The 72,089-nt window shown below is 33.0% G+C and overlaps 2 protein-coding genes, 1 long non-coding RNA gene and 1 pseudogene across 3 annotated transcripts; all 4 read left to right on the forward strand.

The window, feature by feature from the left end:
- The first annotated feature begins 3,009 nt into the window (after positions 1 to 3,009).
- Positions 3,010 to 11,125, forward strand: LOC120090495 (myb family transcription factor PHL7-like). The gene is made up of 7 exons (XM_039048207.2): positions 3,010 to 3,474; positions 3,878 to 4,116; positions 8,019 to 8,095; positions 8,182 to 8,224; positions 8,333 to 8,387; positions 8,580 to 8,649; positions 10,562 to 11,125. The coding sequence occupies exons 2-7, from the start codon at positions 3,909 to 3,911 to the stop codon at positions 10,817 to 10,819; spliced, it is 711 nt and encodes a 236-aa protein (XP_038904135.1). The 5' UTR covers positions 3,010 to 3,474; positions 3,878 to 3,908; the 3' UTR covers positions 10,820 to 11,125.
- Positions 11,126 to 13,350: 2,225 nt separating this feature from the next.
- On the forward strand, positions 13,351 to 14,623 carry LOC150032930 (uncharacterized; annotated as a pseudogene).
- A 25,570-nt stretch (positions 14,624 to 40,193) lies between these two features.
- Positions 40,194 to 42,488, forward strand: LOC150032931 (uncharacterized). Its single transcript, XR_016524773.1, has 3 exons — positions 40,194 to 40,607; positions 40,825 to 40,975; positions 42,235 to 42,488. It is a non-coding gene; the product is annotated as an uncharacterized LOC150032931 (long non-coding RNA).
- Positions 42,489 to 49,908: 7,420 nt separating this feature from the next.
- HIT3 (HIS triad family protein 3) lies at positions 49,909 to 58,195 on the forward strand. Its single transcript, XM_039049198.2, has 5 exons — positions 49,909 to 50,126; positions 52,256 to 52,313; positions 52,460 to 52,549; positions 57,718 to 57,835; positions 57,930 to 58,195. Exons 1-5 carry the CDS (start codon positions 49,990 to 49,992, stop codon positions 57,995 to 57,997), a joined length of 471 nt encoding a protein of 156 aa, XP_038905126.1. The 5' UTR covers positions 49,909 to 49,989; the 3' UTR covers positions 57,998 to 58,195.
- The last annotated feature ends 13,894 nt before the right edge of the window (positions 58,196 to 72,089 follow it).

Genomic DNA, 72,089 nt, shown 5'->3' on the forward strand with positions numbered 1-72,089 from the left:
ATTTATGACATCAACCCCAACGGAGTTATTTCACGTTAGATGTGGTTGTGGGGAGTTATTCCCTCATATAATTCTCTCAAAAATGGATTAAGGCAGAGAAGTGAAGGGATGAACAAAATCTAACGTAATTTTTACAATCTCTCTCTCAAGATCTCCCTTCTGTGCCAAATTCTCTCTACAACCCTTCTTCCCTTTTCCTAAAATTAAACGCAAAAGCCTACTAAACTCTTTATGATTCTCATCTTGAGAATAACAAAGTAGCTTTGTGGTGGTGTCCTTGTCACTTTGTTCAGGTTCTTGTTGTGTTGCTGAGTTCGAGAGAAGTAGAGGAAATCTTGTTTGTGATCACACTGCCAAAAAGGAATCGTGAAAAGGTGTTTCTTCAAGAGTTAATATTCTTTTTCCTTTTTTCCTCTCTGAATTGCAATAGAAGAAGCATGCTTAGAAATGAATGTTTATTTTGGTTTCCATCTATCTGTTTTCTTGAATTATGTAAAATGAAATTAGAGATATAAGGTGTTCATATGCTTCCGCTGTGGGAAATCCAATCTCTTCACACATGATGCTAATTTTTTTATTTTGAAAAATCATTGCAAATGTGTCTGGATGCTCCAAAATCAAGTACCCAAAGACACATTGGAGAAAAAATAGAAGATAAGGCTAAAGAATAAATACCTACTGTGTGGGTGAAAGCATTTACAATAGTGATTGGTTCAGTTTTAGCCGGCTGGAGGTGTGACGAAAACATCTCCATCAACTATGTGTATTGATTTGTGTTGAGACTGCTGAAGAAATTTGACTGTGAAATAGAATTTGTTCAACCAGTTTAGATGACATAGATGGCGATTTGAAGAAACTTCTTGAGGAGGATTATTGTTGTGCGTTTTATATCTAGGTGGATAACCATAGAGTTTGTAATATTTTTCTATCATATGCCCTTTAATTCCACAGTTGGTACATATTGGGCATTGATTCTCTCTTCCGTGACTTATCGTTATAAATCTTCTTTGAATTTTCAACAGTTATAGTCAACGCATTTGGATCAGTAGTATGAGCGCTTTCTATGAATCTTTGATGTTCATTTTGAATAACGAGAGAGAAGACCTCAGCCATGGATGGAAGAGGCTCCATTACCAGGATTTGTGCTCAGATGGTTCCAAAAACTTCATATAGGCCTATGTGAAAAATATCATGACAAACTCAGATTCAAGGTGATCAACAAAATCTTGCAATCCTCTACATGTGCATTTGTGAATTGGACAATATTCAGTCAAATCTTGTCATATCGTCTTCAATTTCATGTAGTAAATCTCAACAATCACGCTTCCTTGATTCATTGTCACCAATTCTTTGCGTAATTGATAAATTCTTGGACCATTGGTTTGTTTGAAGCGATCGCGTAACTCATCCCAAATTAATTTTGCAGATCCAACATAAACAATGCTTGTGGCTATCTCCTTGGAAACAGAATTGAGAATCCAAGACGCGATGATATTATTGTTGCATTTTCATGCTGATGAAATCATAGCTTTAGGTTTCTTGATAGTGCCACTCTACAAATCCATCTTTATTCTTGCTCGAAAGTGCCATCAACAATGCACAACTCTATGAACCGTAGTTTGAGGCACCGATTAAAGGCTGAGTAACCAAACATTTGTCGGAGCAAAGGAATGATGTAAGGAATAAGGATTCAACAATGCTCTGATACCATCTTAAATCATCGATTGACCTAAAAGATTAAGCTAATAGGTGAAGGTAAATTTAATATAATATCTAACACGTATGAATAAAACAAGTCATCCCACATCAACTCGAATAGTTGAATTGTGATTCATAATCTATTTTAGAAACTATAGTTTTGTATCTCCACCCTAGTTTAAATTGAAATTCTTGAGATTGCAACACAATAAAAACATTAGATTTCGTATATGATGCAAGAAAAAAAGAGCACTCTATTTATTATTATTATTATGTTAAAAAAAAAAAGCCTTTATACCATTTAGTATCCATTAGATTTTAAAATTTTTGGCTATTAAAGATCAAGTTGGATTTGAAATTGGATTCTTACATTTGGTAGTCTCAACATTCATCTATATCTTCTGCTACGTAGTAAGGTCATCTTCAACGTCATCCTTGCATTTTTAGCTAGTTTTGTTCTTATTCACATGCTTCTCATAATTGGTCCAAGATAAGCACACATAACTTTAAAATTCTCATGATTGAGCCATAAAAGAATACACCTTATTACTATAGATAATAACTATCAATCTTTTATTCTAATAATCCCTCCCATGTAGGGTCATGTTTACCCTAGAGAAAATGTAATAAATCAATGACAGTATGAAAAATAGGTCTATTGATTATGATAGGTGTTGTTTACTTTGTGTTCCTTACCTATACTAACATATGAGGCTCATTTCCAAATCTATAAAAAAAAATGCAAATTGATTGACGGGCAGGAGGTGCCCATTTCAATTACATTTGGAAATTACGCCAATATCGTTATCACTATTGTTACCGTTAGAAAATGAGAATTGTGAAATTGTCATATTTACGTCACCATTGTTGTTACCGTTAGACCCTAAATGGTAAGTATAACCGTAAATGTGACAGATTCATAATTTTAAGTAAACATGATCAGAAGCAATCTAAATCTAATTACTTTTGCGATTATGACTCGTTACGATTGATCTATCAATGAAATCTCATTACGATTATACCAATTAGTATACATGACCAAGATGTGATTTCAGTTAATTTATCATTCTTAAACTCAAATGTTGTTGACACTCCTAAAACATAAATCATAGAACAAAAAATTCAATAGATAAGAATAATGTAATAATCTTAATTTTAAAAAGATAAACAACTGCCCAACATAACTTTTAAAAACTGAATTCGTTATTAAAAAAAACAAAAATTGTAACTAAAAGTCGAAATATTAGTAGATATTTACCCATTCGGGTCGGGTTACGTCGTGGGAGTGGGACCCACATTATGACCCGAAAGATCTATAAATATCGCCGTCCTTTGCACGCTATCCATCCTCTACACAATTAAAACTCCGTCTCTTATTTATTTATTTGTTTTTGTATTTAATTAAAAAAAAGAAACAAAATACAAAGAAGAGAGAGAAAGAGACCTTCGTCTGGTTCTGACGAACCATCTTGCCAAAATCAGAATTTGCATACCCTCTTCACTTCCTTTCTCAAACCCTAGAACAGACAAATTCCAATTCCATTTTGCTCCCTTCGAGACCGCCTACCTGCCGCCGTGCCCCCACCGTCGTCGCCGCCGTGCCCCCCCACTTCCTCTTCAAGTACTTGATCATTTCATCGTCCTCTGAAATTCACCATCAACTGCGTTTCTTTCCCCCCTAAATTTTGGAGACTTTGATGTGTTTCTGTTGACTTCCGAGATGATGGGTCTGAAGCTAATTCATTCGCCATCATCGACTTTCTGACTCCCTTCCAGGTGAAACTTAGTTATTTGACTTTATAGGTTCTTTTTGTAGCTGGCTTTAATTTTTGCTTCTTAATTATGCTCGGACTACTATCTGGAACTTTTATTTTTTACTTACATAGTATTGTTTCCTTCAATGAATTGTTCTTCCATGGAAGCTGGAAGATGGGTTTTTAAGTGCATGGATCTTGTCTTCCTAATTTTTGTTGTTATGTGCTTTGGAGCGTTACGTGTGACTCAAAATTGAATTATATGTTATGTCTTAACAGACACCGAATAATAACTTTGTGGTGAATTTAAGAGAAAGGTTCGATTGGTTTATTTGTTGTTGGAGTGTTGATCAGCTGACTTGTTAAAATCCCCTTCTGTTTTCTTTTCTATTAAGCTTCTGAAATGTATTGTGATATTTTTGCAGAAAGTTTCTCCAAGTTGCATCTCTCCTCATCATGTATCATGCTAAGAAATTTTCAACTGCGAGCTTAGTTCCACACAAATCTCAAGGTGCTGAACAAGGTGCGAGTGTTGCAGTTCTTGGTGGCTCTACAGCCAAAAGTCCAATGCCACCTGGAGGAGGTGGAAAACAACGATTGCGATGGACATCAGATCTTCATGATCGTTTCGTCGATGCCATCACACAACTTGGTGGACCAGATAGTGGGTATTTTCTTTATAGTAATGTTAAAATGTATTTTCTTTCATCTTAATATTCAGGATTAGAAAAGGGGAAAATTTTGAATGGGGCCATGCTTCAATTTCTTCCTTGCATTAGCTTGATTATATGTGGTTCTACTTCTATGTGTATTTGTAGGCTAGCTTGAGTTCAAGGGGTTTTAAATGAAGGAGTCTAATTGAAAAGCACGGGAGGGTTAAAGGTCATGCCATAAGTTTGGTTGTCATAGCAAAAGTGTTTCTATAAGGTGGAAGTTGTTGTACATGGAGTCTTGAATATTAATTTTGTTTGGTCTAGGAGCTTGTGTTCTTTTTTGTTTCGATTTTGCTGGCCTCTTTCCAACAGGGAAGCGTCGGATGTGACCTCTTTTCTTTCTTTATTTGAGGGTCACTCTTTTAGGCGTGGGATAAAGGATGTGAGAGTCTAGAGATCCAATCATTCAAAGGGGTTTTCGTGTAAATCTTTCTTTCATAGTTTGGTTGATCATTCTCCCATAGATGTCTCGGTTCTTTCGTTCTCTGGAGGATTAAGATTCCTAGGAAAGTGAAGTTTTTTACCTGGCAAGTTATTCACAGTTGTGCTAATATAATGGATTGGTTGTTGAGGAAGTTACCTTTGCTTGTCAGGCCGTTTTGTTGTATTCTTTGTTGGAAGGCGTAGGAAGATCTGGATCTTATCCTTTGGTAATGTGTGAGTATGCTAGTTCTGTTTGGGAGCTGTTTTTCTAGACGTTTGGCTTCTATGTGGCTCGTCAAAGGGTTTCAAGGAGCAGGATCGAGTCCTCCTCGATCCGTCACGTGGGGAGAAGAGTCGTTTTTTATGGTTTGATGGAGTGTGTACAACCTTTATGGACTTTGTGGGGGAGCGGAATAATAGGACTTTTAGAGATAGGGAAGGGGACCCTAACGATATTTGGTCTCTTGTTCGCTATCATGTTTCTTTGTGGGATTCGATTTCAAAGATCTTTTGTAACTATTTTATAGACATTCTTTTGCATAGTTGGAGTCCCTTCTTGTGAAGGGACGTCTCTTTTTTTGGGCTTGGTTTTTTGTATGCCCGTGCTTGTATTCTTTCATTTTTTTTTCCTCAATGAAAGTGGTTGTTTCTATAAAAAAAAAGGGTTCCATGGTCCTATGTCAAGGGACTTGAGCTGCGCACAGAATGGTCATGACATTTATAGATGCCTATACTTTTGTGTTTGTAAGAACCAAAAGAAATCATGAATTAGAAAAAGAAAGGATTGCGTTCTTACATTCTCTTGTTATTGTTACTAAGATCCCTAGGGATGGAAAAGCATTCTCCCAGGTCAATTATTATTATAAATTTTATTAGTGTTACTTCGATAAGAAACTACTCCCCCTATTTAGTACTAATAAAAAGTGGAAGGGGAAATAAGACTTCTGCCTAACTGAAGATTATTTAAGTGTAAACATTGCTTCATTAGTGCCAAGCTTCGGAAAAAGCTGTGTTATTGGTATTAACTAGGAAGGAAAGTAGTTACAATATATTTGTCTTTGTAAGAGGAGAGTAGTTTTGCTAGTTATGAAGCATTGCCAACATCGGAGTATCAAATATGTCTATGAAGTCTTATCCCAAAAAAAAAAAAAAAAAAAAATTGCCTATGAAGTAATTTTTATATTTTATCTTTTTGGCCATGTGCACATTTTAAATGTTGAGCTTTTGTATTTCATCTCAATCCTTTTCACAATAGTGCAATGCCATCCTTACATCTGGCTATGTGAAAACTAGTCTATAAAATGCTGAGTTTGAAAATGTCCCTTCACAGTCCCCTGGCCATTAGAGAGAGATCATCAATTACCCTTACCTCAAGGACTCCACATCTAGCAGCCTCCACACTTTTCCATAAGGGATCCTTTTTCATAGTGAATCTCCAAAGCCACTTACCTTGCATGAGGTAAACAATCTTATTGAGAAGGTTGCCAAAGCTGAACTTCTTGAGAGGTACGGGGAGATTGATCTTGCTCCAAGCTACCAAAATGAACAAATAAGAGAGAATGCAAATGTGGAGAGATGGGAGAGGAAGAGAAGTTGTCAAGAGAGAGAAACGAGTGATATTGAGTAGAGAGTAGAGAAGCCTCAAATAGAGATATAAATGGATGGTACTAAATAGATAGAAAAGTGAAGTTGCAAAAGTGAGAAAAGGGTGATATTAAAGAGAGAGGGAGGAGAGAGCAAAGAGGTTGGCATGTAAGCTGTGAGCATAAAAATAATATTAATGTTTCCATGTGAGATCATCCACCAATTCTACTTAATGGCTATGTTATCTAGGAATCGAGTCAACTAATACTAAAGATACTTTGGAATAGGTTCTTTAGGACCTTTGGGATTTTGTGCTAGCTCGTAGTAAGAGGATGTCGTGGGATGTTTGGGGAGGTGCTTTTCAATCCTCCTTTTTGTGACAGAGGAAGGATTCTTTGGCAATCTTTTATTTTTATTTTTTTGCTCTGCTTTACTTTATTGTGGGGCATATGGTTTGAGAGGAGAAGTAGAATTTTTTGTGGGGTGGAGCAGTATGGGGAGGATCTTTAGAATACGTTTCGGTTTAATTCCTCTTTGAGGGCATCTGTTAATACCATTTTTTGTAATTGTCAACTTAGCTTTATTCTTTTGGATTGGAGCCCCTTTCTGTAATTGGGTGTGTGGGCTGTTTTGTTTTAGGCATGTTTTTTGCATGATCTTGTATATCCTTTCATCTATCTCATCAATGAAAGCTTGGTTTCTTATTAAAGAAAAAAAAATCCCAATGCTCAAACTGCTCCAGGAAAAAGTGACTATTCATTGTAAGGTATAAAATATCAGTTTTGGAACTACAGTGGGTAGACAGAAAACAATATCCAAATATATGAATCAAAAGTATATTTTTCCTTTTTCTGTTTCGTAGCCTCAAAAAAATGTTGCATTTGTCTACATTAATATTTATGCCACATCTTTTTGTGGGGCAAGAAACACTGTCCAAGATGTTCTGCAAAGGCTCCCTTATTTGGCCACCTATCCATGTTGCTGCGTTATGTATATGGAAAACTCTGAAGTCCAGGAGGACCTCTTCATATCCTGTGAATGTGCGAACAAATTCTGGCTTAACATCCATGCTTCCTTTGGCTGGCAGACTGCCATTCATGAAAAAGTCAATATTCTCTCCATGCTTTCCTGGTTGGCCATCCTTTCAAAAAGTAGAAAGAAATCCTTTGGGTTCAATTGATCAGAGGAGCTTTCCTCGGGGCTCTTTGGAGGGAAGGAACAATAGAATCCCCAACAACATATTTCATCCCTTGAAATCTTCTTGGAACCTGTTCTTGTTAATGTTTTTGGTTGATGTAATGTTTGTACCATTCCTATACAAATTATAGGCTTGATAATCTCCTGATGACTGGTGGGCTTTTTATAATTATCAGTTGATTGGGTATTCCCTCTTTTTGTGTATCTTCATATCAACGAAATATTTATTTATTGTAAAAAATTGTTGCATCTATAGACTAGAATGAGTTTGTTTGAGCACCTTTAACTGCGCTTTTATTGAATAAAGGACAGAATATACAAAGGCATATAAAAACCAGCCTGAACATAAGGAGTGTGAACTTAACTATAGAAGAAGACTTTAATTCAAAAGAATAAAACTAAGCTACTTACAAAAAGGCATAGTGATCGAAGCCTGTAAAGAGACATTAACCTAACATCCTTTCAAACCTCTCTAAAAGTTCTATTGCTAGACCACTTGAAAGTAAGATATTGTCAATTCTATATTTTAGTTCATGTGGAAATTTGTATATTTCAATTTTTATACTTAAACGATCTTTGTAGGGTTGGTGTTTCTAGATAAAAGATGATGGTTAGTTCACCAAAATTTTTCCTTCCCATTTTCTTGTAGGGGCAACTCCAAAAGGTGTTTTAAGAGTGATGGGGGTACCTGGTCTTACCATATATCATGTCAAAAGCCATTTACAGGTGCATCCATATAGTGAATTTATCAGCTATCGTGCAAATATTTAAAGGGTGGTAATATGAAATTGATTGCATTTTTATTCTTTCAGAAGTATCGACTTGCAAAGTATTTGCCAGAATCTCCAGCAGACGGTAAAACAGTCTGTTTATCTTTGTTTCATTACTTTATTCAGCAGCAACTTGTTGTCTGTCTATGGAGTGTATTGATTTCCACTTGTATCGTCCCTTTCTGGCATGTAGGTTCTAAGGATGAGAAGAGAAGCTCAGAGAGTCTCTCTGGAACAGATTCCTCTTCGTGAGTACCCATATTCTATTAAGAATTCCTCTTGTGACTTCTTTTTTTTTCTCCAGTTCGTTGTATGACTTGCATCTTTCTATTAAATTTTCCGTCCTTCAGGGTTGTAATCACCTTTAGGTATTTGGGGTTTTCTTCTACTCTCATTCATCAATGAAATATTTCTTTTACAAAAAAAATTCCATCCTTCAGGGGCCTGCAAATCAATGAGGCATTGAGGATGCAAATGGAAGTTCAGAAACGTCTTCAAGAACAGCTCGAGGTTTGACCTCCCTCATCATTTACTACTCTTCCAATTTTCATTGAAGGTTTTGAAAGATCTTCAAGCGAGGCAAATACCCGTTCTCATAAGAGAACTTGTAATAGAAAAGGAGTTTTAGCTGAGATTTTGAAGGGTGGAGTTTGTTAGATTTAGACAAGGGCTTTAGATGTGGGTCGAAGTGGAGTTGTTAGTAGCAAGCCCTATGAAAGGAATGGGGAATGCAAGGAAACAGCATGTAGATAATGAGTGTAGATTTGCGAGAGAAAGCATCCTCTCAAAAGGTTACTGTCATCGTATGTACTTGCCATCCCTATTTGCTTTACTGGAACGAAACCTCTCAATAGGCATTAGAGCATCTGTTCTTAAATGGTTCTAAAATTTGAGATTGCTGAAAATTCATAAGATGATGGAGGTGAGATGTATTTAGGCATCGATGAGTTTGATGAGAAAATTAGCTCAGAACAGTGTTGCGTAGAAGCAACTCAGAAGTTAACCTCACATACATGAAGTAGGCTTGACTTTTCAACCTCGAGTTATACAAATTCAACCCGAACTCCACCCATAAACGAAATGCTTTCCCTAGGATGATTGGTAATATAGGTGCAATTTGATAACGATTTTGTTTTCTAGTTTTCAGTTCTTGAAATGTATGCTTGTTTCTTTCCAATTTTTCAATTATGATTTCACATTTGTTAAAGAAATACCAGTTTTTTAAAACTATTTTATAAAAGTTTTTTTTTTTTTTCAAATATTTTAAACTTGGCTTGATTTTTTAAAACATTAGTGTAAAGAAGATAACAAAATATAGAAATTTATAGGTGAAAGTAGTGTTTATAAGTTTATTTTTCAAAAGCTAAAAAAAACTAAGGTGTCTTTTTATAACTATTTAGGTCTCGTTTGGTAATCATTTTATTTTTGTTTTTTGTTTTTAAAAATTAAGTCTATGTACACTACTTCCACCTCCAAATTTCATCCTTTGTTATTTACTTTTCACCAATGGTTTAAAAATCGAGCCAAAATTTGAGAACTAGAAAAAGTCGTTTTTGTTCTTTGAATTTGACTAAGAATTCGACCATTGTACTTAACAAAGATGCAAATCATTGTAAGAAATATGGATGAAATAGGCATAATTTTTAAAAATAAAAACTAAAAACTAAATGGTTACCAAATGGGGCCTTAGTTTTTAGGTTTTGGTTTTGAAAAATTAAGCTTATAAACACTATTGTCATAAATTGGTTTCTTTGTTCTATTATTTACATTTTAGTTGGATTTTCAAAAATCAAGTCAAAGTTTGAAAAATAAAGATAGTAGTTTTTACAAATCTGTTTTTGTTTTTAGAATTTAACTAAGAATTCAAGTATTAAAAAACCCATGGGTATGATGTCTAGTGAAGACAAACCATGGGTATGTGATGCATAGTTTATTGAATTTCTCTCTAAAAACTGAAACATGCATTATGTGAATACATGTGTTACCACTGGACTTTTAGTCCAAGTGGGAGTTTGTTGGGTTTTGTGTCGTAAAACTTGTGGTTTGTAAACAATAAACTTATTCTCTTATCAATAAAGATGTTATTGAGGTTTTATTCAATAAAGTTGTTATTGAATGTATGAATTGCTCATTTCGCTTTAGAAAGAACCTAAATCCAATAAACATGGCTATTATATGAACTTGATTAGAAAAGATGAAAACCATGGCAAAGAAGCGGTAAGAAAACAAACTATGATTTTCAAAAACCAAAGAGGGTTGCTAGAAATTTCTAATTTCAAGTAATTTTGTTTTGTTGGCTTTAAGTTGAGCTTTTGGAGTAGAGAGAGAGGGAAATCATTTCTTCTCTTGGTTATTTAATTAAAATCTCAAAAGCTTAAGGCAGTACCTAAAAAAAGTTTGATTTGCTTGAATCTGGTACCAGGTTCAGAGGCAATTACAAATGAGAATAGAAGCTCAGGCGAAATATTTGCAGAAGATCATCGAGGAGCAGCAGAAACTAGGCAGTGAATCGAAGGACTCCGAGGTGGTGCCCTCAGCTGAGGATAATAAGCAAAAGACTCGCCAATCTGAGTTGTACGGTGATGTGTCCGCAGGACCTTCATCTCCCCGAAAGAAACAACGCGTTGATCATGGATCAACAGAGGATTCTGCCCCATCACCATCTATTAATTTACCTTAACTTACCTGAATAAATTGTTGGTTGATAGGACCTAAAATTGTATGAAAAGAAACAATGGGTCGTGTTTGTGTAGAGCTGAAAATCTTATCTCAGGAGAGAAGGCCGACCAGCTGTGCATCAAGTGTACCTATGAAGTTGAGATCCAATTTGTGGTTTATTATCGTCGTCTTCATGAAGTTGATGATGTCTGTAACCTTTGTATATAAATCTGCACATTGAACCTATTTGTAAACCTTATTGAAATACTCCTACGTAAGCAGTTTCTACTTTGCAGTAAAACGTGCACGTTTTCTGCCGTTTTACCAATCGTGTATTTGCTAAGCTGTTTGATCGTCATGTTTTGAGAATATAGTTAAGTAACAGGATTAACTATGGATGGTCAAATCCTTATTATCTCTTGTTCATGCGTCAGTTTTACTCTTTCCGGTAGAATGAGATGAGATTATGAAGAAACTTTACTTTTTGTGGGATTCTAGTGTTTTTTATTATTTTATTAACCTAAGCTTGATAGTACAAGTTACCAATAAAAATCTTGACCACATCACCAAATAGTGTGCAGTCTTTTCCCCCTTAAAAATCTAGGAAAGGAGTTCATGTTTGCGGGATGATTTTATAATAAAGTTATCTTCAATTGAAAAATGAACTAAAATATTTATAAATATAGTAACATGTTTATATCTATCAGTGATAGATATTGATAGACTATTATCATTAATTATGATAGACACTTATCTATTAATGTCTACCGTGAAATTTTCCTCTAGCAGTTTTTTCATTTAAAACAATTTTCCTTTATAATATCCTTATAAGTAAGGGTAATTATTATAAAGAAGTGTAATTATTTTAAATAATAAAACTACCGGAAATATTTTCAAATATCACAGTCTATAAAAAATAGATAGTAAGACGGTGATATTTTGTTATATTTATAAATAAGTTCATTTTCTGGTTTACATATTCTAATTTAAGCTATCGTTAAATATTTAGAAAATCAATTCCAATAACTCTTACATTTTATAGAAAATGGATGAAAATAGTTTTTTTTATGGAAATTTCTTATAAATAGAGATAATCTAAAACTGTTTACACATGTAGCAAATAAAAACGTAACCAACAAGCATGCTTTCCCTATCTTAAAATTTCCTAAAATACCCTTTTTACATTTGAACTTCGTGCGCATAGTCGACGATTTCTTCTTCTTCGACTTCGTCGTCTTCTTTTTCCTCGAGTTCGACGACTTCTTCTTGCTCGACTTCAGTGTCTATGACGACTTCTTATTCCTCGAGTGCGGTGACTTCTTCTTGCTTGATTTCTTCTTGCTCGACTTTATAGATGGATCATCATCTTTCTTCTTCATCATCAGCGCATAATCGACGATCATCATCTTTCTTCTTCTTGCTTGACTTTAAAGACAGACCATCATCTTTCTTCTCCATCATCTTCATCATCATCATCATCTCCTCCTCCTCCTCCTCCTCATGGCTAATTGGATTTCAAATTAGATGAACTGTGATAGAGTTCTATAACTATCAGCGATAAACAGTGATAAAACTCCATCTCTGTCGTGTGTTCTTTTCAATGTTTTCTCATTTTTATTATTCTCTATTTTTGATTTGTTGTTGTGCATATGTATACTTAATTTGGGATTATAGAATGTGCTTGTTTTTCTACCTTGATTAATTCAATCTATTTATAATTAATTTTCTACACAAGACTTTATGTCTTTATGTTAGTGATAGGCAAAAACAGATCTCTATCATTGTTTATCACCTGATAAATAGTAATAGACTTCTATCCATGTCTATCTGTAATATATATGTCTATCCATACAAAGATAGATAGTGATAGACTATCTGATAAAAAGTTGTAGATTTTTATCTATGTCTATCAAATTTCTATCCATGTCTCTACTGATTGTAATTTAACTCATATAATGTGGCTAATTGGAATGCAAATGGGATAGGCTGTGATAGCGTTCTATCACTGTCTATCATTTTGCAATTTTGCTTGTTTTGTGTGTGTTCTTTTCATTTTTTTTCTCATTTTGATTATTCTTTGTTTTTTACTCGTTCGTGTGAATATGCATATATAATTTGGGACTATAGAATGTGCTTGTTGGTCTTCCTCGTTGATTGATTTAATTTGTGTACAATTTTCTTCATGAGAACTCTATCTCTGTCTATTACACAGAGATAGAAATCTATCACTGTCTATTATTGATAGGCAATAATAGATTTCTATCAATGTCTATCTGTAATAGATATTTTCACTTATTAATTACTTATATAATATTTTTACCCTTTTGTAGTAATCTGATATCATTGTAAATATTCCTATAATTGCTCTTTATGGTGGATAGTAGAATTATTATAATTTTATGAGAATTATAAGGTTACTAAAATTTTTGTGGATGATATGATAGACTTCAATAGTTTAGTTGATTTGATACTCTAGGAGATTCAATTGGATGGGTTGCTAGAATTGTCAGTACTCTTGGATCTTGGTAAATGTTCAAACTGTACAAGACAAGGATGTTTGTTGGTATTTTGCCTTTGGCTAAAGATGAAATCACTAGACATCCTTTAGTTGCTCATGTAAGTAATTGTTCTTTGAAAGGATCTTCTATTTCTATTACTAGTGTAGGTGGTGATCGAATGTTATGTTTAGGTTCTACTTCTACTTCTTCAAATGATGAAGCTATACGAGTTATTCATTTTAATGGCGATTTGAAGGAAAAAAGATGTACTTGGAAGTAAAGAAATCCTGTCAATATGTTTTTACATAATAACATTGAGGAAGAATTTTCAATTTAGGACTATAAGATTAACTTCAAAGTCATTTGAGTTCAAGTGTTTGTAAGAAAGTTGTAAATGGTATGTTAGGGCATCTCGGTACAAGTGTAGTGAATTGTGGATTCTTAGGAAATACATTTCTGACCATGATTGTTCAATTAATACAACTCAAAGTTGTCATAAGCAAGCTTCTTCATCCGTAATTGACGATTGTTTGAAAGATGATTTTAGGTTTATCTCTAGTGATCAATTCATTCCTAGAGATATTATGCATAAGGCTTGTAGAAAACTTGGTGTTAATGTTAATTATCAAAAAGCTTGGAGGACAAAAGAACACATAGTAAGGTCATTAAAAGGTGATGCAGTTGAATCATACAACTTGATTCCAAGGTTCTTTGAAAAGTTGAAGGAAATGAATCTAGGTACGACTGATGAAATATTTCTCTTAGAAAATTTCTATCACTCCCTATCGTAGATAGATGTGATAAACAACTATCACTATCTATCAATGATAGTTGTCTATCACTATCCATCATAAATAGACAATTGTAGACAACTATCATTGAGAGACAGTGATATTTTTCTATCACTGTCCATCTCTAATAGACTGTAATAGACATCTATCACTGTCTATCTATTAATGTTTCCACGTATTTTTGCAGGTACACATGTTGCTTTAGAAATTGATGAAAATGGACATTTCAAATTTTATTTCATGGCTATTGGTGCATCAATCGAGGGATGGAAGTATTGTAGACCTACCATATTCGTTGATGACACATTTTTGAAGTGTAAGTTTGGTGGCACTCTATTAACAGCTTCGACAGTAGATGCTAACAATCAAATCTTCCCTCTTGCATTTACTACCGTAGATTCAGAAAATGACACATCATAGAAATGGTTTTTTGAAAACATATGAAATAGTTTTGGTGCTCGAGAAAATTTAGTATTCGTTTCTGATAGGCATCTGAGCATTCCCAAAGGAGTTTTAAGTGTTTTTAAGAATGTTTAGTATTGTGTATGCATGCAACATCTTTTAAGAAATTTGAAGCTTTCATTTAATGATCCTTTAATTGACAAGTTTTTATTTATTTTTGTTAAATCTTACACTTTTCATGACTTTGAGTACAATATGAGATTGATGGAGTCAATTTGTCTAAATATTCGAGGTTATATTAGTAACGTTGGATTTGAGAGGTGGGCTCGTGCATATTCAAGAAGAAGAAGTTATAGAATGATGACAACAAATACTGCAGAAGACGTAAGTTTAGTTTTAAAGGATGTCAAAGATTTTTCTATTGCAAGCTTGCTTGATTCAGTTAGAAATATATTGCAAAAGTGGTTTCATGATCGAAGTAAAGCTACTTCTTTAATGAAAACTGTTTTGACTACTTAGGCTGAGAATACATTACGTCAATAACATGAAAAATCAATAAGTTTCTTGGTAAGATTTATTTACTAATTTATTTATATTTGAATATAAATAATGAATGATAGACATAAATAGACTTCTATCATAAACACCGATTAATTATCTCTAATAGACACAGGTGGACTATTATCATGGTCTATCAGACCGATAAATTCTATTAGTATCTATCTCTGATAGACACAAATAGACTTGTATGTGTGGTATATCAGACTGATAGAATCTATAAGTCTATAAGTGTCTATCTCTGATAGACATAAATAAGCTATTAGAGATAGTGACTGATAGACCTCTATCAGTAATCATCTCTGATAAGTACTCGTTTTTCATATAGTTTTTTTTTTTATTGCATTTCTCGTTTCCATCTATTAGTGTTATAAAAAATAGCCTTTTCTAAATGCTTGATGTGCTGTCAATGAATTAGAACAAATGTCCCTTGTGTGAATTTAACTCTATTTTAATTTCCTTTTTTATTGTTGAAGGAACAAAATTGCTGACCCTTCCTTTTCTCTCTTGTGAAATGAACCTATAAGCCCTCGAAGGAGAAAGACTTTTGGCAAAGACGATTTCAAAAAGAAATTGATAACTTTGCCAGCGATAAAGAAGTAGAGAGATAGAGAAGATGAAAAATCGGGGGAGACAGAGTTTTAAATGGTTTGGCTTAAAGCCGACGTCCACTATGCAGAAGGATCTCGGAGATTTCTTCATTCACTTAAAGATTTTGAGCAATACAACGATATATGTTTCAGATGAAGATTTAGTAATGTTGGAATGCAGAAGCAAGCAGTGGAAGAAAATAGGATCATTATGTTGGGAATGTCCTAGAACTCGTAGTTCGTGTTAAGCATTCTATTGATCAATAATAATGACTTGTTGATTTTGCATCTTATTATAAAAATCTAATAAATGTATCCTTGGCTATAGTCTGAATACTGTAACTTTATGTAGTGACATAAACAGGATCAAGTTGACAGTATATAGCCTAAATGGTCTAATAAATATATGGATGAAATTGGATATCTCATCCTGGTAACACTATTGGATGCGGCCCACTATGTAGTTGTTACAAGAAGTTGTAAAGTACTACAAACGATGTGATCCACAAATCATTCATGTTGAGACATGTGAGTGGGGGCATCCTATGCAATGAGTTTGTATATAGACTGGATCATGAAAAATAGTCACTTTTCTTTATAACGACCGTTTATTGTTAAAACTGACTATTTTATTTATCAAATAACCTAGGTTAACTCGATCTTAATCCTGAGCTAGCTATGAACTCCTGTTTGTTCGAGATTATCCTTTGATCTGCAAACGGTGAGAGTAGTCTAACAACACTGTTCAATAACCTTCCCATTTTGGGGATAAGACCGGATGAATAGCTGGGGACATAGCCTTGCAAGATGGAATTCACTCCTACCCTATTTAGAGTTAGTAGATAGATTGTTCTCTTAAGTACCGATTCCAAGTCTTGAACAATCGGGGCCCCACCTTCTCATGATAGAGAAAGGATTTGATTCATAGAGATTATGAATCAGAATTGTTCATTAGAGGGTCAGTAGGAACTTAAGGAACAAGATGTATTCATAGGGGTTAAATGGTAATTTTGACCTAGTTGTGATTACAAACAACCTGTAAAAGAATGATTTACTGATTATGGTTATTAAGTGGACATAATATATCTACAATGAAAGGAATCAACTATGGGCTATAGTGAAGTGTCTTATTAGTCAACAAATGGGGGTTAAATCAGACTAATGAGTTTAGCTAATTAATCTCTAATGGAGCCTATGATCTGTAGGTCCGCGAGGTCCCTCTACTAGCTCGTAAATGGTTAAGCTTTAGAGTAGCTTGAGAAACTAATTTGAAACGTTCAAATTAAACAAAATAGAAGAATATATATTTAAATATGATTTAAATATATGAAGATGATTATTGTGAAAACATTAATTTAATATTTGATATTAAATTAATTTATGAAATTAATTTTAGAAAATTATTTTTCAATTTTATAAATCAAAATAGTTTTTGAAATCAAAATTTGATTTTAAAAGAAAATTGAAAATCAGTTTGCATGCTTAAAATGGAAAATGTTGATTTTCCAATATCATCTTCTTCATGCTCACACAAAACCCATTTCCTTCTCTTCGTTACTACTTCAAGTATGAGCTGCAAGCCATGCAATTCTCTTCTTTGCATGTTCATCTGCAATAAATAAAGAAGATTGGAGTGAATTGAGGGCATGCATAACACATAAATTTTGAGAGAAAAAATCAGTGAGAAGAAAGTGTTCTTCAAAATGAATTGTTGTGAGTCTCTGCCCGTTCTTCATTGTTTCAAGCTGTTCTTGAGTCTTATAACTCAGTCTAAAACTCTAAGAAGACAGTGGGGAAGATCTTGAGGTGGTTCAAGGTGATTTTTGGTGAAGACTGCTACTGATTGATCAAGTTCTTGAAAGGTATGATTTTAAAACCCTCTTTTTAAAAGAACATGCTTTAGTTTCTGCTAAAATTAGTGAATTTGAATGCTTATGGATCCTTGATACTTTTGCTGCATGTTATCTAACTCTTACAATTGGTATCAGAGCATCTTTTAAGCATTCAATTCGGTTTAATTTTGGTGTGGTGGATGTTTTTCATGAGATATATGAAACTAATGCGTTGATATGGTTTTTTGAGTTTTGTCATTTTAGTTCTCTTTAATTTCTCAATTAAATTTGTAATTAGCTCTTGTTTTATGAGCTTATATGTGTTAACAAGAGTATGTAATTTATTTAGTCATTAGAGTTGAAATTAAGATGTAATCGAAGAAACAAGTGAAGGAGGTCGAGCTACTATTCCAGTTTTTCAGCTTCTGCTCAAAATCGTTGTTCAGGTTCAGTTGCTAAGCGATCGTCTAGTTCCAGACATTACACGATGTGAAGAAAAGCTAGACGATCGTATAGCAATGGCCGCTGGTCGTTGTGATGTTGAACGCTAAACAATCGTGTACCTGCGGGAGCTAAACGATGTGTTTAAATGCTATACGATAGCACTACGCGATTTTTTAGCTTTGGCGTAGGAACTAAACGATACGTTGGATTTGCTAAACGATGACACTACACAATCGTTTAGCTACGACACATGCTAGGCGATGCGATGAAGTGCAACGCAATAGCACTGAGCGATCGTTTAGATGTGGTGCTATGCGATTGTGTAGACGAAGTGCTAAGCGACACGATGATGTTCTATACGATAGAGCTAAGCGGTCGTTTAGCTGTGGCGGATACTAAACGATGACATAAAGCGCTAGGTGATGGTGTTAAGCGATCGTGTAGTTCTATACGATAGAGCTAAGCAATCTTTTAGCTTCGGCAGACATTAAACAATCGTGTACCTCTTCTCAATATAAGGCGATGGCACTAGACGATTGCCTTCAACACTACACGATCGGCGTTAGCAACACTTTGAGGTTGGATCGAGAGCAGCCGGTTCGACCGATTTTCTCAAGGTCCAATCTGGTTCAGCCTTAAAGGGTTTTTGGCTGGTCCGGTTCAGACTCATCCAGTCCGGTTCAAGATGCTTGGGTTCGATTTGGAGAGGTTTGAGCAGTACAAAGACGGTTTTGAAGCTGTTTCTAATAGTTAGGTATCTGTTTGCTTGTTTATGCCAAAATGAAAACCATATCAGTTAGTATTTAATTTTTTATGCATGAGATGTATGTAATAATTAAATAATTCATGTATATGGATACAGTATGTCATATAGATTTAAAACCCTACCGTAGGAAGCATGCTACATGCATTGAAAGTATGTTATAACAGTTATAATATATAGTATGCATGTTAGGTTATGTTTAATATAAAGGTTATATTATATACCTTTGTTGAATGTTTTGGATGTTAAGCATGTCTAAATTTTGAAAGTTGTTATAAAATTGGTTAGACGTTTAAAATCCATAACAAAGAACAACTGCATGCTCACTTAGGTTAACAACTTGTTACCTTATAAAATACGGTTACAAAACTCATATCGATTCATAAACCTGTCGAAGGCTGGAGGTACTTAAGTTGACAGTTTACGAAACAACTCCTACCTAGGGATTATGACCGAACGATTGAGAATTGTTAACTGATTTTATGAGCTTGCGTGAGCAATGTGAGGTAATAAAATAGTTTATCACCTAGACATTGTAGGTTAAATCCAATTATAAGAGTTATACTTGGATAAACCACTTAGACTTAGATTGTATGAAATTAGCCGTCATGCCTAAGTAAATTACCCAAACATTTAGAATACTTCAAAGGGAGATTAACAATATATTTGATATATAGTTATTAGCTCTTACGTCCTCAAGAGTTCACATCGTGAGATCCATGCTCGGCTTCGTGTCGATTTTACCTCGACTACTCTATTCAGAAAGTGTTTATATAGGTCAATAACCCTCACCCATGCAAATCTAAGGATAATCTCGAATAAACAGGAGTTCATAGTTAGCTTAGGATTCAGGTTAAGTTACCTAGGTCATTGTTGTAAAATAGTCAGTCTTAAACAGAAACAGCGCTATAAAGTAAAAGTGACTTATTTCGTGTTTCGATCTTGTGCAAAATCATTGCACGGGACACCCTCACTCCTCATGTCATCACATGTACGAATCAGGATCACTTCGTCTATAGCACTTTACAACTCCTTGTAACAACTATAGAGTGGGCCGCATCCGATAGTGTTACCAAAATAAGGCACCCAATCTTATTCATATACTATAAATCATTTAAACTATTTACTCGAACCTGATACACTCTTATGTCTCCACATAAAGTTCAAGTACTCATGTAATAGTCATGGATCTTTTAGTTTGTTGGACTTATTTTTAAAACGAAATAAGCAATTCATATATTCAATACAACTTTATTGAATCAAACTTCAATAAAAACTTTATTGATTTACAGAATGAGTTTATCGTTTACAAACCACGAGTTTTAGGACATAAAACCCAAGAAATAAGGTATTTATACTTCAAAATCTCATCTAATTTGCTATAACTAATTGATTTTTTCTAATTATACTTCATTAATTTTGATTTTCTTTAAATGCGTGATGAGATTTTGCTCCAACTTCAACAAATTCTCCACCTCTGGACGAAATCTCCTTTTATCTTCATTCAGTTGGTTATATAATCTACCAATTTGAGGAGCTTTGTACAGTTATCGAACTTAGCTCGCACAACAGGTTTAGTTAGAAAATCTGCTACATTTTCTTTTGTTTTAACCTTAATTACTTTTACTATTCTTTTTGCAATTGTTTCTCCGATGAAGTGTAATTTAACATCAATATGCTTTGATCTCTCATGGAATTGTTGATTTTTTATTAGACAAATTGCAGTTTGATTATCGCAAAAAATATTTACTTTTTTCATTGTGAAATCGAGATCTTGGATTAAACCTTGTAACCAGATTGCTTCTTTTATAGCTTCTGAAGCTGCAATAAATTTAGCTTTAGTAGTTAACAACTACTGATTTCAAGTTTGATTTCTAGGATATTGTGTTTCCTCTAAAAGTAAAAGTATACCCTACCAATGATCTTCTACGATCCAAAACCTGCAAAGTCAGAACCTACAAAGCCAAGCAGTTCCATATTAGTTGTATTAGGTAATTTAAACAACAATCCTCTGTTAACAATACCATTTAGGTACCTGAGTGTCAACTTAGTTGCTTTCCAATGGTTTCTTCTTAGGTTACTCATATACCTACTAATCATACTAGAGGAGTAAGCCAGGTTTGGTTGAGTACATACCATTAGGTACATTAAGCTTCCAGTTGCATTAAAGTAAGAGACTCTATTCATATACAATCTATCCGACTCATTAGATGGTGAATGGTTAGCAGACAATTTAAAGTGTTGAGCTAAAGGTAAGCAGACAGGTTTAGCATTAGACATATTAAACTTCTTTAAAACCTTTCTAGCTTAATCAGATTGTCCTAGAAATAGTTCTCCTTTAGATCTATCTCTAAGGATTTCCACTCCTAAAATTCTTTTAGCTTCACCTAAATCTTTCATAGAAAATTCTTTCTTTAGCAAACACTCGACTTCATCAATTAGAGCTATTAAACTTGCAATAATTAGTATATCATCCACATATAAGAGTAAATAAAAATTTTCATTTAGTGAAGACTCCTTTATATAAACACATGGATCATAATTACTTCTTTTGAAATGTACTTTAGTTATAAACTCATCAAATCTTTTACACCAACACCTAGAGGATTATTTTAAGCTATAAAGAGATCTGGAAAGTTTACATACTAGACCTTGTTGCTCTTTCTACATAACCTTAGGGTTTATTCATGTAAATTACTTTTTCTAGGTTACCATGTAAGAAGGCTGTAGTGAAATCCATTTGTTCTAGCTCTAAGTTCTTAGAAGCACCTATAGCTAATGGTAACCTTATTGAAGTGTGTTGCCACATGCCCAAATGACGCAGAGCGGCTGATGTCCTAAAAAGGATCAATTTTAAAAGAAAATAGGAGTCGCCACCAATCTTTTTTACAGTATGATTGGACACAAAAATAATATCAATAATTAAAAAAAATGGTCTACGAAAACTAGAGTTGAGTTCAGGAGTTATTTGCGTATGGGGAAAGTGTTAGCACCCCGCAACACCCGTTTAAACAACGGTGGCCGAATTTTAAATCTTGAATTGGAATTATTCTTTAAAATAAAAATTGTTTTGAAAAAAGTTTTCAAAACAAATGTCTCGTTTTACCCCTCATTACTCCAATATTTGAAGTCATGATCCCATAAAATAAGTGGATAAATCATCCATCAATTTCACTATATTTGAATTGAGGAAAAATTCCTTATCTCAAGAATGTGAGAAATTATTATAATTTTTCAAAACCATTCATATAAATAACCTTTTAATAAAGGATTTTTTTAAAACATTAATTAAATTCATTTTACCTTGGGATCAAATCTCACACTTCTAAAGATATGATTCCTTACCTCAAGAATCTATAGAAATGGATTCCCAGTTTCTATATTCTATCCTAGGAATTTTTTTTTTTTTGACGAAAACGGTGGTTTTAAGAGAAAACAAATTATTACAAAACCTTTCGAAATAATATATTAGTTTTTAGAAAACACAAAAAGTGTAATTAAAAAAAAATTAGTAATTTACAAAGTGTTTGTTGAAAGATTTTTAAAACGGGCAGGAATTTAAATTAGAAAGACTTTAAAATTTTGAGAAATTTTAATTAGAAATCAAATAAGACATAATATGAAGATTATATTAAGCAAAATATAATTAAAAACATTGTAATAAATTAAACAAACATAGAAGAGCATATTAATATTTTAATAAAAAAATGTATTGGAGATCGATCTCAGACTCTTAAAGAATCGACTCTTCATCTCAAGAATTCCAGAAAATCGAACTCTCAAATTTTCTAGATTCCATCCTAATTAATCAATGTAAGAATAGAATGCTTATTGATAACTAATATTGAAGGACAATACTGATAGTAATTTTAAATAATAATGATAACAATAAACAACAATAAAATGTAATAATCAAACGTGGCTAATTAATTAAGGCACATGGCAAGTTAATTAAGTAATATGGAATAAGGTAGATGAATAACACATTAAAGTAAATAAGTTTTTAAAAATAAATAAAAGAAGAAAGCCTAAATTTGGAAGAGAGAAAATGTAATAAATATAAATACAGTGTGTCGGTGGCAAAACTACCACTCACGTGATGTGGGGCAATAAATAAAATACTTAAAAAGAGGGGTTATATAATTGGGATTTTTTTTAAAATAATGTTATTTTAATAATTATTAACAAAAATAGAGTTGGTGGATAATATTGACAAAAATAGGTTTTTTTAATCGTGTACCTAGTAAACGATTATGCTTAAATCGTGTACCCGGTACACGATTAGAATTAAATCGTGTACCCAATATATGAGTTCCTGTGATCTGGCACGCGCAGATTGCCAATGTGGCAATCATGCAACGTTGACCAAGGCAATCGTAAACCGGGTCCACGATTACCCGGGTACACGACTTAGTGGTCCCTTCCCTTCCTCTTCCCCCCATCGGAGACCTTTTTCTCCTTTATTCCTCCCCAATACCGCCGGTCGCCAAATCCACCGTCATCCGCCGTTTTCACGATTACTTTTTTCTCCTCTCTTGTTGTTGCTGTTGTGAGCCGATCTACCACCCGCTGTCTCCAATCTTTGTCGTCGTCCACCTTGGGTAAAGTTTTTCCTGTATTTTTTTCCAATATATGTATTTGTTTATAAAAATGAAGATTGCTTCATATATATATATATATATATATATATATCATTCTGTTTCATTTGGGCTGATTTAAATGTATGATTCATGGATATACTATTTTATTTTTATTTGGGCTGATTTAAATCTATAGTTTATGGATCTTAGATTTGAGTTGATTTAAATTTATAATCTTTAGGATTTTGTTGAGTTGATTTTATTGGGCTATGTTTTTGGATGATTTTGTTGGGCTATTTGTTGGATTGATTTAAGAAAATATTTGGATTTCTTAAAAAGGAAGAATTTTTTTTTTATCGTATTAACATATTTTTTTTGTCAATTATAATCGTTGAAAAAAATCATAATAAATATGTCGATGCATCTCGAAGACTTAGTCGTTCTTGAATCTGGAAATGATGTATAACCGTTGAAAAAAATCATAATAAATATGTCGATGCATCCCGAAGATTTAGTCATTCTTGAATCTGTAAATGATAGAGACAGTGATATTGATGTTGAACTTGATGAATTATTTGAAAACGATAGAAGTGGGGAACAGATCTTGAGTTGGTACATCAAATATGTTCACCCAAATAGATTGGAAAATTACTAATTCAACATGTGAACGAGGGTCAATTTTGGAGGAAAAGAGTATATGTGTAGATAATTATAGTTTAATACATAAAGGAATGTTATTTAATACTAAAGAAGATTTACAACTTGTTGTAAAAAAATACTGTGTGACAGAACACTATGAGATTATTGTAGTAAAATCAAATCAAGATATTTGGTATGTGAAATGTAAACAGTAGAATGATGGTTGTGATTGGAGGTTACGGGTATGTCGACGTAAAACTCATGGGATGTTCAAAATCATCAAACTTGAACGGGAACCCTCATGTTTGTATTCAGAATTGACACAAGATCATTCACAGCTTGATTTAAATTTTATGACTATCAAAATCCAAAATTTGGTTAGAGCTGATCCTGGGGTACATGTGACCCTACTCCAAAAAGCAATTAAAAAACAATATGGCTATAATGTTAATCATAGACGGGCGTGGCAAGCCAAGAGAAAAGCGTTGATTGTTGTGTTTGGTGATTGGGAGAAATCATACTCAAAGCTTCTATATTGGTTGAGTGCTCTTGATCATTACAATCCAGGAACATGATCGAATTGATATTTCCTTCCGTCTGATGTGTCAGGTACGACTATTTTTTGTTGAGTTTTCCGGTCCTTCGGTCCTACAAAAGGGTTCAAATATTGTAGACCATTAATCCAGTTCAATGGAACTCATATCTACGGAAAGTACAAGGGGAAATTATTGACCGCCTTATCTATTGATACAAATGGGCATATATTTCCCTTTAATTTTGCTATTGTTGAAGGTGAAAATTCGTCCAATTGGTCATGGTTTTTGTGTACCTTGAATATTTTTCTGATATTGACTTGGAAAACTGGACCCATTAACATGACGGTGGGTACCACTATGGGTAGATGACAAACAATGCAACTGAATGCATGAATGGTGTTTTCAAAGGTGCTAGAATGTTACTAGTTACTTCTTTGGTTAAGCTAACATTTTATCGCACAATACTGTATTTTGAACGTTGAAGACAAAAGATTAGTGAAGCACTCGACCGTTGGGACATGTATACAGAATATGCCCTGAGAAAACTTAAGAGGTGGGGAAAACGAGCATCTGCACACACAGTGACATCTATTGACAGGAAAACTCAAACTTTTGAAGTACAAACTGGATAAGTATGATTTCTCCCTATAAAGGATAACACACACAAGTTTTGAGCTTGAAAGAAGGAACTTGTTCTTGTAATAAGTGGCAATCATTCAAGATTTCATGCTCTCATGTAATTGCAGTTTGTAATTACATGTGTTTGACGTACATACCTCTTATTGATGAATGCTATAAATTGTTCCATTTCAAGCGATATTATGAAGGTCGCTTCCTCCAATAGAACATCTAGATTATTGGCCAGAATTATCATTTATAGAAGCTCGTCTGATTGCGAATTTACCAAGAGAACAGGGTGGCCAAAAAGTACGCGCATTCATAATGAAATGGATTGGAGAGAGGCAAACAAAAAAGTTCAATGTTCAATTTGCATGTGAGAAGGATATAACAGACATACTTGTCCACAACGTACATTAGGTGCTTCCTCTTCGGGCCATTAAATTTTTTTATATAATTGTATCTTTTATGTACTTGTATTTTTTATGTAATTGTATCTTTTATGTACTTGTATTTTTTATGTAATTGTATCTTTTATATACTTATATTTTTTTTATGTAATCGTAATTTTTATGTAATTGTACTTTTTATTTAATGAATTTATTTTATCTAATTCATTCTTAGGAAATAGTTTTTGTTATGTGATGGATTTTGTTATGTAATATAATTTGAACTTCTTAGGTAATGGAACCTGGTCCTTCTAATCTTATACAACTATATCAACAAAATACGCATCGTTCACAATCGACATGGGATAGTTCTTTTACCGTAGTTTTGGATTGTCGGAGAAGGGAGACGTCTGCACAACATATTAACCCATTTGATCACCTATTATTCCTTATGTTGAACAGGCAGGTTTTCTTGGGGTTGCACAGATCAGATTTATCCAACTTGATTGGCACCTCATTACTGCTTTAGTTGAGGAAACCCACACATTTCACTTGCCTTATAGGGAATGTACAATTACGTTGCAGGATGTTGCCATTTAGTTTGGGTTACAAGTGGATGGAGAACCATTGACAGGTTCATTATAATATGATTGGATGAATGTTTGTGACGAGCTCTTAGGCATTCTACCAGATTATCTGAAAGGCTCAAGATTGAGTATCTCGTGGTTGGCATCCCAGTTTCCAAAATTACTTCTTGATGCCGACAACATCAGTGTACATAGGTATCCACGAGCATACTATGCAACTTATTGGAGGATTTGTGTTCGCTGACAAGTCATACACTCCAGTACATCTCACGTTTCTCTGCGTTACTGTTTAATTTTGAGCATGTTGGTATATACTCGTGGGGTAGTACCTGTCTTGCATGGTTTTATAGAGAACTTTGTCGAACTACCAATGCACAAACGTTAGAAATAGCGAGATTACTAATACTACTACATGTATGGGTTTATGATATATTTTCAATTATAGCACCACAAGTCCAGTTACAGGCCCCAGGTCATAGTCCACTTAGTGTCAGGTATTATTTCATTTATATATTTATTTCGTTATCATTTTATGTAAGAATATAAATTAATTGTATTTTTTATAATTTTAGATGAAATGGTGTATTAGTTGCCTCTTAACAGTTAGCAAATATGTTGCTAGTATACCGATAAATATTTGACAAATTGATGCACAATTAGGTAACAAATGTATATATAAATGAATATTTAAAATATTCTAGGTGTATAATTATCTTCTTTTTTTTTATCAGATTAATTGGACGCCATACACACAAGATATTTGGTCATCATTACCTGATTACTATCGTGATGGTGAAGACATCTGGTTGACCGTTAGCCCTCTTATATGCTTCCATATAGTAGAGTGGCATCATCCAGATCGTGTATTGAGACAGTTTAATCTGCGACAAACGATACCTTCGTTGTGCTATACACTCCCAGCAGTATACCAGATTGATTTGAGAGGTAAGCACGACCAAGACTGACATTGAATTCACGCGGAATATATATCCTACTGGCATGCACGACATGATCATTGTGCACAGGGAGAAATAACAAATAGGCTAGTTGTATCTGATGACTACTTTCCCTGGTCCGATTCAATCACGAGGCGATTTATCATACCTGACGGCGCTTACTATTACTGCATGATAAGAGATTTAAAATCAGACATTTCCCAAATATATGATATGAATATTGTTTAATATTTATTTTTTTCATCGTACAGAATAATTTTATCTAAAATGTACAACAATATTCAGTACAACACAATTTACCAGAGATGCGTTCAATATGTCACTAAACATTGGTCAACATAGAAAGTATTATTCAACAAACAAGACGACTCAATGTTGCTGACACTGATTGAAGACATATTCGTTGTAGACAACAACGACAACAGGGTGAAACTAATTTAGAGGCACACGAAGACCCATGTGGGGTAAGGGCCATGTGGTCGTTTTTAAATTTCATGTAAACTTCTATTTTCAAATTAAAGAACTAATTGTAAATCTTATTTGTTTAATAATGAAGACATTTGTTAGTTAAAAATTAGAAAAAAAAAACACTAAATCAATTTTTAAAAGAAAAAAAGAAAAAGAAATTGTGGACCAGGTCTACGATTATGGTAATCGTGGACCCGATCCACGAGTCCCTCTTCAACTGGTCCACCAACTGGACCGACGTAGTGTTGACTGAATTAAATGCTAATCGTGTTACCCGTACATGATTTTCCTTCATACCAAAACTACCCTCTTTTTATCAATACTTTCTATTCCTATCTATTTTTAAAAATTCTTTCCCATATACTTCATTTTTGTCAATAATTTAAAAATCCACAATATTTTTTAACTTGATCCTTGGTAAAAGTAATTCTGAAATTTAACATTAATTCCACCAAAACTGATACACGTATATCTAAGAATATATTATTTTCGACTTTTTTTTTAAGAAGTAATAATAAAACTAATGCAGAAGAGTTGCCACCCATCTTCCTTCACAGACCCACACAAAGTTAAATAATAAAATTTATTGTAATTATTATTGAAAAGACATCTCATAATAATGATAATTTTAATAACAATAACAATAAATCCTTTAAAACTCTTCTATTTATGAAAACTCCACCATAGACCTTTTTTCAAAGAAAGAATCTCTATTTTTCTCTCGTGATTTTTTTTCCTTTTTTAACTCGAGATTTCTCTTTCAAACTCTCAATCCATCTTTCAACCACTCTTCTTTAACAAGAACTATTTTTCCTTAAAAAGAATAAATTACAGTCAAAGCACTAGTTTATCACTACAAGGAATGTTTTACTCTTTTCTTTTAATCTCCATTTTTTTACCCTCTTTTTTTGAGGTGCATGCTTAAACTTTGTAAAGAAGGAACTAAAAGTATATCTGTGTTGACGGTTAATACAAAAGAGCAATCGTAATTAAACAAAATAAAATGAAATATAGCAAAAACAACGAATATTGATAGATCGAAGGCAAATGCACGTGGAGATAGATAAAAAAACATGTGATATAGATATAATATAAGAACCAATAATAAAGTTTCTAACACTTCACTTATTTTATTTTTTTTAGGAAGACAATAATGAAAAGTGAAGGTTGGAGAGATCGAAGAACACAAATCTCCCACGTTGTTCATGAGGTGGGAATCCTCGGGACAGAACTCTACCAAAATGCCACCTCCGACTCAAATCGGTGTTTTTTGTTTTTTTCAATTCTCCCATTTTCTTTACTACATTGTAATCTGCTTTTTAAAAAAATCTAGGGGTTTTCTGTGTCTGTGAAAATCTGTCATCCCTTCAAAAAACCCAAATCAACCAATTTATAGACCATAAAAAATAGGAAAGAATCAATCAAACCCCATAAGGAAGAAAACAAATTGAAGATCATAAGAATATTATGTGATTATTTTGATATGAATTTCCTTAAAATAAAAAGATTGGCACATTTAATTCTTTATTCTCCCTCTTTCTATATATATAAATATTAAATAATTTATTTCCTTTTGAACATTAAAACATAAAAAAAGAAAGTTTTTAAAAGTTAATTTTTCAAGAAAACCATATTTAACTGTTTGTTTATTTTTTGGCACAAATTCAAAATTAATATAAAATGAATAACAAAAAATAAGTAGGATAAAAATAGGTGGCTACAAAGTGTGTTTGACAACACGAGAAAAAGTATGAGGGTAATCTATACCTTCCTTTTGAGAGTAGTCTTTAGCTATTAGCCCTTCTTTGTATTTTATCTCTCCTTCATCTATCCTCTAATCTTTTTCTTATAGACCGATTTACATGGTATAGTCTTATGTGGTTTAGGTGGTGTGACTAAAATCCAAGTTATATTCCTTTTAAGTGAGCCAATTCCCTCATTCATAGCATTAATCCAATGTCTCTTATTAGGACATGATATAGCTTCCTCATAATTTCTTAGTTCATCTTCTGTTAATTCATCTACTAGATTGAGAGCATAAGATATAAAATTTACGTTTGCGTACCTTGCTAGTAGCCTTACTTCTCTCCTTGTCTATCTTTTGTGAGAGCATAATTTGATAGATTTCAGGTTGAATTTCATTTTGTTCTTCTTTTTATATGATGTTATGTTCTTCATGATCATGAATCTCTTGTGTTGTAGCTTTTTTTTCAGCCTTCAGGGCTTGTTTCTTGTGTAAATCCAGAGAGCTCCACCTTGGACTTAATACTATTTACTTTAGGAACACTTTCTTGATTACAAATTGATTTAGAGATTATATAGAAGTCATGTTCCCTAAAAACAACATCATGACTTACAATGCTTTTGTTAATATTGAAATCCCATAGTTTATAGCCTTTTGTTCCATCTGGGTAGCCTATAAACATACAATTAAAAGCTCTAGGTTTTAGTTTTTCCCGACTTAAGTGAACATAGCCTATGCAACCAAAGGGTTTTAAGTTTGATAAGTTTGGAGAGTGTCCTGTCCAGATTTCCTCGGAGGTTTTGAAGTTTGTTACAGTGCATGGACTTCTATTTATGGTATAGGTTGTAGTGGACACTACATCTACCCAAAAGGATTGATTTAGATGAGCTTGGGATAACATAAATCCAACCCTTTCCATTATAGTTCTATTCATTCTTTAAGCAACTTTGTTGTGTCGAGGAGTATAGGCTATGAACCTATGTCTAGTTATGCCACTTTGAGAACAAAAGTCATTGAACAAATTATTCATAAACTCTAAATCATTATCGGACCTTAAAAATTTAAGTTTCTTTTCAGATTGAGTTTCTATCTTTTTTTTCATTCTTTAAATTTATCAAAAGTTTGATCCTAGATTTTTAAAAAAAATGTCCAAATTTTTCTAGAAAAATCATCTATTATAGAAAGAAAATACCTTGATCCACTCCATGAAGGGTTAAAAGAGGGTCCCCATGTTGGGTTTGATGTCCTAAATCTCGTAGGGTCCTATAGTTTGTAATTGTATTGTACAAACATCTTATTTATTTAATAAAATATATAATGTTTTATTTCATTTTTAGTTGCACTAATCACAAACCAATAAACTAAGATCCAAAGTTATCTTGTAGCTTAAACATGTATGTAGAGACATACGGGTGGATCATGTTTTAAGTGATAACCTAAATGGTCTGTAGTAGATGGATAAGACTAGATACCTTATTCTGGTGACACTACGAGTATGGACTGCTTTGTAGATGTTACAATTGTTGTAAAGTGCTACAAATGATTTGATCCTGGTCATTCATGTGGAGACATGTGAGCAGGGATATTTTATACAAAGGAGTTTGTATAAAATCAGACCACGAAATATTTAGTCTCATTATTTAACGTCGTTCATAATAGAGACTTACAATTCACCAAGATGACCATAGGTAACATGACCTAAATTCCGAGTGAGTTGTGAACTCCTGCCTATGAAGGCGATCCTTTAATTTGTATGGGTGAGAGTGGCCAGAGCGACTCAACAAGCTTACTATTTTGGGGTCTAATTGGGGAGTTGGGAAGAAAGGTACACAAGAAGTAATTCACTCCTTCCCCAACGTCAGGGTAAGTAGATAAATTGCTCCCTTAAGGGCTGATTCCAGTGCTTGAACAATGTGGCACCACACCCTCTCCTGACCCGAGAGGGGTTTGGTCATAGTTGGACTATGATTTATTGTTCATTAGAAGGATTAGTGGTACTTAAAGAGTTAGATGTAATTACAGGGGCAAAACGGTCATTTTGGCTCAATTGTACTTACAAGCAATTTGTGAAGGGTCATCATATTGTTGATTGGTTATATCCAATAAACATATAAATATATTTGTAGTGCAAAGAGTACAGTTGACGGTCTTCAGTGGAGTACCCGAAAGTTAACGGATAGTGAATAATTTAATTAAAGAGTTTAATTAATTATTCACGTACCGTTGGAGCTTCAAGCTATAGGTCTATGAAGTCTCCTTGATAGCTCAATGAGAATAAATGAGAATCGATTTTTGGATTAATTGGATTTATTCAAATTAATTGAGAGAATTAATTATATGTGATATAATTATTTAATTCTAATTACTATAATGTATTTGATACATTATAATATAAACTTTAAAGAGGAAATAAATATTTGAATGTGATTCAAATGAGAATTAATTTTTTGGATTAATTTGATTTATTCAAATTAATTGAGAGAATTAATTATATGTGATATAATTATTTAATTCTAATTACTATAATGTATTTGATACATTATAATATAAACTTTAAAGAGGAAATAAATATTTGAATGTGATTCAAATATTAATTATATGAATTTGATCCATATAATTAAATTTAATATAAATGGGATTTATATTAAAAGTCATTAGTAGGAGCGCATTGTAACTATAGGTTATAGTATATTTGATATAATATATAGTTTAGTATATATATTATATGATAAGGTAGTTATCATATAAATTTATATAATAAATGATTTATTAAATAAATGATTTTTTAATATCATTTTTGGGAGGGAGTTAATTCCCTCCCCCATCTTTCTCTCCACTACGTGATAGTGGGGCAGACTGTTTTTTTTTCCCTTTTCTTTCTCTGATATTTTCTTTCATAGAGAACATAGAAAGTTACAGAGATATGACATTCCTATCATCCTTATCCTCTTCTTTTATCTCTCTAATTCCCTCACCAAAATAGCCAGAGACCACAAACTCTTGGGTTCTCATCACAGAGAATATAAAGAAAATTTCGTGGTAATGTTCATCGATTTGAGGGATTCAATTGAAGAATCGTTCTTCAAACTTATGGGTTATGAACCCTAATTTTAATTTCTGTATTTCGTTTTAAGCATGCTATAAATTTCTAAATTAAATGCATAATTTTTTTGTTCATCTAAAAAAATTATGTGTTCTATGAAATTGGAAAATTGAGACGGTCTTGTGTTCCACTCAAGGACTTTTCAAAGGGTTTCTTCAATTGGTATCAGAGCTTTTAGGTTTGATCCCAATTTTCCTTTATTTTCCAGAATGGTTTTTACAGTGTTGGTGGGTAAATCATTCTGTTTATTCATATGATGAATTCTGTGTTGAATGGTTTGCGTTAATGGATGTTTCGGGATTGGGCTGTATAAATTTATCGCTTTTTTTTTTTTACAAATTTGTTTTGTAAGGGCCCATTTTTTTAGACATTAATTTTCGATCAAGTCTATAATATTTGTTGTTGAGTCGTTCGTGAAGTTTTCGACCAAATTTTGGAGAATTTGAGGCGAAAATCGAAAGAGTTTCGAAGGAGTTCGAAACTGTACAGTGTGCGATTGTACAATAGCATTGCGACGTTGCGATGCGGCAGACGAAGGATTTATTCGTAGTGTCACGATGCTACGAGGCAGATTTCACGTGGTTCAACTCAGGTTCGCGCGTGGTTCGTGGTCTACTGGTCTGGTTTAGTTTATAGGTTCTCCAGTTCGAGCTATTTGGTTTCATCTGGACCAGTTCCTAGTTTGGTTCGAACTGTTCAAGGCCTGGTTCACCAGTTTCGAATCAAATAGACATTTATCTTGTAATTGTTAGTTTTTTTTCTAATAGGTGTCCAATCCCGGTCTATTAATTTTTTTTATATTATGCATGTGATGTATGATTTAATTTTATTATTATATGCCAAAACGTATGCCATATAGTATAAAATCCCACCATAAATTATGCTTTTAATTTCATGCATCATATTATAAATGTTATAATTTTAGATGCATGATTTAATTTTATAGCATGCTCATGCATCATATTATATAATTATTATAATATATGCATGTATTCATTAATAGCATATCCATGCATTATTTATATTATAATTGTTATAATATATAGTTCAATGTATGTATGGATGTATGCTATAGTATGTTTCATTACCTAATTATATAAATGTTATATTTATTAGTAATGAAATGAAATTGCATGAAACATGACACTACCTTAGTTAATTTATGAATGTTATAATTTAAATATGTCAAAGCATGCATTTTATGTTTTAATTTGTTTCATTTATTTATAATAGTTATAACTAAATGAAATTATAAATTAAAATTGATAATTCATAATTGCATGCAAACCTTAAGTTAAAACCATCTTTTAAAATTATTTTAAAACATGATTTGGATAGACGTAAGATTACTTTTCTCACGAGATTAAAAATTTAAGTTTAATATTTTAATCAGTTTAATAGGATTAAATTAGTTCTTAATTAAAAGATTAACATTATAACAAATGTATCTATAAGGGACCTTTTATCTAAGACTAGTTCTGTCTAGGCTGAGTTATTTAAGTTGACGGAAACGTAACACCCCTACCTGAGAACTTACTTGGAAAGGTGAATTAGATAGATTTTTTATAAGCATGCAATGTTTGATTAAAATTTGTTAAAGTGTTTAATAGACCTTCATCAAAATTGTTTAACTATTCAAAGGCAATCAGTTTTTTCTAAGTTAATTAACCCTAGATAAAACACTCGGTGGGAGGAAAATTGGGTATATAATACTTCATTTTTCCTATTTACGTTTCTCCCTAAAAGTTCACACCGTGAGATCTATACTCGGCCTCAAGGCATCTTGAGTATCTCCCTACAGATGGCATTTATATAGATCAATATCAAGGTGAATGGAGAGAGTGTTTATAGTAAGTGGGAGCGGGACGTGTGATAACACATCCCTCAGTCTCTCTCATTAATTTGAAGTAAAGTTTCATGCATGGCCTCATGAAACCTTGATTGTCCCTCTACGGATGGCATTGTTGCATGACGCTTTATTCAAACTCCAACAATGGATAGGATTACTTTAATTTCATGTCCCAGTCAGTTTTTTCCTACGGTTGGCTCATTGGGGCGGAACTCTAAAACCTAAAATGAGGGGTTACACTTACAAGAATTGTTAAGCGAGTCTAATAATTTTTAGACCGAACAATGATAACTATGGTTACAATAATAATGAGTTGTTCTGTCTATTAGTTGAGATAGTCTCATTTCAGTGAAGGGGCATCTAATCACCCTACAATGGCTTTCGTCCTGCCTCACTGAAAAATCATTGCAAAATAGATATCACTTAGGGTATATTAGACTATTTTGCTAAAATTGATTGGTTTGTCTTATTAGTTTAATGCAAATAGATTAATATAAATAATTTGTATGGTTTCAGTAAACTCATTCAAAATGACTTTCGCAACTCTAAATTTACTCGCTCTTACAAATTAACGGGCGAAAATTATACATCTTGGAAAAATATGATCAATACAATCCTAATCATCGATGACCTTCATTTTGTCCTAATAGAGGACTGTCCTCCCATTCCAACTCTAAATGCTGCTTGAAATGTCCGAGAAGCATACGAGCGTTGGACATGGGCAAACAGGAAGGCCTAAGCGTACATCTTGGCAAGTCTTTCCGAAGTCTGGGCCAAGAAGCATAAGCCTATACTCACGACACGTGATGTTATGGAGTCGCTGAGGGAAATGTTCAAACAACCATCTGCACAGCTTAGGCACGACGCTCTCAAATACATCTTCAATGCTCGTATGTAAGAAGGGACATCTATTCTAGAACATGTTCTCAACATGATGGTCCACTTCAACATGGCAGAGATGAATGAGTCCGTCATCGATGAAGCTAGTCAGGTTAGCTTCATTATGGAATCTTTACCTGAAAATTTCCTACAGTTTCGTAACAATGTTGTTATGAATATGATTGACTACAACCTGACCACCTTGCTTAACGAGCTACAGACCTTCCAATTCTTGATGAAAACCAAAGAACAGAAGGGTGAAGCAAATATTGCTTCATCCTCTAAGAAGTTCCACAAAGGTTCAACCTCTGGGACAAAGTCTGTGCCTTTTTCTTCCGGCACCAAAAAATGGAAGAAGAATGAAGGTGGAAAGGGGAAAGCTAACCCACTAGCTGCTACTCAAAAGGGCAAGAAAGCCAAGGTTGCAAAAGGAATCTATTTCTATTACAACCAAGAGGAAAATTGGAAGAGAAACTGTCCCAAATACTTGGCAGAAAAGAAGAAGACCAAGCAAGGTAAATATGATTTGTTTGTTTTAGAAACCTGATTAGTGGAGAATGGTGATTAAGCCTGGATAATTGTTTCGGATGCCCTTAACCACTTTTTTTCTTCATTTCAAGGAATTAATTCCTGGCGGCAACTGAAAACTGGGGAAATGACGGTGCGAGTTGGAACTGGGCACATTGTCTCAGCTATGGTAGTGGGAGGTCTCTAGTTAACTTTATATAATAAATATATTTTGCTAGAAAATGTGTATGTAGTTCATGGTTTAAAGAAGAACTTAATTTCTATAAAGTGTTTATTAGAACAAAGTTATTGTATAAATTTCTCTGTAAATAAAGTGTTTATTTCAAAAAATGTTGTCAATATTTGTTCTGTTGAATTGAAATACAATCTTTATGTGCTAAGACCATTAGCAATTAAAGTCCTCTATAATACTGAAATGTTTAAAAATATGGTAACTCAAAATAAAAGACTTAGAATCTTTTTTTAAAGAAAATGTCCAACTTTGGCATATGAGATTAAGACACATCAATCTCAAGAGGATTGAGAGGTTGGTGAAGAATGGACTTCTAACCGAGTTAGAAGAAAATGCTTTACCTGTGTGTGAGTCATGCCTTGAAGGCAAAATGACTAAAAGACCTTTTACTGAATCAGATCACAGGGCCAAAGAACCCTTAGAACTAGTACATTTTGACATTTGTGGTCCGATGAATGTAAAAGCAAGAGGAGAGTTTGAATATTTCATCACCTTTGCTGATGATTATTCAATATATGGGTATGTTTATTTAATGCAACTGATAACTTGTAGAAATACAAGCTATTGCAGCCTTTTATTTAGAATTATTAGGGTTGATGAGTAGAATATATGTTAATATTGCTAAAGATTCATGTGGAATAATGAGCTTGCATCGATCAGCATTGAAAATCTCCGCTAACCCTATATCATGCATTATTTTGCGTCAAAATGTTTATTTTGTAGTTGTCGCAGGAATTGATCACATGTATTGATCCCAAACCATCACAGGCATTGATCTTAATGAAGATAAGTCCATTGCATGAAATTCCGCAACTACAGAGTGATAACCGTGATAGAAGATTGATCACAAAGTGGGTGGAATGCGTTGATACTTCAGAAGAAACAATCATGAATGCATACCTTGGGAGTATCAAAGAGATAAGATCATGATGACATTTCATCTACCGTGTCAGTAATGGTACTGATTCAGAGCGGGATTATCAAAGCTGTCGGCGTTTGAGCTCTATAAATATAGCCCTTAAGCTCAAATTTAAAGCATCTGGGACTCTGCCTTGGGAAAATTCTTACGATCACAGACGAGAGCATGAGCAGAGATTCTTTTAAAGTTCTTGACTCTGCCTTGGGAAAATTCTTGTGATCACAGATGAGAGCATGAGCAAAGATTCTTTGAGAGTTCTTCATTTCCACAACTTCCTCTGATTGATGGTCGGAGCTTCGTCGGAGATAGAGCTCAAGAGAGACTACTCCACCACCCATCCATTGCACTACCAGCAGCCTTGACACACATCTAATGGAAGCAAGAGATTGCCTACATCTAGCCTTCCACCTCTCTTCTCTCCTCTGTGTTGTATTACATTTTAGCTTAAGACATTAATACATTTTGTAACCAATGTATTTCTTTAATTCCTTTAACATCATTTTCATCATCTTCTTCTACTTTATCATCTTTTTCTTCCACTATAATGAGTTAAGTGTAGATTTCAAGAGTTATTGCATACTCAATCATGTGGCATAAAGATATGACGTATGTAGAAAACCATCGAGAGGTGTATGTTTCACGAGTATAGTGAGTCCATCCTATTTGCTTAGTGCGAGGCTATCATAATTCTTATCTATGAGCGAAGGAACTATAACCAACTGTCCGAGAGGGTAAGTAGTGGAACTGACTAAGCAAAGTAAGCATGTTCCTCGAGATAGGAATAACCTTATTCTCAATGCAACCATGCGTTATAGAGATATAAAGCATGCGGCTGACCACCTCTCAAACTCTACTTCTCCATGTTATGCGTTAGTATGGACTTGGTGGTATTCCCCCCTCCCCCCTTTCTCCCCCCAAAATCTACTTCTCCATGCATCTTATTTCACGTTAATAGTTACCACAACTCTATCGATTCTCATAGTCAATCTTCAATTGTTTAGTCTGTTTAGCTAGGAGTAGGAGTAATGCATAGTTCATCAATATATTTAATTTTATTTTTATTCTCCGACTCAAACGCATTATTTTACAATCATCTTTTAGTTGCAAGTCCCTATGTTCAACCTCATATCAACACGAGAAACTTGCGATCTTGTTATACTTGGTGAGTGAGCAAGAAAACTTGTGACAGAGACGCATGATCATCGCATACACGATTAACGTATTCTGCATCTTCGTTAGACCAACGCATGATCATCACATGACCATCAACGCATAACAATTAACGCAAACAATATATTTTCCCCATTAGCAACATAAGTCTGAATCATTTGAAAAGTTCAAAGAATTCAAGGTTGAAGTTGAAAATGCATTAAGTAGAACAATTAAGACATTTTGATCCGATCGAGGTAGAGAGTTTTTAGATCTAACATTCCAGAACTATTTGATAGAGCATGGTGTAGTATCCCAACTTTCAGCACCTGGTACACCTCAACAGAATGGGTATCAAAAAGCAAAAATCAAACCTTATTGGATATGGTTCGGTCTATGATGAGTTACTCTTCCTTACCTGATTCGTTTTGAGGTTTTGCAGTACAGACTGCAACGTATATTTTGAAATGTGTTCCATCCAAAAGTGTTATGAGAATAGCTTTGGAGTTATGGAATGGTCGTAAAGCTAGTTTACGTCATTTCAGAATCTAAGGTTGCCCAGCACTTGTGCTTGAGGCAAATTCCAAGAAACTGGAACCTCGTTCAAAACTGTGCCTATTTATAGGCTATCCCAAAGGAACGAGAGGCGGTTACTTCTTCAATCCTAAGGAAAATAAAGTTTTTGTATCAATAAACGGCACTTTTTTAGAAGAAGACCACATAAGGGAGCACAAGCCCCGTAGTAAGGTTATGTTAAATGAACTTTCCAAAGAATCTACTGAACTTTCAACAAGAGTTGTTGAAAAACTCAACTCCTAAATGAGAGTTGTTGAAGTTGGATCATCTAGTAGATCAAATCCATCTCAAGTGTTGAGGGAACCTTGACGCAATGGGAGAGTTGCAAATCCACATGTTCATGAACAGAAATCTTAGCTATGGTGGCTGATAGAGATGTTGAGGATTCATTGTCTTACAAGAAGACAATATAAGATGTTGACAAAGATGAGTGGATCAAAGCTATGGATCTCGAAATAAAGTCAATATACTTCATTTCGGTTTGGGATCTTATAGATCTACCTGATAGGGTTAAACCTATAGGTTACAAATGGATCTACAAGCGAAAACGTGGTGCTTAATGCAAACCTTCAAGGCTAGACTAGTGGCAAAGAGTTATACCTAAGTTGAGGGAGTCGACTATAAGGAGACTTTCTCACTTGTTGCTATGCTGAAGTCTATCCGGATCCTCCTGTCTATTGCCTCATATTATGACTATAAGATTAAGGTAAATAGATGTCAAGACTGCCTTTCTGAATGGCAATCTTGAGAAGACCATTTATATGGAGCAGCTTAAGGGATTCATAACCCACGGTTAAGAGCAAAAGGTTTGCAAGCTTAATCGGTCCATTTATGAATTGAAGCAAGCTTATCGATCTTGGAATATAAGGTTTGATACTGTAATCAAATATTATGGCTTTGATCAGAATGTTGATGAGCTTTGTGTATACAAGAAGATCATCAACAGTTTAGTAGCTTTCCTAGTTAGTATGTAGACGATATCCTACTCATTGGAAATGATGTAGGTCTACCGATTGAAGTTAAGAACTGGCTAGCGACCCAATTTCAAATGAAAGATTTGGGAGAGACTTAGTTTGTTCTAGGAATTCAGATATTTAGAGATCAAAAGAACAAAACGCTAGCTCTGTCTCAAGCATCGTACATTGAAAAAATGCTTGTCAAGTATTCGATGCAAAACTCCAGGAGAGGTTTACTACCTTTCAGGCATGAAGTTATATTATCTAAGGAACAGTGTCTTAAGACAACTCAAGAGGTTGAGAAAATGAGACGGATCCCCTATGCATGGGTTGTTGACTGCCTAATGTATGTGATGTTGTATACTAGACCTGACATCTACTATGCGATAGGGATAGTCAATAGATATTGGTCTAATCCAGGATTTGATCACTGGACTGCAATTAAGAATATCCTCAAGTATCTAAAGACAACAAGGGAACATGTGTAACATTCCAAGTTTTTCGTAACTTAATTCAACACACTCTTTATATTAATTAAGGACATTTTTGTCCGTTTGAAATTTAATTGCTTAAAGAAAAATTTTGGATTTTTTTAATGTAGCATTAATGTAATTTTTAAGTTAATGTTAAAAAGAAAAAAAAAAAAGAAACAATTTTAGAAATATATGTATGTATGTATAGTTATTTGGGTTTTAAAGAATAAAATGAAATGAAATGAAATATTTTATTTTATTTTATTCTATTTTTATTTATTTATTTATTATTATTATTTTAAATTAACCTTCCCACCCTCCTTTTCGTTTCACCCACGTGACCGCTCATTCCTACTGAAACCCATGCCGCCCTTCGCACCCTGTTCCTCCTGCCGTACAGCCCAGTCGGACACTGCCCCTCTCGTCGTTGATCCAGAAGGCTGCCCGTCCCGACAGCCCTCGCTAGTCAAAGCTCGTTCCCCAGCCGAACCGCTTCATCGCCCAACTCCCTCGCGCCGCCCAATCGTTCGCCTCCAGCTGAGCCTTCACGCCGCACGCCGCAGTCCCTTCAGCTAAGTCCTTGCCAGTAGATCGTGTCGTCCCTCTCCTGTGCGTTTGCGAGCTGCTGCCAGTCGTCTGGCCGCTTCGTTCGTGGGTCGGCGCGCCGTTCGCAAGTTTCCAGCCTTTCGTCCGCCCAAATCTAAAGCCCAGCCATTCGCGAGTCCATCTGAACCGTCCAAAGCCACCACACGTTAGCTTCTTCTTCACGTCCTTCATTCAGTCACTGTTCAAGTGTCGTTTACTTTTGCCATCATTGGATCTATCGATTTGGATAAGATTTCTGCAGTTTGGGTTGTTTACGGTTGATTTTTTTGAATGTCCATTTACTTTTGACATCGATCGGTTCATGTCCATTGTGTTTCAGCTTTGGATTAAAGTTTTTTTTTATGCATTGAGGTGTCGATCAGTGAAGTTGGAGTTTGTTTCATCGAGTTTTGTGAATTTCGTATCTCAAGCTCAAGTGTAGTTCGGCTTGAGCAAACACTTCAGGATTCGATTCAAGATTCGTATTAGGCAAGGAAGAAGATAAATTTGTTCAGATTGAGCCCAAATTCTAAGGTAAGTAATCTTACTATTAGAATCGCTTTTGTGCCAGGCGATAAACTGTAGATTTAATACTAATGACCCTACAATTGTTTACAAGGATAATTTTAATTGTTCGGAGATTGAATGGACTGTTTAGAAAAGACATATGAGCATGTGATGATATGTTTGAAGCATGTTAATGTATGAGTATGATTTAGAATTTTATGAGGCATATTAAAAGGACGGGTGAGCATGACCCTAAATTATGAGTTAAGCGACATTACTACTAGAATGTCTTAAAGCTAGACAAATGTTCAAGCATTTGTTGATGTGTATAGTTATGTGGTTTATTATGAAAATGTGTAAGTCATATGATGTATTATGAAATTTCGAATGTTTGATTGTTTACATGATTTAGTGCATGAAAGTGATGTACTAGAGTTGATCCATTAAAACTAGATTTAACACGTTCGTTGAGGTTGATTAACGTGACCTTGATGAGGAGATTTTAGAGAACTCATGATTATGTGAATGTTATATGTAATATGAAGTTAGATGCAACCTCTTTTCCTTTCCAGATTATTTGATTGCATGAAAGTGATGTATGTCCGAGGGCACTAGTACATGAAAGAGATGTACTAGGGCTGATGTATATGAAAGTGATACATGCCTAGAGAGTACTGGGGTGTACAGAAGAGGTGCATGCTTAGTGGGTTATGTGTATGCGAAAGAGGTGTATACATAACCATGTGTACAAAAGAGATATGCATCCCTATATTCATAGAGAGGATCTTGGGTGTATGAAAAAGGTACACACTCAGTGGATTATGTGTATACGAAAGAGGTATATACATAATCATGTGCACGAAAGAGGTACACACTCAGTGGGTTATGTGTATATGAAAGAGGTATTTACATAACCATGTGTACGAAAGAGGTACATACTCAGTAGGTTATGTGTATACGAAAGAGGTGTATACATAACCATGTGTATGTAAGAGGTACACATTCAATGGGTTATGTGTATATGAAAGAGGTGTATGCATAAATATGTGTACGAAAGAGGTACATGTCCCTACATTCATAGAGAGGACCTGGGATGTACGTAAGAGGTGCATTCTAGGGGAAGGGAAAAAGAGTAAGCCATGTAAGAGAAATCTTTAGGGCCCACTAATAGAGAGTTTCAATTCATGTTGCATTTATTGGACATAAATGCTTAACCTGACTCCGATAGTAGGGTTACTTACTGAATATTTTGTTATACTCACTCTTCCTTATGTTTTTTTTTCCAGGTAAGGGTAAGAGCATGTTTGCGAATGACAAGTGGAATCCGTGATTGAGCCACTGGGACCAGATATATGCTTCCGCTCATGTTTTTAGGATTCGATGTTTAAAGTTTCTAGTTTTGATGTTTGGACTTGAAATTTTGGAATCTGTATTTTCAAACTTTTCATGAGGATTTTCTAGTTTGTCTTATGGTTTTCAGGGTATCTTGTTACTTGAATTTCAGTTATTTAGTTTTAATGGAATTATTGGTTTTATGTTATTTATTTGTTTTACTAAATTATGAAAAGATGTCAATTTAAATTCCATGCATACATGTCCATATTAATGACCCATGTTAAAGATCTCGAAAAGTCAAGTTGTTACAGTTGGTATCAGAGCCCATGTGTTTGGGTTCTGAAGACTGACTTCCTGCGTAAGTCTAGATATTCCTTGTCATCGCCAGGTATGTCTTACTAGTAAGGATTTTCAGTATGTAATGCATGAGATTAGTTAATATAATGCCTTAGTAAACATGTTTTCTTGATAAGGGAACCAATAAAGCCGATCTGTGGGTTCCTAGTAAGACATGGCACCTAAGTTCAACGCAAAGAGGACAGTTAAAGGAGGGGTTCAAGATTCCCAAGTATAGCACCCATGGGTCCGGGACTCTTCCCCGCAGGGGTTGCAAAGAGAGAGAGAGCTGATGGAAGTCAGAACGCCCCGATAGCTCCAAACCCACATGTGGCTTAAGTTGACGAGAAGGCGATGGAATCAAGGATTGGGGAAGCTGTTATATCATCCCTGATGGAGAGGATACAAGAATTGATCCGCATCACAATGGCAGAAGACAACTCAAAATCAGACTCAGTAGGAACCGATACCACCGACATAGGTGCAACTGACCCAACCACAGAATCAGAACATGCAGAACTTGTCCCTTAAAGCTAAATACTTAAGGGATTTCAGGAAGTTTGACCCTCACCCCTTTGATGGATCATTGAAGGATCCCACGAAAGCAGAGATATGGTTGTCCTCGATCGAGATGATTTTCTGTTTTATGAGGTGTCTGAAAGAGCACAAACTCCCGTGTGCAATTTTTATGCTGACTGGCAATGCATAAATTTGGTGGCGTTCAGCGGAGAAAATGATTGATACTAGAGGGGGACTTGCAACCTGGGAGCAGTTTAAGGAGTGTTTTTACGAAAAATATTTTTCAGTCAACACCATATACAACAAGCAGGCAGAGTTCTTGAATTTGAAACAGAGAGTTATGTCAGTAGAGGAATATGAGCAGGAATTTGATAAATTGTCCCATTTTTCCCTTGAGCTGGTAGCCACCAAGGCAACGAGGACAGAAAGCTTCGTTCAAGGCTTGAGAAGCGGATTACGAGGTATGGTTCATGCTTTTGACCTTAAAACCTATGCTGCGGTACTGCGGACCACCGTGAGGATTGATATTGACTCCTAGGAGGGAGAAGAGTACAACAAGTTGTTCGGAATTAGGGCCTCTACGGGGCAGAAAAGAAAAGCAGACCAGAAGACTTCTGAGTCTCAGCAAAGGAAACCTGTAACTATTAAAGAGGAAAATTCAATCTGTAACTCATGCGGAAAGTGTCACTAGGGTCGTTGCTTAGCTGAAGCAGGGGTGTGTTATCGTTGCGAACAAGAAGGGCATATGGCATATGGGTGCCCTTGTAGGAGCACTACAAATGGTAGGGACCAACCTTTGGGTCAAGACCAGGTGGGTTCAAGCAAACAACAACAATGGAATAGGAACAATGCCATAACTTGACATGAGACAGAGAGGTCAGACGCTATGGTGAAAGGTACATTTCTCATTTTAGGTCCTAACACCCTAGGGTTGTCTGAGTCTATGTTTTCTTGCATTCTCTTGCACCTTCAGTTTTAAAGGATGTTAAGATAGTATGAAAGACCATGTTTGCTCCATTTTTCCTATACAAAGTTATTGTTTTGGCACGTGAAAAGAAGAGGGCATGTTAGATTTGTTGGCGTAATGAAGCATAGTTGTAACCTTGGTAGTTTTGAATATGTAAAGTTTAAAGTTATTTAGTCATAGATTGGGTGGTTGAGAACCACATTAGTTCAGACTGTTTCTATAAGGAGAGTAGCTTAACTCTTTTGTGAAGACAAGTTCTACATGAGAAAGGTCAAAACTAAAGCTGGCCAAAATAGTAATAGATATAAGTACAATAGAGAGTGTAAACCAAGACATAAAGAGCTTATTTGTCAACATGATTAATAGCGGATGCACTGAGGGTACATGGTGGTGAGTGCCAGTAGCTACGATTATGCTAAATCCTTTAACCTATGTTTTCGAATTAGTGTTTATTTTGGAGTTGGAAGTGTTATTAATATAGGAAAAGTATAGATCTTCACATACCGTGATTTGAAATACTGGTATACATGGTATAATGAATCAGTTTGAAATCTAAAGGATGAGATGATGGCCCAATACCCGGAGTTTTTTCAAGAATGAACTTTCGAGGACGAAAAATCTTTAAGGAGGGGAGAATGTAACATTTCGAGTTTTTTGTAACTTAACTCAACACATTCTTTGTATTAATTAAGGATATTTTTGTTAGTTTGAAATTTAGTTTAAAGGAAAATTTTGGATTTTTTTAATTTCGCATTAATGTAATTTTTAAGTTAATGTTAAAAAAAAAAAAAAACAAAAGAAAGAATTTTAGAAATATATACATATATGTATGTATAGTTATTTGGGTTTTAAAGAATAAAATAAAATAAAATAAAATATTTTATTCTATTTTTATTGATTTTATTATTATTTTTTTAAATTAACCTTCTCCCCCTCATTTTCGTTTCACCCACGTGACCGCCCCCTCCTACCAAAACCCACGCCGCCCTTCGCACCCTGTTCCTTCTGCCGCACAGCCCAGTCGGACGCTGCCACTCTCACCGTCGATACAGCCAGCTGCCCGTCCCAGCAGCCCTCGCCAGTCGCACCTCGTTCCCTAGCCTCACTGCCTCACCGCCCAACTCCCTCGCGCCGCCCAATCGTTCGCCTCCAGCTGAGCCTTCACGCCGCGTGCCACCGTCCCTTCAGCCAAGTCCTCGCCAGCAGATCACGTCGTCCCACACCTGCGCGTCTGCGAGCCACCGCCAGTCGTCTGCCTCTTCGTTCATGGGTCTCCGCGCCGTTCGCAAGTTTCCAGCCGCTCGTCCACCCAGATCTGAAGTCCAGCCGTTCGACGCCATCCAAAGCCACCACGTCAGTTTCTTCTTCATATCTTCCATTCAGTCACTGCTCAAGCATCATCCACTTTTGTCATCGCTGAATCTATCGATTGGGTAAGATTTCTGCAGTTTGGATTGTTTACGGTTGATTTTTTTAATGTTCATTTAATTTTAACATCAATCGGTTCATGCCCATTGTGTTTCAGATTTGGATTAAAGTTTTTTTCTTTATGCATTGAGGTGTCGATTGGTGAAGTTAGAGTTTGTTTCATCGAGTTGTATGAATTTCATGTCTGAAGCTCAACTGTAGTTTGGCTTGAACAAACACTCTGGGATTCAATTCAAGATTCGTATTAGACAAGGAAGAAGATAAATTTGTTCATATTGAGTCCAAATTCTTTGATAAGTAATCTTACTACTGGAATCGCATAACCATGTGTACGTAAGAGATACACATTCAGTGGGTTATATATATAAGAAAGAGGTGCATGCATAACCATGTGTAGAAAGAGGTACATGTCCTTACATTCATAGAGAAGACTTGGGGTGTACGTAAGAGAGGTACTTTAGGGGAAGGGAAAAAGAGTAAGTCATGTAAGAGAAATCTTTAGGGCCCACTAGTAGAGGGTTTCAGTTCATGTTGTATTTATTGGACATAAATGCTTAGCCTGACCCCGATAGTGGGGTTACTTACTGAGTATTCTTTTATACTCACTTTTTCTTATGTTTTTTTTTTTTCAGGTAAGGGTAAGAGCATGCCGGTGAATGACAAGCGGAATCCGTGATCGAGCCACTGGGATCAGACATATGTTTTTAGGATTTGATGTCTTAAAGTTTCTAGTTTTGGTGTTGGAATTGAAATTTTGGTATTTGTATTCTCAAACTTTTCATGAGGATTTTCTAGTTTGTCTTATGGTTTTTAGGGTACCCTGCTACTTGAATTTCAAGTATTTTGTTCTAATTATTGGTTTTTGGTTTTATTATTTATTTATTTTTTACTAAGTTATGAAAAGATGTCAATTTAAATTCCATGCATGCATGTCCATAGTAACGACCCATGTTAGAGATTTCGAAAATTCCGGTCGTTACAACATGCTCGTGTATGATTCTAAAGATCTGATCCTTACCGGATACATGGACTCTAATTTCCAAACTGATAAGGATTCTAGGAAATCCACGTCAGGATCAATGTTCACTCTTAATGGAGGGACAGTAGTCTGGAGGAGCACCAAGCAAGGGTGCATTGCTGGCTCCACAATGAAGGTTGAGTATGTAGCGATTTGTGAAGCTGCTAAGGAAGTTGTTTGGCTCAGGAAATTCTTGACTGATCTGGATGTCGTTTCAAACATATCAAAGCCCATCACACTTATCGAGATGCTCCACTTGATTGTCCCATCCTTGTTGATGATATCTATCCATGTTTAGAATACTTACACAAAAAGGAAAACAAATAAAAAGCAAAAAAAAATACTCTAACTAGAAATTTAACTAACGAAATGTCAATGGCTTCCCCGGCAACAACACCATTTTTGTTCGACTCGAGGATTGATGTCGTTAATTCAACTCCAAACTGAAATAAAAGAAAATTTGTAAAATCACCAGACTACTCATACTACTTCTAAAACGTAGCAACAGTGATAAGTGTGGGGTCGAACCATAGAGAATAGAAAAATTAATTTCTTTTGGGTTAGATTTGACCGTGGAAAAACAGTAAAAATGGGGTTTTGGGTTTTTGTTTTGATATTGAAAACATGCAAGAAAGATAAATTGCAAGGGATATACGGAATGGTAATGGATTCATCTAATTCTCAGATCAAATAGCCATTCAATGTAAATTAAATCATTGTTTTCTGCCAAAATATCATGTATTCGAAATATGCATGCATGACTACTCAATCGATGCGAATTAACTAATCTCTACCAATCGAGCGTCCTAATTCGTAATTAAGACTAGAAAGATCGTACCCTAATTAACCTATATGCTCCTATATGCAATTGGGTCCTTAGCGGCTATAAAGAACTAGAAACACATGCATTAAGAACAATGATTCAACTATGTTGATTAAGTGTCAGGAACGCCATGTTCAAATAATCAATTTATTCTTTAAATCTGGATTAAACATGCGATGCAAAGATTCAAGGTTGACTTATACACCTAAGCATGCTCATCTAATCAGTGCTATAAGGATAAATTCAAAGCATAGACGATTACAAGGATACGTGCGAGCCTGAATTTAACTAGCTAAGATATGCGATCGTGATAGGGGCGTCAATCTAACACACAAAAGCAAATCTAAATCATGCGAGATTCAAAGAAAAACACAATTCTAATCTAATCAATTCTAATTTATCTTTAAATTCAAATTGTCATATAAAACTAACCATAATAAATAATTTAGAGATAAAGTTAATTATTTAATTAAAATTTTCTCACATTAGTGATTTAAATTAATTGACTTTTTACAAAAAAAAAAAAATAATGAAAAAAATTCCCCGCGAGGAACCCGATCCCCGCGCCCCATCCCTGTGGAAAATTTCAAGGGAATGGGGAATGAAATGGGGAGCGGGGATGAGGATGAGAATGGCATCCCTGGTTCTGCCCCACTCCGTGGACGTCTCTAGTCATATCTGTAGTGTTACCAGGATAAGACATCAAATCTTATCCATTAACTGCCGACATTTTAGATTATAACTTGAACATGAACCATTTGTATGTCTACCACATACTATTCAAGTGACATGACATAACCTTAAATCTTAATTTATTGGATTGAATTAATGCAATACGAATGTCAAATAAAATATCTCTTATTTTATTAAATAAATAATTTGTTCTTTCAAAATACAAACTACAATATATACGGGATTTAAGACACTAAATCCAACAATGGAAGCATACAAAGCTACAAGTAAACACATGTTAAATAATTAGAAAACAATACTAGCATCATTGTGCTTGTGATAGATAAGGATAGTAGTGTATGTTTGTCTATCACTAATAGACAATGATACTTTTCTATTGTTGTCTAACACCGATAGACTACAATAGACTACTATTTTTTTTATCACACAACAATGTGATTGGGACTATCAGCGATTGACAAAGATAATAGTCTATCGTTGTCTATAAATGATAGATAGTTGCTATTATATCGTTGTCTATCTTATACACCTTTGGTTTTACTGTCTCCTTCTTTTCAGTTTTTATTTTCTTTGTTTTGCTACCTGTCCACAAAATTTAGGTTTAATAAATATGATCACTGAACAAAAATTAGGTTTAATAATTATGACCACTGATAAATTGATGAGAAGAAAAGAAAAGAGTTATAACCTTGAACAGTTGAGTGGTTGATTTATTAAATCCTTATAAAATTGAAACAACGACAACAATAGAAGTAGTAGAAGAAGAAGAGCAAGAAGTAGTGGCAACAAAAGTGAATAAGAAGAAGATGCATCGCAGTGACGGTGGGAGAAGAAGAAGAAGAAGAACTACAATGATAAAGAGGAATTTGAAGATTGGAACGATAAAAATGAAGATGAACCTTAGCACACGTGGGTTGGAGGGAAAAGTCGTGGAAAAAATCATGGGTCGCGTGAGTTGGATCGGGTAACTAACATGGATTTGACATGCTTTTTGCGTGTGGGCTGGGCCTTTATGGTATTTTACTAGGCTATAGTTGGGTACTAGCGAATTTGAGAAATTTTGCTATAATTTGTAAATAGTTTAGTCCATTTTCCTATATTTAAAAAATCCCATTTTTTCAAAAAAAAACTTTGTAGTTTAATTTATTTGTAAAATAGAGTACCATATTTACATATTAATTTTAATTTATACTTTAATATATGAAAGTAAATTTAATTTTTAGAAAAGATGGAATGGTAAAAAAATAAACAAAAAAATTTCTCACTTAACCCTTTTTTTTTTCCTTTCCGCACCCTTTTTTATTTTTCATATCCATTAGATATTCTTATAAATTCTTTTTGATAGTTAATCTAATATTTATATTATATATTAGAAGTATCAATTGACTTTCAATATTGATATAAAAAACTTAGTAAAAAAGCAATCTAGAATAATAAATATTATATTTCAACGTAGAACAAAAAAAGGTTTTATCATTAAAGTTAACTATTAAAATTTTGTCGAACTGATTCTTAAAAAAAGAAAAAGAACGAAATATGTTGATTATATTTCATGAAAGAAGAGCATCGATTGAACCTTTCGTCCATTGATTCCTTTTTATAAAAATTTAGTGATTCCTTTTTATAAAAATTTAGTAATTAGTGATTCAAATATTTAGAAATTATTTTTTTAAAAAATAACCAAAGCTAAAAGTATAAAAAAGTGAAATTTTTAAAAATACCAAAATGGACCCAAACAAAGAAACAAAAAAATCTATTTTTATGTAAAAAAAAGAAAAAAAAAATCATCTCTGATAGATATGAAAAGGACAGGACCACGTGGCAGCTTCTAATTTGCCAAAAAAGGCAAGAGGGGTTTTTTCAACCTGAAATGTAAAGAGACACGGAATTCGAGGAAGAAGATCAAAAGAATTAGGGCTGTGATGATCAATGAAGATATAAAACCCAGGACTCGACTCTCAGTTCTGAGCTCCCACATTTCCCACTCTCTTTCAATTTCCATGGCATCCTCCGAGCAGGAAGCGGCTCTTGCAGCCGTTCCTTCCGATTCCCCCACCATGTGAGCTTCTTCAACCAACATTCTTTATTTTTTCAAGTTTTATATCCCCCTGTAATTGGGATTTTTTTTGTGTGTTTGATTTGCTGATGATCAGTTTCATGGCTATTGAGTAATCAGAGAATGGAATTTGTTGATTTTTCTTATAGTTGTTTGTGTGTGTGTTTTTTGGCTGTTTTGTGCATGTAGCGCATGCTCAAAGCAGAAGGCTAATGGTTCTATGAGTACGGTGAGGTTTAAAGATGTTTTTTCAGAAATCAGATGTTGAACTGATACTAGAATCTTAACGAGCTAACGTGAGTAGGATTCGATTTTTATTTGTTTATTATTATTATATTTTTTTTTTTTGGGGGGGGGTGGGGGGGAGGGGGAAGGGGATTAATTGCTGTAAGGAGCTATCTATGAGACGGTAATCGAGATTGCGGCAGCTTATTTATTATTATTTTCTTTAAATTAATATAGAAGAAAAGTAATGATCAGCATTTGTTTTCGATTTCTTGGAAGGTGAGAAATGGAAGAAGTGGTCAAAATCTGTAATGAAGAAATCCCCACACAGTAACTTAGAGAGACCAAAGAAGAACCTGAGACCGCTTTCACCTGATGCAATTTTGTGACCCTTTAAAACTACGGTTTTACTGAGCTGCTAGACCTATGTTCTTAAGCAAAATTAGTTTTTTTTTTTTTTTTTGGGAAAATGGTGGAATTTCACGCATCTGACAAACACACATGTCAAGGAAGGAAGATAATTTCTTTAAACGCTAAGGTAGTGAAGGAGAATTCTGCATCATTAATGGAAGAAAGCGGAATAACCTTATCACTATTGTTTGAAGATACGTCATACATCCTTATTCTCCTCATTAAATAACGAACAAAAAACCCCTTCATAAGAATCTTTCACAAAGTCATCATCGAAAACATTGTGGAGGAAAGTTTAAATCACAAAGACTTAATAAAAAAAAAACAGTGTTTAGGCTACTGTGTTTTTGTTGGAGGGAACCTAGTCACTTGGCAAAGCAATAAATGAAATAGAGTTGCTATGACTATGAGTAATAGCGAAGTATAATTTTGGGATTTTCTTTTGGAACTTGTGAGTGGAGATGAAATTTGTGAAGAGGTAAAGTGTTCCTAGTTGGCTCCTATATGGATCTTCTATGATGAACACAAAAATATTGCAATGTTCGTAGTTCACGAGGACAAAAAACCTTGAAGTGGACTTTGGACAAACACTTCATTAAGGAGAAGCTTGATACATGAATCATATGTAGGTTTCCTACGACAGGACAAATTTCTAATGTATTATTTGAGGGACTATGCAAAAACCAATTTGACATTGGATCGTCTATCTATCCATGCAAGAATCTTCAAATGTGCATGAGGTTGAGTACTGGACTTCTTTATATTGTTTGTCTTGTGTTTATTATTGACAGGGAAAAATTCAAATTATACCTTGACAATTCAAATTTTAAACCCTCAATTTTTAAGGTATCTATATATGTATGTGTGTGTGTGTGTTTTGGAGATTTGTGGCTTGGTTAGAGTACTTTTGTTCGCTGGAAATTACTATTTTTGTTGGAATTGATTATTCTGGTCATGACGGGATTCTTTCTGGCTTAATTTTAACATTTTATCATTGAAACGTAGCACTATTTTACCGACTTAACTTTGCTGCTTAGTTTGGTATTTTCATTGTTCAATATTGGTATTTTTGTGGTTTGATATTGAATATTTTGTTACTTAAGTTTCATTAGAGTTATTAATTGCATAATTTCACGAGAGTTATTTTGTTACTTGAAGTTCATGATTAAATTTTATATTTAGTTTTGATGAGGCATTAATTGCACAATTTATTCAAGTTTGGGTTTGATGAAATTGAAAGGCGTAGGTTTTGACGTACCGAGCGAAGCAAGGTGGTAAAAGTTTGAACTTTTCCTTATAAGAATTAGTTGACGTTGTTGCATATTAGGGAAGTTGCTAGCAATATTTATTTTTATTTCTTTCCTTTTGGAGTTAGTTCTGTACTCTCCTTTGAGAAGACCATGTAACTGTTATCTAGTTGAGGGAAAAAAATCATTACATTTCACAAAAACGCATTTCAAGTTGCAACTAATGTTTTTGGTTTGTTACTTTTGCAGATTTGACAAAATCATTAATAAGGAAATTCCATCTAAGGTGGTCTTTGAGGATGACAAGGTTCCTTTAAATTATTATCCTAAACCACTCATTTTGTTTTATACATCTTGCTTGGATGTTGTCATGAGATGAATACTTGGAATTAAAGTTATGTTCCGTCATTGTGATTTCAATTAATTTATGTTTCAATTTCATTATAATGGCAGGTCCTTGCTTTTAGGGACATAGCACCACAAGCTCCTACACATATTCTAATCATTCCAAAAGTTAAGGATGGGTTATCTGGATTATCTAAGGTACTACTTTACTGGGTCTTTTACTCTCTGCTTTTAAGTGTCCATTGACTTAGTTCTTCTGGCAGTTCCTTTTTGAATTTATTTTGATCTCATATTATGACTTATCCACTACATATTTGAAATAATGTTTGAGAAATTAGATTTATCTTTAGAATGAAGAGAAGAATTTGAGTGGCAGTTAAGTACTCTAACCATGGCAAGAAAATCTCTAGTAGGAGTGTTTGCTATTTGGTTTGGATTTAGTTTAGTGACTTTTCCAGTTCTACTCAATTGTTTGGGTGGCATATTTGCCCCATTCAAATGATTGTAGTTAGATGATGGTCTCAGACTCCCAATTCAAGTTATTCAACCAAAAGCAAGTTAGTTTGAGTCGTTCATCAAGTCATGTATTCAAATTTGTAACTGTAATTATGAAAATGTTAGTATTTTATGTATTATTTAATTGTTTAGTACATGCACACATCAATTGAATTTAGTAACTCACAATATTTTGCCTGTTGTGGGTTAAACTACAAAAGAGATTGATTGAAATAAAATCTAAATAAATACACTGCACAAGTAATTTGTCACGAGCTTAAGAGATTTTTCAATTATTTAGGCTCCTTTTGATAACCATTTGGTATTTGGTTTTTTAAAATTGAGCTTATAAACACTAGTTCTGGTGTAAACCAAAACTCTAATTTTGAATTACTATCAATTCTTTCTCAAATGAGGGAGAGAGATGTTTTATTTATAGGAAAAATGATTACAAGTAAGGCCGAATAACAGCTAACTAACTAGTAACTAACTATTCACTAACTAATTTTTATTCCAACTCCCTTACATTTATTCTCAGTACACCATATTCTCAACCCCCCTAAAATTCTGACTCAACCTTGAGGCTTATTAAGAATCTAATTGGAATTCATCAGGGGCAAAGTAGGGTTTTAAATCTGCTGCATTGAATACTGGATTGATGTGAAGGTCAATCGGTAGCTCAATGTGATAAGCATTCGAACCATATCTTTGTAGGATTTTAAAAGGCCCCATTGTCCATTTTTCAGCTTTGTTGTAAGTTCCAGTTGGGAACCTTGTCTTACGTAGGTGGATCATGACAAGGTCTCCTTCTTTAAAATTGACTTCTCTTCTTGATTTGTCTTTAGTTTCCTTGTAAGATTGTGTGGTCTTCTCTGAATGGTCATGAACTTCTTTGTGCAATTCTTCTATTCTTTCAATCATACTTTCAGCTTCAAGTCTAATATCCACAGAAGAAGGTAAATTGGCAAGATCAAATGTGAGTCTAGGAGGTTGAGCATATACTAGTTCGAAGGGACATCTTCCCGTTGATCTATTCTTCATATTATTGAAAGCAAACTCTGCTTGAGCAAGGGACAAATCCCATTGTTTTGGTCGTGAACCACTTTATTGGGAAATCCTATAAACCAAGATATTGTTAAAGTATACGACAATGAATTTCTTAAGAAAAGGGTATTGTAATACTTGGTTCATGAGTCTCATGAATGTGCTAGGGGCATTTGAAAGACTGAATGACATAACAAGGTATTCAAAAAGTCCTTCATTGGTCTTGAACGTGGTCTTCCATTCATCGCTTGACCTTATTCTTATTTGATGATAGCCACTCTTCAAATCAACTTTTGAAAAAATCACTTATTCTTGGAATTGAAAAACGGCATTTCACTGTGATTCGGTTGATTGCTTGACTGTCTACACACATTCTCCAACTTCCATCTTTATTTGAAGTAAGAAGAGCGAGCACTGCACATGGGCTGAAACTTGGTTTGGTGTGGCCTTTCTTTAGGAGCTCTTCAATATGTTGATGTAAAATTTCGTATTCCTTTGGGCTCATTCGATAATGAGGGAGGTGTGGTAATGTTGCTCCTGGAATTAAATCAATATGGTGTTGGATGTTCCTCAAGGGTGGTAGTTCCTCGAGTTCATCTTTCAATTGAGGAAATTCATAAAAAAGTTTTTGTATTTCTAGAGGGATTTCACCATTTTGAGTGTCTTTGGACTTTTCAGCAACTACAAGTCCTAAGACATCAGCCTCTCTTTCCTTCATCAAGCTTCTACCATTGATTGTGGTAAAAAAGTAGCTTCTGTCTTCTTTCTTCTGTTTAACTCCCTCATTATTCTTCTTGCTCAATGGAAGTAGAACTACTTTCTTGCCCATTCAAAGGAATTCATAAGTATTTTCTCTCCCCTTATGCAAAGCTCGAGTATCATATTGCCATGGTCTTCCCAAAAGTATGTGACAAACATCCATTTCAAGGACGTCACATACTATTTGGTCTTTATAACTACTGCCAATTGAAAGAGAGAGAGTACAGATTTCACTTACTTGTGCTTCACCACTTTTTTTCACCCAACCAATTTTGTAGGGGTTTGGATGAGCTTCCACCTTAAGATTCAAGGTGCCACCAACTTCTTGGAGACAAAATTTTCGTTACTTCCAGTGTCAATAATGACATTGCACACTTTACCATTAATTGTACATCGTGTTTTGAAGAGGCAATGTCTTTGAGGGTTTGAGTCTCCTTTGGGAGTGATTGACATCCTTTGGAGAACACAAGATACCCTATCTCTATCATTCGGTTCAATGAGCTCAGTTTCTTCTTCTTTACTATGTTCAGTCAGGGTTTCTTCATCTCCTTCCATGTAAGCTACCATGTGGGCACTCATTGGATAAGTGACCAGCCTGGCCACATTGAAGGTACTTACCCAAAGAGGGCTGATTATATGGTTTTTGGATTTTCTTCTTGGTTGTTTCTGTAGACTTCTCTGATACTCCCTCCAAGCCATCCTTTTCCTTTTCTTTGGCCAAGGACATGGAAGATGGGTTATTAGTGATTTTGGATGAGGAAATTACTTTCTTGCTTGAAGATGCCTCCCACGGGTTCTTTCTTGAAAATTTCTTGGATCGCATTTCATTAAGTTCCTCCATAGTCTCGGCAACAGCAATTACATCAGCCAACATATTGAATTTATGATGTTTCACCTTTTCTTTGATGTCCATATGCAATCCTCCAATGAATCTTGCAATCAAGTGTTGTTCATTTTCAGCCAAATTAATTCTTGCCCCCAAACGGTGGAATTTTTCCACGAAATCAGCCACTGACCGAGAGCCTGGTCTACAATTTGGTATTGATTGTATAAGGCTTGCTCATAATTTGGAGGAAGAACCTCTCCTTCATCAACTTTTTCATCTTCTCCCATGTTTGAATAGGTCTCTTGCTTTGCCATTGACGATTTCCCTCCAATTGATCCTACCAAGCGGATGCACCCCCCTTCAATTTAAAAGCTACTAACCGTACCTTCTCGTGCTCCAGAGTGTTCATATAATTGAAGAAGTTCTCCATGTTCTTGATCTCAAGAAATGCCTCTATATCACGCTTGCCATTGAAAGTCATAAAAATCTCCCCAAGCATTACCTTTGCCTTCTTGGCCTCTTCTTGCATCAAAATATTCTTCTTCTAAATTACCCTCGCTTGAAGAAATCCAATCTTGGAATTCTTGATGCCTTTGTTGCACCATTGGATGTCTTCTTGGAGGGGTCTATGGATTCTTGGACCCCGTTCTTGAAAGTTTTCTTGATGAAACTGGAAATTTCTTGGTCCTCCAACGCCTCTTCTTCCTCTCCTTCCCCAAATTTGATTGAAAACCGGAGCTTCCTCTTCAACTTGGGCCGGTGCCAACCCTGCATTCATTTTTCTCATGATCATTGCCACAGATTCTTGAAGATTGTTCAACGGTTCTTGCATTCCTTCCAAGGTTCTTTCCACGAACAACAAGCGCTGTGTGGTGGATCTTGGAGAGAGAGTGGGGGTGTCTTCCACCTCTTGAACTAACGCTGGAGCATCATCTCCTCCTCTCGGATGCACGTGTCTTCCTCCCACCATTTGTCCGAGGATATTGCTGCTCTGATACCACTTTTGGAGTAAACCAAAACTCTAATTTTGAATACGTACACCAACTTCCACCTATGAATTTGTTTTATTATCTACTTTCGAACCATGTTCTCACAATCCATGCCAAGTTTAAAACTTAAAAAAGTTGTTTTAAAGAAGTTTTTATTTTTGGTAGTTTGCTAAGAATTCAAATGTTACTTTAAGGAAAGGGTGAGAAAACAAACTCAATTCTCAAAAAATAAAAACAAAAGAGATTGATTGAAATAAAATCTAAATAAATATACTGCATAAGTAATTTGTCACAAGTTAAAGAGATTTTTCAATTAATTAGGCTCCTTTTGATAACCATTGGGTTTTTGGTTTTTGGAAATTGATCTTATAAACAATACTTCCACCTATGAGTTTCTTTGTTTTGTTATCTACTTTCGAACCATTTTCTCATGATCCATGCCAAGTTTTGAAAACTTAAAAAAGTATTTTCAAAGATGTTTTTAATTTTTGGTATTTGGTTAAGCATTCAAATGTTACTTTTAGGAAAGGGTGAGAAAACAAACCCAATTCTCAAAAAATAAAAACAAAAAATCAATTACAAGGCTTTTTAACACTTCAAAGGTGTATTGCGGTCTTTGGATTGCAATGATTAGACTTCTAGAATATAAGAAGCTGTACTTTTAGAAACCTAAAAGGTATCTCTCTCTTTCACTTGGACTATTCCAGGTCTCTATAAATTATGGAATTGTTTAGTTGGGATTTGTGTTTGCGTTAAGCTGGTTAATAGCTTGCTGATTTCAATGGGCTGTTCAAAGTTGTGTTGACGCTAGAAAACATTATTTGAAACGAGTGTGCGCACGCACCACCCACACACATTTTGTATGACTTTTTTAAAGTTAGAACATCTAGCTTGAGGAAAATGGGAGGGCCTTTAGGAGGTGGAGATATCTCGATAGAAAGTTTGGTTTACGGCAAAACACCCTTCTTTGGGTGTCTTTAGCCAAAGAGATGTGTATTTATCTTTGTTTCTTAGTCTTCGACGAAAGATGAAGCCCTTGTCTTTCTTTTGCTCTTGCCTTGGCTTCCCGTGGTCTGGGCCAATTTTTTTGTATTGCCCATTTGTATATCTCCTTTCATTTAATACCATTTCACACCATTGAACTGAACATGAAATACCATTGCACATAATTTGGCTACCTTAAGTAACCATAAGAAAAGGGAAATTGTTACTTCATTTGTATATCCATTGTATATTTCATGTGCTTTTTGTAGGCTGAGGAGAGGCACACGGAGATTCTCGGCCACCTTCTTTACACTGCCAAGCTCATTGCCAAACAAGAAGGGTTAGACGATGGCTTTAGGGTCGTAATTAACGATGGACCAAGTGGATGTTAGTACTCTAATCTCCATCTTACCCTCAATAACAAATATCTTCTATTATTATTTAAATAATCAAGCCATTTGATTCTGCTTTTTTCTTGCAGGTCAATCGGTTTATCATCTTCATGTTCACCTTTTGGGGGGACGACAAATGAATTGGCCCCCAGGTTAAGATAGAGACTTTTATTAACGTCGAAATATATAACTAATAAGCCTATGTTATCATTTACCTATTTGAAAACTTTATGAACTGTTACACATGCCTTGCGGTGTCTAACATCCTATTGAATATGGTAATTGATATAAGTTTGGTGACTATTGTTGTTTTTCTTGAATATCTAATTGAAAATGGATGGCTATGTTTCCTCTATGTATGTGGCTCTGTTTCACAATTGGGAAGTCTCAATGGCAGTTGAGAAATCAGGTTTGTATCATAATGATGTTAATAAGCTAAAGGAAAGAAAGGAAAGATTGGGCCTTATTTCGGTATCAAGAAAGTAGTACTAGTAGGAAGTAATTTTAAATGATGTTATTTGATGAAATCAAAATGATTTCTAAGTATTTAATTTTGTTTGGAATGATAGATTTGAAATAAATGTGATCTTGTATGTAGTTTATCAGAAATAAGAAGGAAAATCAGGATTTTATCAATTAAGTTAGGGTTTAATCCATCATAGTTTTGAAACTTTGAGGATATGTATATATATATTTAAAAAGCAATATATTTTTGTTCATTTTTTTTAGTACAATGGTGAGGGGATTTGGACCCACGTCATTAATACATCTATCTATCAATTGACTTATGTCCATTTTCATAATATATTTTTGTTAAATTTTTTAAGATACGTACTTCTAATTTTTAACTTTAATAAACACAATTAATTTATTGATTGTTCTTGAACATACCATAGATTTTGAATAATCTTTAATGCACTTAAATGTGCATGTATTGAAGTTGATTGATTGAGGTGGGCAATTGGTTTGGAGGGTGTTATAGTCCTGAGACAACCATTAGTTTGAAAGTTTTGAGATCCCAATGATGATTATTCTCCAAGGTTCAAAAGATCATTTTTAAAAACTATTATTTGTGTATAGAAAGCCTTACTTTACCTTATTTTGATGAATAGAATTTGACAAGGTTAGAGAAGCAATTGATAGGCAACTAACGTTGAAATCCTCTAAAAACTATGACTAATTTTGTTTTATTTTTGTATAAGGTATGCTTGCTCTTCCAATGTGTTCTTTGGCCCATCATTGGTTCTCTCTCATCTCTAGGTTGAGAGGAAACTTTTAGAGCTTTGTCGAGAATATATGAGAGCTTACCTCAAATAACATGCAAGCTATCGAAAGAAAAATTAGGTAGTGTTTGAAGACAAGGACTAGATGTCAAAGATCCTAAATCTCACATTCGATCTTGAAAGCTAAGTATGTCTAAAGATGTCGTAATGCGTAATAGGTGAAAGATTTCATGATGAGTCTAGTAGAGAGATTGTTGAGAGAGTCATATATATACCTCCAAACGTCTCATAAACGAATTTATCAAATTGGACATAGTTAAACAATTGGTCTATTTTTTTTTTTCATTCGAAATAATAATAACTAAAACAAATATTTATCACAAAATTTTTAGACAACAAAAATAAAATATAAAAAAATATTCCCAATGTTCCCTATAAGCCAGATATGCTCATATATCACATGTTGCTCTCTATAAAATCATGGCTTCACAAAGAAATTGAATAATTGCAATTCCATATCTTGGTCCTTGGTGTCACATCCCTATCCTCAAAGAAAATGAAGAAAATGAAGAAAAGGGGAAGCCAAAGGCCAACTAGACTTTTTTGGTTGCTTATAGAACCAACCATGTTCTTTGCCCACAATAAATTTGGCCTAAGAAACACTTCATATAATCCACACACCTATTTGTGTTGGAATAGTTGTTGGTTCTATTAGCCTACAATGTCAAATATATCATAATTGTATACTTTCACATTGTTGATTTTAATGTTAATCTTATTTTTGAATCCCAATTAACTTTCATTATGTTTAAAAGTTCCTAACATTTGTGTAAAAACTATTTTAATATTCTCCTTAAAAGTTTCATCCATTTTGACTCCTTTTAACTTTCATTTTGTCTTAGTCACTGAACTTCAAAAACTATTTAATTTTAGTAGTTATTTTCCTCCCTACAATTAGTTCACGAAATATTTTGAATGAATACATGTAAAAATACACGTATCTTAAACTTTGAAAAGTTTCATTTTAATTCTTAAAATTCAAAATTTGTTTTAAAACAACCTTTGTGACTTTTGTTTTTAAATTCATGGATGAAAAAGTTTGTGTCTGTTTGTAAACAAATAATCTAAACACACATGAAAAGTAAATTTGGAGATAAGAGTTAAGAAAAGAATCATAAACTAGAACAATTAAAATTGGGAGCGTTTGAAAGGAAGATGAAAACATGTATGGTTAAAAAATACCACGTGTTTTTTTTCTCCATATATATGATTAGATCTTTTCATAAAAGTAGACACAAACTTTTTCATCTATGAATTTAATGACAAAAGCTTCAAATGTTGTTTTGAAATAAACTTTAAACTTCAAGAGTTAAAATGAAAATTTTCAAAATCCAGGAATATAATTGAAACCAATCCATAGTTTAAAGTACTTTTGACAATTTTATCAAAATAAAATGACCTTTTTAATGTAAAGTTTAAAAATCTAAATACATGAGAGTTAAAGAACTTGATACAAAATATGATATAAATCAGCAAACAATTTAGGTGAAAATAAAAATTTCTGAACTTTTTGTTTTGTCAAGTTAAATTATACTCAAGTTAATGATTAACCATTATGTGTTTTTCGATGTTTCTGATATTTATTTTCTTAATTAATGCACATAGTTCATACCTTTTAAATTTTATTTTGTGTAGCGAATTATACATAATGATTGGCATGGAGGGTCATCTCATAATTTGTTAGAAAAAAGAGGAAGAAAAAACAAAAGAAGGCTCTAAATGAATAGTAATGAACATGAGTTAACCTAATTTGATATTTGTAATTAGTCAATTCTATTTATGTTTTTTTTTTCCCACAACAATAAAAACACTAGTTAAAGTGAGAATGTTATCAAGATATAAATAAATCATATATCTCCACCACCCACATACATACACAAAAATTAATATTAAAACAATTTTTTTTTTTTTTTTTTACTTTCTTTTTTGTAATTATGATTTATATTTGGGAATACTAATCACATCAATATTTCGAAGATAATTGATGTTTTAATTTTTTAGTACTCAATATACTAATGATTATATATATATAACGTGTTATATATATCAATTGAATATGGATTAGTAAATTATATATATACTATATTTATTTTGACACGTTTTATATATATAGAAAAGTATAAAGATGTGGTGTCTTTTAATTATAAAGTAGAATAAAGATTGTTTAGTTATTGAAGTTACAGAAAGGTTATTAATTCAATTAATATGAATAATTCTAGAAGAAAAAAGAAAGCATTATTGCTTTGTTGGTGGTATTATTATACCTTCACATTTGTTTATTTGGATATAAAATATATTTTTTCTAGTTATTTTTTATCATAAATTGTGGGGGAGTTTTTGTCATCAATGCAAATAATCAAAACCACATCTAGAACCATTTAATAAATATGATTAAAGTGTACTATTTTAAAATTTTTAAAACTAAATATACATCAATTTCAAATTTTAGGAACTAAAAATGTATTTTACTCTAAGATATAATAAGATAAAAAAGTAAATGAATATGTTGAAGGATCCCACTAAAGATATAGTTTCAGATTCTAGAAATTGATGATTCAAAAACTAATTTTCTCGTTATCCTTAAATTTGTCAAGTTTTATAAGGATTTATCATAAATCAGGGTTTTGAATTTTTATTGACAGATTAATATCTCTATTATATCCATGGCTCGAGACCGACAACGAGGGATGATATTGACATTTCTATTATATCATAAAAAAATATTAATATATAAATTAAGTATCAACTATATAATAAATTTTTTTAATTTATCGAAGACACGATTCGCGCGGGTCCATTTTTTGGGATTATAGGTCGGAACAATAACAAAAATCTTGCTAGTGGAGCATCTTTCACAATCCCTGGAGAGATAGTTCACTAATAGATCACGGGGACTAACTCTCCTTAATTATTCGACCTTATGACCTATTTGATTTTACCCTATATAAAGAAAAGTGAACTTTCAAATTTGAATCTCCGCACATCAAATAAAAAAATAAATGGGATGATAATCCATCTTATCAAAAACAAACTTTAATTTTTTCCCCACATTTTTTGGTAACACTATAATTACATGATAATTATATAATTGGATAAGTTTGTGACAATTTGGTGGTTTGTATTGTCTTTAGAAGATGCAACCACTGGCATAAAACACAAGTACATATTAGTTGGAATTTTGGAATTGGCTTATGATCTTTCAAGTTTTTATGCAATTGAAGATGGGAGAAGAGGACTTGACTTTGAGCCAAGAAAATAATGACAAAAAGGTAGCAAACATTAATGTTTTGGTTACCTTCAATTTGATTTTGGCTTCATGTAGGCCATTGATGGTACAAAGAGTTTAGTTTAAAATATCGATGTTGATAAAAATGTCAGCATCTCAATTTTATAGAAAAATCGACAATATGTTGACGTCGATAAATATTTTAAAAAAATTATAAAAAATACTTAAATTAATAAATAAATATTCTATACTTTTTAAATAAATTAAAATATTTATTACTTATATTAAAATTTAAATTCATAGATACAACATAATTAATTAAAAGAAGAAACAAACACAAATATATATTTTTCTAGAAGTTTTAGGACTGATTATAATTAATTTTTGTTTTCCATGACTTATCCAATAATTTTTAAAATTTTGTTTTTTTGGCGTATGTAAAAATAGGCTTTATATATATATATATAGTGACTTAAATGGTTCCCTCAAATTTAGAAGGAAAATCTTAAGAATATTATCGATGATTTTAGTATAAGTTTAAATCCTAGCATGATTTTTGAATTTTTATGCGTATATATTCTATTTTAATTCTTACATCTTTAAAAATTATAAATCTCAAAATATTGTATAATTTCAAGTTTTGTGATTTTTCTTTACATTTTATAAATTCTTTAACAAAAGTGTAACTTAAACCACACATATTTTGTCCTCTCAAAAAATAAAAAATAAAAAAACACCAATTTTGTTAATTTATTTGTTCACTAAAAAACTATTTTAAGCATTCTTGTTTACTTTTTTTTTTTTTTTTTTTTTAATATCATTATATGTTGATTAAAAATTTGAAAAAGTTGGTAGAACACAAGTTCTATGTGCTTGAGCTAAAAGAACATTGCTTGCTAGCTAGAAAACCACACATTTCTTCTACGATGGAAATTAAAATAAGAGAGTACCTATTTAATAGGCTTGATGATGTGTCTACTACACACTTAAAAGGACAATTAATTAAGCTTATTAAATGCATATACCCTCTAGAATATTTTTAGATTGATATCTATATAATTATATTTTTAGAGGGCCACAAAATCCAAGAGTAGAATTAAAGACTTTAGTTTATAAATCAATTGCTTATTTTATCTAGTAAATAAATATTGATATCTATATCATCAGATTTTAAGGGAGAGAATCTTTACATCCCCATTTTACCGTTACATCTTTTGATAATTTCTATTTTATCATTTGTTACAACTATTCAGGTTGAGGTGCTTACACACCAAGTGATTAATTTTTTTCGTGTATGAATGCAATCTAGACCATAAAAATGAATCATTATGATCTAATAATAAAGATAGATTTGAATGAACCGTCATGTTCTTTTCCCTATAATTAATGAGATTGAGTGGTTACATGACGAATTAGTATATCTTTTCTTATGTTCATGTGATCTAGATCATACATATGAAACATCACGATTTAAACAAACAATCATGTTCTTTGCCTCATTACAACTATTCGGTTCAAAGTGGTTATATAATGAGGTAGTGTATTCTTTCATATATGAATGCAATTTAGACCATAGATATGAAACATTAGAATCTAATGTGGACATATGTTTAAACATACATTCCCGTCATTTGCCCTTTAAATTTTCATAAATTCATATTTTATCTTGCTCTTCGAATAGTTACAACTATTCAAGTTAAATAATGTAAAAAACTATTTCATTAATTAGAATATTTTTATACTTTTTTTTTGTGTACTGAAATAGAATTATAAATACCACGTGAATTGCATGTATTATGGTGTAGTAAACTATAAAAATCCAATGTAATGTCTACTTTAGATATAAATTTAATTGGTTAAAACGTATATCATCCATCGAAGAGTTAAAAGATTTAAATATTTTCACCTCAAAAGTTATTGAATTAAAAGAAAAAAGTAATAATATAACGAATCAAGGCAAGATTTAGTTTATTTCCTCAATTTTTAATGTTTCGAAATTAAAATTTGAAATCAAACCAAAATATATGCTTTAAACTATAAATTCAATTCTTAAATTTGATTTTCTTAAAAGAGAAATTATTTTAAATGGCAAGCTAAAAATATTTAAAATTAATAATAAAATATCACAGTCTATTTTTGATAGGTCGCGATAGACTACTATTTTTGTCTATCTGTGTCATGATAAACATAGTAGTCTATCGTTGTCTATCATGATCTATCACAAATAGACTGTGATATTTTGTGATATTTTGCTGTTAATTATAAATATTTTGGGTTATTTTCCTATATTTGAAAAAAACCTCCTTAAAAGTCTACGAATATACCAAATGTAAAATTGAAAGTTATATAATAAATTAATTCTAAAAAATCCATAATCCATTTGATTACTTTACTAAAGTCATAATCAATATTAGTAATTCCGCTATGAAGATTATAATAGATTAGTGCTTAAATTAAAAAAAGAAGACTCTATTCATAAGATTTTATATAAAGATTTTAAAAAGGGATTTTAAAATTCAACAACCTTTACAATGAAAAGGGTTCAAATCTCTGATCTTTTGGTCAATAATATATTTATTAATCTTTTGGTCAATAATATATTTATTAACAAATTGAGTCTTAGGTTATATTTACATTACCTTACCGCAAAATTATTGATTTAAGTTACATTTCCAATATTTTATATACGGATATGATGAAGATTAATCAAATTTATCAAAAAGAAAAAAAAAAATTATTTCTAAAAAAAATGGTGATTGGAAGATTTATTTATTTATTAAAAGTTTATGGTGATGAAAGATTTGAAAATTTCATTGGAGGATGAAAAAGATGAGAAGTAACATCACTTTAAAGGCCCTATTATCAAATGTAGTCTCAAACACTTTGATTTAATGGGATATAATAATTGAATGTCACCAAATCCAAGCTTTAAGAAAGAGAACAAAATTTGGTCCAAGTAGGGATGCTAGTCTTGTCCACTACTTCATTTTTGCCCCCACATATTTTTCCCCATTAACATTATCATGTTGTATTTTATACATTTTTATTTTACTAAAATTTCAATTTTTCTCCCCTTTTCCCTTGTAAAATAAAATATAAATTGCTACTTACTTATAGGTAGGTAAAGAACAAAACACACCATTGACATTACTATATATCATGAATTAATTAAAGTTCATGAACCTTATCTCTACCATATCTAATCTTATTGGTTTGAAAAGTTTTTTATATTTGTGTTCTTTTGTTAGTATTCAATACATAAAGTGTTAAATTTGCACATGCAATTCAAGTATATATGTTATTATTATCCTTAATTTTCATTTTTTAACAACGTATGAAGTGGGAGAATCAAACTCTGACTTTGAGGTTGATACTATGAACACTATATTAGTTAAGCTATGCTTATTTCGACTTATTTTCATTGTTTTTAAATTAAGTTAAGCAAATGTATGGATTGGAACCTTCAACTATAATTCACTAAGTTATATTCTATTGGTGTACCACTTCTATGTCATTTGATTAAACTAGTAAGGAACATGTCAAAATTTTTAGTAAAAATTTTAAAATAGTATTTAACTATATAAATTAAAGAAAAAACTATACTCGAAGAGTTGTATCCTATTTAAAAAAGGTGTAAAATAGAGATATATTAAAAAAGTAGAAGAAACATGAAGAGATAAAGATTCTCCTCTAATAGAATTTTATATATAATATAAATTTATCAAACATATCCGTGTTATCAACTTATCAATAAATACTAAATAGTGAAGAAAAGCACACGAAAATAAGTCATAAAAATTGCTAACATACCTCCTCAATTTTTATAATTCAATATTTAAATCTTAACTTATCAATGTTATAAACTTGCTACGCTTATAGATTATTGAAACAAAATGTCATAGAAACTTATTCAAAGTATCTATAAAACAAACTTGTGAGATTGGATTCATTTTGCAGTCATAATTGGCAAATTTATGGGATAAAATTTAATTAAAAAAAACTAAATTAAATTGAAATCGAAATGTTGGTTAAAAGAAATAGAGATTGGAATTATATAATTAGATTTCTATGTTTTTTTGCTTTTTTTTTTTTTATAATTTATTTAATATCACCAACCAATAAGCAAAGAGACAGTGATTGATTTATTGAAATGGTTTTTGGTTGATGTTTTTGAAGAAATTTGATCAACCCGTGACCAAATCCATCAATCAATTTATGAAAAGACGAAATATTTTATCACTTCAAAATTCCTAACTCAAATTAAAATAGGGAAAATTAACTTTTTCTTATTGAATTTTGAATTTAGTTTCTTTTTAGTATGTAAAATTTAAAAATATTATATTTTTACTATTAAATTTTGAGTTTTATTTCAATTAGTCGTTAGAATTTTCAGATTTACATTTTTATCCTTGATTTTTCATTATACTCACTTTTAGTCATTAGTGTTAATGCCTATTAATTCATTGATAAATGTCTATCAAGTGTCTATTAATGTCTGTCACTATCTATCACTATCTATACTGATAGACAATAATATTTTGCTATATTTTAAATAAATTAATTAATTTTTTCTATATTTAAAAATAACCCTTCAGTTAATTATAATTAAATTAAATATCACTAAATTCCTATCATTATTAAAATTAATTACAAATTTTCCATCCTATCAAAGTGAGCTTTTGAAAGAACTTAGAGAGTAAAAGTGTATAGAATTGGAAACTAAACTCTAACTTAAGGGTAGTAAAAATATAACAATTTAAAATCTAGGGATTAATTCTATTTGGAAAAGAACCTAGAGACTAAATGAAAATTAAATTCAAAACTCAAGTATAAAAAATGTAACATTGTGAAATCTAGAGATCAAATGATGTTGGAATTTATGTCCTAGATCTCATAGTCTGAAAATTTTTGTAAACAAATTATAAATAAATAAAGTATTATTTATTTCCAAACAAGTGTTATTTATAATTTGCATAACTCAAAATCTAACAAACTAAAATCCGAGGTTATTTAATGTAACTTGAACAATATGTGGTAGACATACAAGTGAATTATGTTCAAGTAATAACCCAAAAGGTTTATAGTATATAGATAAAGTTGGGTGTCTTATCCTGGTAATACTATGGATACGATCTACTTTGTAAGTATTACAAATAATCTAATCCAAATCGTTCACGTCAAGACATGTAAGTGTGGGCATCCTATGCAGTGATTTTATATAAGATCAGACTATGAAATATATAATCTCTCTTTATAATACTATTAAATGAATAGATTAATATTTCAACCGGTAACCATATAACTTGATCTTAATCTTGAGCGAGTTATGAACTCCTGCTTATGAGGGTTGTTCTTTGATTTGTATGGGTGAGAGTGACCTTAGTTGTTGACTAAATATGCCTACCATTTTGGAGACGATACTGAGTGGGGAGTTAAAAACATAGCTACACAAGGTGGAATTCACTCATTCCCAACCTAAGGATAAGTAGAAAGGTTGTTCCCTTAAGTACGAACTCCAGAACTTGAACAATGAGGCATCACCCTCTCTCTGGCCCGAGAAGGGCTTGGTTTATAGTAGTACCTTAAACAAATTGTTCCTTTGAGAATCAATGGTACTTAAGGAGAAAGAGATAATCACAAGGGTAAAACAGTAATTTGATCCAACTATAGTTATGGATAACTTGTGAACGATTGACTTACATAAAATAGTTAAATCAATGGACACATAAATATTCTACAGTTCATAGGAATGCAGCTATGAGTCTTTAATAGAGTGCCCTATAGTTAATGAATATAGACTAATATCATTAAAGAGTTTAATTAATTAATCTTGTATCATTGGAGCCTACAACTGTAGGTTCATTAGGTCCCCTTGCTAGCTCACAAATGGATCAAACAAAGATTTTAAAGTTGGAAAATTTTGAATGTTCAAAATAATTTTTTTAAAAATTTATATTAATTGTATATGAAGCAAATAATATAATGTACATAGATATATTATAATGTAAAGTTAATTATGAATAAAATTCAAATCAAACTATATAATATGAGAGTATTAATATTTGAATAAAATTCAAATATTAATTTAATATGAATTAGATTCATATTTAAACTATATATTAAAATTAATATGAATTGGAATTCATAATAAAACTATAGATTAAGAGAGATTACGTATATTAGACTATGATTCATATGTACATTAATTTAAATATATGATATTTAATTGGATTGATTAAATTGAATTTAATTAATTTAATTTATTTAGATTAAATTAATTACTACAGGAGAGTGGTTAATGGGATGAGGGGAATTACAATTCCCCTACATGTTAATGGGGTGAGAGGAATTACAACTCCCCTCATGTATTAAAATGGTAGAGAAGTCTATATTTGTTGTAAGATTGAACTTTTTTTTTTCTAGAGAACCTCTCTCAACCTCACATATACTCTTTTGCTCTTAAAATCATAGAGAAAAGTTCTCTGCAAAAAGTCTTCATTTTCTTTGACTTCTAAAAAGGATCCTACACCATCCTCTTTGTCCAAAGAGAATAGAAGAGAAGATCTTTGGTCGCGTTCAAGATTGTACATGTTGTTTTTTGAAGACCGAGAAGAACTTGAAAACTTAGATCTACAAAGATATAAATCTTCTTCCCTTTTCTAACACAGAAAACCATGCTTAATTTGTTCTTATTATTTTATTTTGTATTAATTCCTGTAAAAAAAAATGGAGACAAAAACAATCACATGCTTTTGCATAAAAATTCGATTCCTTCAAATAGAAACTAGACTCAAAACCTAATGACTAAAAGAATATTTTTCCATAAATTACATTCACAGAGTTTCCATTCAATTTATTCAAACTAAAAAAAGCCTTAAAAGAGACATTTGATCCCTAGGTTTCAAACTGTTATACATTTAGTCCTTAAGTTTTAAATTTATTTTATTTAGTCCCTAAATTTCAAAGTCTTACAATTTCACCATTGTGATTCAAGTTTTGTTCAATTTGGTCTCTGAGTTTCAATATTTTACAATTTTAACTTCTATTTTTTCCTTAAATACTAACTTTCAGTTATTGACGCCAATATTTCTTAATTACTTTTAAATAATTATGAAGTGAAAACTTAAATTTCATAAATGAAGATCATAAATTGAATCATTAGGACATATTAAACAATATCATATAAGTTTCGAGACAAAATTTGAAATTAACCTTCTTGATTTAACTTAAAGCACCATATATATTGATTCTTATGCTTTAGATTTCATTTTATTTAAATCTATGTATGTTTAATAATGTCTAAATTTAATTCTTATGCTTTTAATAGATCTTAAATTTAGTCTTTCAAAATTAATTTTATCGAAATCGATAAAATAATAACAATAATTTTCACACAAGAAAAAATACTATGTGTAATGTTTTCAAAGTTTATAGAGGGAGGGTTAAAAAAGGAAAAACCAACAATAATCTAATAATAGAGACTATTTTAAATTTTATTGAATACATGTATATCAGAAATCGAACATTTAAACATATACATACAAAGTACTATAACAAAACAAATCCCAAAATATTAAGGCAAAATCAACAATAATTTAATAGTAGAGACTATTTTAAGTTTTATGTTTTTGACCTCTCACTAATTTTGTGTTTCGTTTCATATAGATAACCTTCAAACGTTGCAAGGGTGAGAGAAAAAAATTAAGGTAAATTTAAATGGAGTCAAACTAACTATGTTGCCTTATAATATCAGTTCTGAACTTATATGATGGCCGTTAGCAAGGGTACGATGACAATTTACAAACTTACATATCCTACATATATGATGATGAATTGGTTAAGATGACATTTTAAAAGTGCCACAAAAAATTCCATCATCATATATGCATAACGACGGTACATAGTAGTTTGTAACCAACATCAAATTACGGTTCATTGTATTGGAAATGACTTTTGGACTTAGACCCTAGCAAAAGTTAAAAAGAAATGGGAGAATATTGTCCCACATTGGAGAATTGAGTAATGCCTAAAAGATATAAGTACCAAGGCATGCTAGAGATGGTTTTGAAGTGTGATATTGGTAGAAGTATAATTCTTTCATCATACATGCATGTTGTGTTATTATCGTCTATTTAGTTGAATGGGTGGACAAGCAATAACTATTTATTACTTTTTCATTTAATTTTTTAAATCAATTTCGTTAAAACATTAAACGTTTGAATAAATGAGATTCATTATTTTGACTGTTTTCTTCCCGCTTTTTCTTCCCATTCAATCTTAGTCGTTTCATATTCTTGCAAAAGATGTAAAAGTATCGATTTGTATCCATCCATCTGGATTCTGATTTCCGATTTTCACTTTATTTGTTCTGAGCATTGTTTTTTTTTATATCTTCACTTTATGTGTTTTGAGCATTTTTTTTTTCTTGATTCCAATCTATTTTATGGCGAGTGCACGCTTGAATTGGAAGTTGTGTTAACCTTAGGGAGCAATCGGTAATAGCGATTGACACTGAGAGCGTGCCAAAATTTCTTTCAAGGTAGTGCCTATTCCACGACGCAACAACTTTTCTACATCTGCATCTAACAGTTTGAAAGCAATTTACGATATTTATTATCCAAGATGTTGATCAAGAATGGTAAGGTCCTTCCCAATCTATCCAAGCTTGAACCACTCGACAGAGCAAATTACCGCCGCTAGTCCCAAAAGTTGTTGATCTTCTTTAAGCAGCTGAAGGTCGATTACATCTTTACCACAGGAGGTCCTTTTGCTACCAAAAAGTTGCCTATTGCCAATGACCCAAAATCCTAAAGTGAAGCTGTCGCTGTTTTTGACCAACCAAAACAGTCATTTGAGGTGGATCACAACAAATACGAGAAAGACAACAAGATTTTTTATGGCCCTCTGCTCAATCATATGATAGGTTCGATGTTTGATCTGTTTGTGATCCAAAATTCAGCAAAGGTAATTTAGAATATGTTAGAGTCTCAATATGGAGGAGATGACACTGACCGTAAGAAGTACGTTGTTAGAAAATAGCTACAATTTTAGATGACAGACGAGAAACCAATAGTGTAGCAAATTCATGAATATGAAAATTTAGTGGCCAACGTTCTGTCTGAAGGTATGAATATGAATGAGATTCTCCAAGCAAATCTACTACTTGAGAAATTTTCCCCATCCTGGAGTGACTATAGAAACCATTTGAAATTAAAAAAAAAAAGAAGAAGGATCTGACATTCCAGAAGCTGATCAGTCACATGTGAATGAAAGAAGTGAACAGACTAAAAGATAAGTTGATTTCTGTATATTTAAATTCAGTTAATGTTAACTTGGTTGAATCTTCTGCTATTAATAAAGACATGTTAAAAAGTCACAACAAGCAGCCTGGTAAGAATAATTCCCCTAAAAAAAGGGACATCACAAAGTTGCTAGTGGGAGGATTGAAAAGAAGAAATTAAGTAGCTATGTTTGTAGGAAACAAGGGCACAAATCCTATCAATGCAATTAAAGGAAAAGAAGGCAAGATTAGCGATCCACCCCACAAGCGAATCTTGCTGAACAAGATGACACAATAGCTGCTGTTGTGGAAGCCAACCTGGTGGAAAACAAATTTGACTAGATTCTTGACACCGAAGCTTCAAGACACTTGTGCTTAAACTAAGAGCATTTTCATGACTACAAAGACACTACTAACGAAGAATAGTATCCAAGGGTAACTCTGGCATGGCGGGATTATT

The sequence above is a fragment of the Benincasa hispida genome, chromosome 11 (assembly GCF_027475165.1).
Source record: "Benincasa hispida cultivar pf3 chromosome 11, pf3_genome.v1.1, whole genome shotgun sequence".
NCBI lineage: Eukaryota > Viridiplantae > Streptophyta > Magnoliopsida > Cucurbitales > Cucurbitaceae > Benincasa > Benincasa hispida.

Excerpts from the sequence above, each read along its gene's own strand:
- LOC120090495 (XM_039048207.2), top strand. The coding sequence starts at position 3,909 with ATGTATCATGCTAAGAAATTTTCAACTGCGAGCTTAGTTCCACACAAA. Across the intron at positions 8,388-8,579 it reads TCTGGAACAGATTCCTCTTC|GGGCCTGCAAATCAATGAGG; the intron begins GTGAGTACCCAT and ends TCCATCCTTCAG. Across the intron at positions 8,650-10,561 it reads GTCTTCAAGAACAGCTCGAG|GTTCAGAGGCAATTACAAAT; the intron begins GTTTGACCTCCC and ends ATCTGGTACCAG.
- HIT3 (XM_039049198.2), top strand. The coding sequence starts at position 49,990 with ATGATCAATGAAGATATAAAACCCAGGACTCGACTCTCAGTTCTGAGC. Across the intron at positions 50,127-52,255 it reads CCTTCCGATTCCCCCACCAT|ATTTGACAAAATCATTAATA; the intron begins GTGAGCTTCTTC and ends TTACTTTTGCAG. Across the intron at positions 52,550-57,717 it reads GGTTATCTGGATTATCTAAG|GCTGAGGAGAGGCACACGGA; the intron begins GTACTACTTTAC and ends TGCTTTTTGTAG.